The sequence below is a fragment of the Schistocerca piceifrons genome, chromosome X (assembly GCF_021461385.2).
Source record: "Schistocerca piceifrons isolate TAMUIC-IGC-003096 chromosome X, iqSchPice1.1, whole genome shotgun sequence".
NCBI lineage: Eukaryota > Metazoa > Arthropoda > Insecta > Orthoptera > Acrididae > Schistocerca > Schistocerca piceifrons.
Window position 1 is genome coordinate 272,310,370 of NC_060149.1, and position 72,089 is coordinate 272,382,458.

Consider the following 72,089-nt stretch of genomic DNA (forward strand, 5'->3'; position numbering starts at 1 on the left):
ACGCCAAGTGAAGAAAGTATAATGACATTGTGGTATGGAATTCACATTAAACATGATATTCCTTCTCTACCAAGTAGACGTTATGCTGAACCACAATAAAGTCAGGAGTGGCGAAATGTGGGAACTCTATCACCAGTAACCTTTCTTATACTAGTTATTTATTTCTAGTGACGAAACAAACGCTATGTAGGGTCACAGGATACTTATTCCATCTTTTACTTGAGCTTCTGTAGGTCGATAAAATTGGTTCTGAGCTTGGAATGCAACTCAGACAGCCCTTAACGCGGAATCTGATCCCTTCGCGACAATACAGCTCGACTACAATTTGTTGTTTGTTCAAAACTGCAGATTCCTCACCATGTCAACATATTGCGCATGAATGGGTTCGAATCCTGGCCTGGCACTAATGTTTTCATTATGTATTATCAGGCTCTAGCATGAGAGCATCTGTCTGCTGGTGGATAATAATTTTGATCTTTAATGCATTTTCATTCGTTGTCAACACTAACGATATCTGTCGTTTTTGACTCCCAGTGAGACACAGAACTATTTGAGAGATCACTGTAAATTCAAGGATGTTACTCCGAGCTGCTGGTGCAGAAAAATTCGGTAGCTGACGTTTCTTTGTGTGCAGTCAACAACGATATGTGTGGGGTTCGATTTCCAGTCAGCACTGAACTCTTCGTCATATTATTTCTAGTTCAAACATGCTCACATGTTGCTGCCGGTGTAACAAACCCATATTTAATGTTTGTTTTCTTTAGAATATAATAGCGATAGGCGCCGGGTTGGTGGCGGGGGAAGGAAAAAATTAATGTTTCGTCTCGTCATTTCAGTTAAAACATCTAGGTACAGCCGAGAAAATGCGATATGTCACAGTTGATTATGCTTCGATAACAATCCGATTAGGTTCTGGGTTCGAATCTCTGTCCAACACAATGCTTTACCTCACGGCATTTCAAGTAAGTTACTTGTGAAGAAGCAATACTTCACATCTCTCGTAGTTCGTTAACAGGGACAATATTTGCTGGGTAGGAATTCGCATCCGTTAAAAATGTTTACGTTATGTAATTTAACGTTGATATTCGCTAACTGATACTGTCTAAAATCGATGTATATCACTCTCTGTATGCCTAGTGAGGAATGACAGTTTCCGTCAGTCACGAAATCTTAGTCTGCATGACCTGGGTTTGAATCCATATGCAGAACGAGACGGTTCGTCGTGACATTTGAAGTTCATACATATTCTCAACTAGCTCCTCGTGAATAACTTACATTTTTGATGTCATTTTATCTTAAATAACAAGTACGGTATGTTACTTTGAAGAGGAAATCATGAATACGGTGAACTTACTACGTGCATTGTCCGCCCCAGTAGCTGAGTGGTCAGCGTGACGGATTGCCGTCCTCTGGGCCCGGGTTCGATTCCCGGCTGGGTCGGAGATTTTCTCCGCTCAGGGACTGGGTGTTGTGTTGTGTTCATCATCATTTCATCCCCATCCGGCGTGCAGGTCGCCCAATGTGGCGCCGAATGTAATAAGACCTGCGATATGGCGGCCGGACCTGCCCCGCGAGGGGCCTCCCGGCCAATGACGCCAAACGCTCATTTCCATTTCCACTACGTGCATTGCCTATCTGACGTAATAATGAGAGTGGTAACATTACAGGTATGTCATTTATTGCAATAAATGTGAGCTTATAAACCTTAAGGATAGTCTTATGTGTGATAAGGTGTTCCCTGATATTTGTAGTGTCGTGGTATTACTTTACATCTTGAGTTATTGCAATACAGAACAGAGTTTTCTAGCGGTGACTTGTTGGAACCATTTTCAATAGTCAAACGACTGTACCAAGGAGCAATTACAGGACCTGCTAGACAGCTGCTTTATGCGGGTTGCATCCGAATCAGGCGAAATGCAATTCAGGTCGTTCGGATACTTTTGATCATGACTGTACATCCTTCCCGCTTGTTTTCAAACTTAATTCAACCTGTTCCCGTGAGTGACGCCGTCACAGCATGTCTTCAAGATGGCTGCTACACTTGACATTCGTCAGAAGCAACGCGATGCCATAGAATTCATGTTCTGGAAACGAGATAGTGGGAAACATCCACGAGAGGTGGAAAAGATGTATAGAGATGCTGCTGTCGATCGCAGTACAGTTAGTCGGTGGGCAAGCAGGTTACGTGATGAAAGCGGGCACGGCAATATTGAGGATTGTCCTCGCAGTGGCAGGCCTCGTACTGCACACACTCCAGACAATGTTAACGAATTGGTGACTGCTGACAGACACATCACAGTGAACGAATTGTCACGCTACGTTGGGATAGGGGAAGGAAGTGTTTGCAGAATACTGAAAATGTTGGCGTTAAAAAAGGTTTGTGCCAGGAACTGTACGAGAATGGCGGAGATGAATTTCTTGGAAGAATTGTGACAAGTGAAAAAACATGGCTCCATCATTTTTCACAAGAGACGAAAAGGCAATCAATGGAGTGGCATTATGCAAATTCACCCAAGAAAAAAAAATTCAAAACCACACCTTCTGCTGGAAAAGTTGTGGCTACAGTGTTTTTCGATTCCGAAGGACTCTTGCTTATGGACATCATGCCAAGTGGAACCACCATAAATTCTGATGCATATGTGACGACACTGAAGAAACTTCAAGCTAGACTGAGTCGTGTTCGACCACATCGGCAAAAGCAGGATGTTTTGCTGTTGCACGACAATGCACGGCCACATGTCAGACAAAAAACCATGGAAGCGATCACGAAACTCGAATGGACAACACTGAAACACCCGCCTTACAGTCCTGACCTGGCTCCATGTGACTATCATCTCTTTGGGAAACTGAAAGACTCTCTTCGTGGAACAAGGTTTGAAGATGACGACTCCCTTCTGCACGCTGCCAAACAGTGGCTCCAGCAGGTTGGTCCAGAATTTTACCGTGCGGGTATACACGCGCTGGTTCCAAGATGGCATAAGGCAGTTGAGAGGGATGGAAATTATGTGATGAAATGAAAATATTGTTCCTAAAGGATGTATCTACTCGCTGTAGAACTTTCAAACATCTAGAATAAAAGATGGATTTAAAAAAAAAATAGTGTGCATTTCTTTTGGAGTGACAATCGTATTTAGAATAATTATGGAAAGTCCGGCTTATTATCTCCATACTTGACGTAGCATCTTTCCCTGAATACCAGAAGCCGTCTCTGGCATACATACTACCTCAGTAATGATATGATACTATGTATGTATGTATGCATGCATGTATGTATTGAACTCGGGACCTAGAAACGACGGAGAGGCTTCGTCCCCGCAGTGGACCTCAGTGGTACACAACCCCACAACAGGTTACAGCAGCCCACCCACCCCACCGCCGCCCCACACTGAACCCAGGGTTATTGTGCGGTTCGGCCCCCAGTGGACCCCCCCCCCCCCTCCCCGCCCCTCCGAGAACGTCACTCTCCAGACGAGTGTAACCCCAGTGTTTGCGTGGTAGGGTAGCTATGGTGTATGCGTATGTGGAGGCAGTATTTGCCCAGCAATCGTCGACATAGTGTAGCTGGGGCGGAATAAGGGGAACCAGCCCGCATTCGTCGAGGCATATGGAAAACTACCTTAAAAACCATCCACAAGCTGGCTGGCACACCGGGCCTCGACACTAATCCGCCGGGAAGCAGTGCGTTAGACCGCACGGCTAGCCGGGCGGGCATATGGTACACTACTACTACTACTACTGCTGCTGCTGCTGCTACTATAACTACTGTTATTATTACCAGTCACCCAGGGCTTAAAGAAGGAGGGTCAAGTGCTCTGACCCGAAGCGTTGCGGCAATTCACGTGTTTAATTAGCTGAACCCCAGAACGGCACTCAGTATTCTCCGCCTCTCTCGAGCGTTAAAAACCACTTTTATGATAGCTAATACACAACCAACACGGACCTTCAGCACACCCACTTGAAGTAGCCGGCTTTAGATGGAGACTTCTTCTATACAGGTATCAGTGCGTCGGAGTACCGTTGGAACAAATGTTTGGACGAAGATGGTACCTTTGTTGAAAAGTCCCTTAGTACAGTATACGAGTCTGTGGAATAAAATGCAAAGTTCTTGTTACCTTTGTTATGGCTTACCTTCGTACAGAGCATTCTCTTTCTGATAGAGCTATGAAAAGTGAATATGTTTTTTAACGTAAATTTTACAATACCCAAAACAAAATTAGTTAAAAAAGAGGCAAAGTATAATAACTTAAGTTCTAGATGCTGTCCTCCTGTCAGATGTGGATGCCATTGACTGTTGACTAGAGACCGCTTTTTTGACTATCAGTGAATTTTTGGGGAAGCGTGAGCCATTACTTCCAGTATGCAACATTGCGACAGTAGGAGTACTGCTGGTTGCGTTCTGACCTATCACCCAGTGTTTCCCATCTGTCAGTACCATCGAAGAGGTACGTTAGGTGTAGAGGATCACGTAGACCATCAGCCCTCCCTCGTAACGCGTTACGTGGTTGCTGGTGTCGGTTGAGTTTTTGCAGGCAGTGTTATATTATCGCAGCTACCATACTGCTACGCGTCAATTAACTGAAGAATTGGCTAAAATACGAGGGGTGGAACATAAATAGTGGCAACTATTTATCCACAACCCATACAGAAGAGTTACATGTTTGCATCTGTTACTGTCCTTCAAAGTAGGCACCAGCGTTGTGTAGAACCCGTTGCCAGTGATGTGGAAGACGTAGTATACCGTTAGCAGATTGTGTTGATGGTGCGAATGGAACGGTCTACTGCCTGTCGAATCTGTGGAACAGTTTTGAGCGAATGCCACGAAGTGGTTCCTTCATCTTCGGAATCAAATCAAAGCCACAAGGGCTTAATTCTGGGGAGTATGGTGGATGGTACAATACTTCCCAGTCCCATCGACCGAACAGAGCAAGCAGCCATAGCTTGCGCTGTATGCGTACGCGCATTGTCGTGCAAAGTGATGGGTGCAAAGTAACAGGTGCAAACATGTAACTCTTCTGTATCGGTTGTGAATAAATAGTGGCCACTATTTAATTTCCAACCCTCGTATTTACACTCTTGTTTGGAGGTACACACTTGATAGCGGCGTGTTGTCAACAATATAACTGAGAGTCACTGACATTTCGCATTCACCCAACTGCAGTGAGTCGTAGACGTACGGCAGGCGTGCTAACATTTGCAATGGACAGAAAAAAAATGAAGTTAAGTGATATAGAAATAATGCACAAAGAAGGCATATGAATGATAACATTAATTCCCATAATAGCACACAAGCATGTTTCTGTGCGTTTCAATTTGTTCGCAACATCGTAACTGTGAATAAACCTGGATTGTTGCCATACGTCTTTGTTATGTCCGCACTATAACACAACAAATATTCCGTGATAACCAAATTTATTCGACCTTCTGTCACTCAAAACAAAACTTAAGTCCGACTACACAACACTTCGCTGGCTGTAACGCCAAGGAGAAATCAGAGTCACTAGTAGAGAATACAAGCCCAAACCACTGCCAACCAGTCGATACCGACGCGTCGCAAGTTTCCAGCCAGGGAGGCCACAGTACGGTTCGATCGTCGTGAATCCAGCAGCCAGGTAGTACCACTGTAGTGTCACCGCCAGACACCACACTTGCTAGGTGGTACCTTTTAAATCGGCCGCGGTCCGCTAGTATACGTCGGACCCGCGTGTCGCCACTATGAGTGATAGCAGACCGAGCGCCGCCACACGGCAGGTCTAGAGAGACTTACTAGCACTCGCCCCAGTTGTACAGCCGACGTTGCTATGAAAGATTCCCTGAGAATTACGCTCTCATTTGCCGAGACGATAGTTAGCGCAGCCTTCAGCTAAGTCAACTGCTACGACCTAGCAAGGCGCCATTTCTCCTTTGCTATGTATCTAATGAAGCATGTACAGTAACAAGACCAATGTTCACCAATTGTGGATTAAAGTTAAGTATTCCAGCAGCTACGTACTTTTCTTTATAGCATTCATTGCGTATCCTGTTTCAGACCTCACGCCAGCCTGCGTGAGTTTAAGCGCGTGCCTTTCGGCTTCCTCTCATTGTGTCTAGGCTGTCTTGCCTAGACACAACAAACACAGTCATCGGCGAAGATTGAACTGGTTAAACGGGCTCAGGGAGCTCGCTTAAATCCGAAGGTCCGGCCAATCAGAGTGTTGGTAGATGGCGCCCTTATACGGTTGCTCACTCTCGTGGCAAGGACAGCGCCGCCAGGGTAATCCGTATCGATAGTGGTGTGTACGCTGCCGCTAACCCCGCGACGACGCGTTCACTGGCGGCAGTTGTTGACATCGTGTGCGGCGCCAGCGGTACTCGCTGTGTTGTAGCACGCCGCGCCGAGTTGACGGCTGCTGTGCGTCGGCCGATACGACAGTCTTGATCTTATGACTGAGTTGGTAGTAAAAGTTTCCTCCCAGTATCATAATCAATCCCTCACCTGAGCCACGCGCTGGCTGGAATAACCAGTCACGCTACAGCAGGCATCGGTGGTTTTTCGTATCGACGTGTCAAATTTCTGGACTAGCAGGTTGCTATTTTGATAAGCGATAAGAACAAACACTATAGTAAAGATGCCTGTAACGCATAGGGAGGAAGTTTAGAGTTTAAGATCGTGTCGATGGTAGAGTCATTAGCGACGAAGCGCAAATGCGGTTGTATGGGATACCATCTGACTCTTTATTTAAGAACTCACCACTGCATTCCTCTCAAGTGATTTAAAGTTCTATCAAATTTTATATCATGTTCTCTACACATTATAAATCAAAGTCCTCCGCCGCAGTTTTTGTGTACATGCTCGGGCTAATCTTAGGAACTACTACTGGAATTTTGATACAGTTTTCATTAATAGAGACCGATTAGCAGAGAAGATTTGTGTGTATAATTTATTGCTGCTAAGTAATAACGAGTGTGTAATATATGTATTTTTTCTGTTCCGTAGTCAATTGGAGTTTGGAGTGACATCTCGTGATCTCATGGAATGACAACTACGAACTGGTCGGCAAGGGACGAGGTGCTGTCCGGCGGCAAAGGCAATAAAGTAACAGCCACTGAAAATCCAAAGAGCTGTGAAGCTTGAACACAGATTATACATATTACATATTAACGTCCCTCTCTGCGTTTGTCTGCACTGTGTGGATTCTGATATGATTTTCTGTAACAGATAGTCTGATTCAAGGTTTCTTTATACCACAACATATTACAAACAAGTGGTTTGCCTGTAGACATTAGTCGACCACAATATTATTACACCTGGGACGGAGCGTAATCGGGGTCGATAGTATACGCATAACTGACCTCGAAAGCATTGATACCACTGTACTTGTTTACTGTAACGTCACCGCGTGTTTCCAATAACGGACAAGTGCAATAATATCGCGGTTAAGTAGTACTTAACCCATACTCTCAACAATAAATCCATCCCGCCCATTGCACCTCATCAGGACTCGCTTTTCCATCCGTCCCCTTATTTCCCTACCCCTTTTCCATTTCCCCTGCTTTCCCAACCCCTTTTTCCCTTAGAGATTATTGCTTTACCAGCACCCCATCTACTCCACCCTTCTTGTTCCTCAAAATCCACGCCTACTCTATCGATGCTACGGCTCACTCATCCATGCTTACACCCCCACCCTCCTACCCTCCTCAACGCTAAGCCTTGTCCCCCTAAATGACAGACGACCTTTTCCAGGGCAGGTTCTTCCAGCTTTAGTGACAATGAAGTACTTCTTTTAAGCTCAGTGTTCTACATTGTCTTTTAAATGTTTTAAATGCACTCTTACTATTTTTCGCTTTACATTTTTATTACTCCTCTTTGAAATTAAAGCGGCTAAAGTCAAATTTCTTATAAATAAAATCTTCCATAAATTTCATCTTTAAAATGTTTTAATTCGCTCGTAAATATCTCACATGTAAGTTAGCGTTTTCTTGTCTTAGTTTTACTTGTCTCTTGGCTGAAGAGAGGTGTTGAATTTACCGCTGACAGGCCATCCAACACCCATGCGGGGCAAATTGGATGAAATAACAATAAAGAACAGTAACTACTTAGTACTACCCATGCAAAGCTGGGGCGGGTCGCTAACTATAGATAAAGCATAAGTTTAAAAACATGTACTCTGGAGGAACAGTGTTTCAATCACCGTATGGGCATTATATTTACATTTTCTACAGTTTCCATAAATAATTTCAGGTAATTGCTGGAACTGTAGCTGATGTCCTTCGTCATGCTTGTCCAAGTGAGGTGGTGCTTCGTCTCTAAGGACCACTATGTCTATATGATGCTAAATTCTAACATTTATGTCTGTGTTGTTTCCTTGCTGTTAGACAACCACGTTGGGAAATTAGGCGTGGCCTTGCTGAAAGCCGGCCGGAGTGGCAGAGCGGTTTTAGGCGCTACAGTCTGGAACCGCACGACCGCTACGGTCGCAGGTTCGAATCCTGCCTTGGGCATGGATGTGTGTGATGTCCTTAGGTTAGTTAGGTTTAATTAGTTCTAAGTTCTAGGGGACTGATGACCTCAGAAGTTAAGTCCCATAGTGCTCAGAGCCATTTTTGAACCTTGCTGAAAGAAACAGTGACGTTTTTCTGAAATAGTTCAGGGAAACAGCGGGGAATTTAAATCAGGATAGCTGCACCATGTGGTAAAATTCTAATGAATCCTCCTCTCAGTTGTATATCAAAGACCGATTGGCAACTCTCAGACTATATATGAGACTGCTTCAGAAGGAACGCCCGTTGTTCAACGTAACCTAAATTTTCGGATATTAGAAGTTGGTTCAGATGTAACACAACAGAAACTTTTGGTTACTCCGCATTTTGATCTTTTTAGTTACATTTATTTATCAGATTTCTTCAGTTGATTCAGGTTTTTGTGTTTTGTTTCTCTTTTAGAAAAGATCCTCAGTATTACTGACACGGGAAGTCAGAACAATCCCGTATTCTAAAGGCGTAAATGTTTCATGAGAGATAGGTTCAGTAGATTCAATGAATTAATTCCCGCAAAACATGATGTGAAAGCACTGCTTAGTTTACTGTTTGACACTGTTTTCGAAGCAGTCTGAAGCAATCGAAGTATCAAAAAGATGTAAAAATTCGGATATCTCGATGTAGGTAATTTTTGTAATCCAACAGGTAACGTTTTAATTAATTTTAATTAAAATTAATTAATTAAAATTGATTAATTAATTAAAACATCGATAAAAATCCAAGTCTAGATTTATAATGGTTGACTGAAGGCAGTCTTTGTAGTTTTTGTAGGATTTTAGCCCTTCCATCCTCATGTCAACACAGTTCAAACAGTAAACAGAGAGGGCAAAATATAAGCGACAGTCAAATGAAAACGAGGCAGACTATATAGCGAGCATGGTGTGGAAGTTGGTAACGCAGACAGGTGTGCGTATAAAAGTGCCCTTTATTGGGAACAAGGAAGAAACAGCTAGAACGTTCTCCGCTGCGCCATTTGTCTGTGAGACGTGCTCGACGTGAGGTCAGAGAGTCGTGCGTGCGTCCGACTTCACCAGGAGCCTGGGAAATAGGAACAGCAAGATGCAATGTGCTTTTTGAGCCGAAGAGCAAGCGTCAGAGCCAACAATGGAAGCACATGGATTCAATACCACCAAAAAAATCCAAAGCCGTACATTCCAGCTCCGGAAAAGTCGTGATGACCTTTTTCTTTGACTGCAGGCTTCCGCTGTTCATTGACTTTCTGGAACACGGAGCAACAATTAACGCAAAGCGGAAAGCAGACACCTTGCAAAATTTGAAGTGCGCCATCAAGTCCAAGCGTCCAGGAAAGTTGACGAACGGCATCATTCTGCTGCAGGATAATACCCGTCCACATGTTGCCAAGGTTGTTTCGACACCGCTACAGAAGTTTCGCTGGAGAGATCTTATACATCTTCCATACAGTCCCGATCCCTCCCCATGCGAAATCCATATTTTTGGAGCCCTAGCCGTCGATTTGCCTCGGAAGAAGAGGTGCACCCCTGGATACAATCACGGTTATGTAGGCAACCGCAAGAATTTTTCCATGAAGACATTGATCGTCTTGTCTCACAGTACGGAAAGTGAGTTCACAATCTTGCTTTTGTAGTGTAACTCTCTGAGAAGATGAAAATAACAGGCTCACTGGATCACATGGCACGTAACGAATCCGTGTTTCGTGAGGCTGTGGACGCAGCAAGACGAAAATTAAGTGATACAGTGCGTACAACTGAAAATTGGCTCCATAACAGGAAAAGAGATATTTGGAAAACGTTATATTCACAGTATTCCCTTCTAACCGATCGCTCAGTGTATTGGTAAATACAAGGGTTGTCCAAAAAGTAAGTTCCGATCGCGAAATGGAAACCACTGGGAAAATCCGGTAAAGCTTTTGCACATATGTGTTGGGCAGTGTCTCTAGTATGCACGTCGCTCGTGTCGTGTCGCTCTTTTCAGTTTTGAGTGAACAGAGAGCACGTAAAGATGCGTAGGGAATAGCGTCTCCCGCCAAGTACGAGGGACCTGTTAGAGATTTCGCCTGTCATGCAGCCCACATAACACAACCGTCGGGCAGTTCCTTCTTCATGCCAATATTATTCTCGGTCGCACACTGCAGGGGCAATGAAGACGCTCCTGCAGCATTTCCGATGAGAAATGTTTGATCACCCACAATACAGTCCGTAATTGGCACCCCCTGAGTCTCATCTCTACTCACAAGAACCGCTGGCTATGAAGACAAAATTTTTCCACAGACAACGAGCTGCAGACCAGTGCAGATAACTGACAGAAAGCACAGGCTGCTGCTTACTGGTTCAAATGGCTCTGAGCAATATGGGACTCAAATTCTGAGGTCATAAGTCCTTTAGAACTTAGAACTAGTGAAACCTAACTAACCTAAAGACATCATACACATCCATGCCCGAGGCAGGATTCGAACCTGCGACCGTAGTGGCCTCGCGGTTCCAGAGCTGCTGCTTACTATGACAAGGATATTGCAAAGTTGATACAACACTATGACAGCACTCGAAGTTGGAGCGGCGACTATGTAGAGAAGTAGGTGGAAGGTTTACCTAACTGTCGTAAATAAAACGTTTCTGGTTTTCACTGTGGTTTCCATTTCGCGACCGATCGGAACTTACTTTCTGGACAACCCTCGTAGTAATAATCATGCCCAAAAGTTCCTTATTTAGTGGGAATACTGCGAGTGAGACCTCGGTTATAAGTGCAGACTCGTGTACTAGTACTCCTTTCTACCCTGGTATAATCCACATGTACGAAACAACAGACTCAAGTGACAAGTTTTACGTTAAATGGTCGGTCGCGCAAGGAGACGCTGAGTTCGAAGATGACATCATAGGACCCTGTTGGCAAGTTTAGCTAGTATACAGACCTCATTTCTGATCTCTGATCGGTGATTGTCAAGTATACTATGACAATAAACATCGGTAGATCTCAGCTACCTTAGTAAATTCAGTCACATCTGGATACGGCACCACGGCACTAACGTCAGCTATTGTGGAAGGTCATTATACTTTCCGTACCATAGAATTTCAGACAAGCTGTTAAGTAACGAGAAGTAAACTAAACGCTGCTTTATTTACCATTAGAACAGTATCTGAAATAAGTGACACTTCAACACGAAGAGTAGTCTACTTCGCATATTTTCATACGCTTATGTCATATGGTATTATTTTTTGGGGTAATTCTTCTGATTCAAAAAGGGTATTTTTGGCTCAAAAACGGGCTGTTCGAGCTATATGTGGTCTAAGTTCGAGAACCTCTTGTCGACGCCTATTCAATAGTCTGGGAATTCTGACATTTCCCTCACAGTATATATTTTCTTTAATGTCGTTTGTCGTTAGCAATATTACCTTATTCCCAAGGGTTAGCAGCTTTCCCTCAGTTAATACTAGGCAGAAATCAAATCTGCATGTGGAATGTACTTCCTTGACTCTTGTGCAGAAAGGAGTGCACTATTCTGCTGCATCCATTATCAATAAGCTACCACAAGAACTCAAATATCTTAGCAGTAGCCCAAACGCTTTTAAGTCTAAACTTAAGAGTTTCCTCATGGCTCACTCCTTCTGTTCTGTCCAGCAGCTCCTGGAAGAGCTGAAAAATTAAGCAAATTCCAGTGTTACATTGTTGATTTTCTTTATTTAAACTTACGAATTGTCGCCTGAATACGTTTCTTGTATTTCATTTTATCTGTGTCTACTATCGTGTTTTAATTTCATGTATAGACTCGTTCCATGACCATGGAGACTTCTCCTTAATTTGGTCCCACTGAACAATAAATAAATAAATAAAAATAAATAAAAAACACTATTTGATTTATGCTTCAGTCCTACGTGGGATACACTTAAAGTTGCGTGCTCTACTGGACACACGCAACACATTTCATCAAATACACTCGGTGCTAATGACGTTGGAAATGTCGATATACAAATTCCCATTGTCGAATTACAGATGCCAGAAACAAAGCATACGTTTTTGTCCACTGTGAAAGTTTATGAGCTCAATTAACACCAAGATTCCCACCTATCACAGTGCTACCTGTTGATTATTCTTGAGATTTGTTAGCCCATTGCAGAAGACGCGGGTACAGCACCCACCCACCCACCCACCCACCCACACACACACACACACACACACACACACACACACACCTGTATCGTGATTGACATAGCAGGCGTGCTGCAGAGCTGGTGAAGCAAGGCGACGTGATCGGCGTGTGGGCCTGGCTCGCGCCGGCCTTGGCGGCAAGGTAACGCTGAGGTCGCGTGCGCTGGCTCGCTGCCAGCGCTTCTGTGGCCCGCAGATTACTCATTCCGCTAGCGCGTGCTTCATCCCACTCCGTAGACACATAAAGACACCTCACTCTCTCTTATCCCTACCCAAAATACCTCCTTACCTCAGTCAACTCGAAATACAAGCTATTTTGACAAATACACAATCTGATCAAAAGTGTCCTGACACCTGCACTAAATGAAGCAGGCAAAAAGGAATACAAAGTCTCAAAAATGATATCGACAGGAAGTGCAAAATGGCTAAGCAGGGATGGCTAGAGGATAAATGTATGGATGTAGAGGCTTATCTCGTGAGGGGTAAGACAGATACTGCCTACAGGAAAATTAAAGAGACCTTTTGAGAAAGGAGAACCACTTGCATGAATATCAAGAGCTTTGATGGAAACCCACTTCTAAGCAAAGAAGGGAAAGCAGAAAGGTGGAAGGAGTATATAGAGGGTCTATACAAGGGCGATGTACTTGAGGACAATATTATGGAAATGGAAGAGGATGTAGATGAAGATGAAATAGGAGATATGATACTGCGTGAAGAGTTTGACAGAGCACTGAAAGACCTGAGTCAAACAAGGCCCCCGGAGTAGACAACATTCCATTAGAACTACTGACAGCCTTGGGAGAGCCAGTCCTGACAAAACTCTACCACCTGGTGAGCAAGCAGCCGAAATACGCTCAGACTTCAAGAAGAATATAATAATTCCAATCCCAAAGAAAGCAGGTGTTGACAGATGTGAAAATTACCGAACTATCAGTTTAGTAAGTCACAGCTGCAAAATACTAACGCGAATTCTTTACAGACGAATGGAAAAACTGATGGAAGCCGACCTCGGGGAGGATCAGTTTGGATTCCGTAGAAATGTTGGAACACGTGGGGCAATACTGACCCTACGACTTATCTTAGAAGAAAGATTAAGGAAAGGCAAACCTACGTTTCTAGCATTTGTAGACTTAGAGAAAGCTTTTGACAATGTTGATTGGAATACTCTCTTTCAAATTCTGAAAGTGGCAGGGGTAAAATACAGGGAGCGAAAGGCTATTTACAATTTGTACAGAAAGCAGATGGCAGTTATAAGAGTCGAGGGGTATGAAAAGGAAGCAGTGGTTGGGAAGGGAGTGAGACAGGGTTTTAGCCTATCCCCGATGTTATTCAATCTGTATATTGAGCAAGCAATAAAGGAAACAAAGGGAAAATTCGGAGTAGGTATTAAAATCCACCGATAAGAAATAAAAACTTTGAGGTTCGCCGATGACATTCTAAATCTGTCAGAGACAGCAAAGGACTTGGAAGAGCAGTTGAACGGAATGGACAGTGTCTTGAAAGGAGGGTATAAGATGAACATGAACAAAAGCAAAACGAGGATAATGGAATGTAGTCGAATTAAGTCGGGTGATGCTGAGGGAATTAGATTAGGAAGTGAGACACTTAAAGTAGTAAAGGAGTTTTGCTGTTTGGGGAGCAAAATAGCTGATGATGGTTGAAGTAGAGAGGATATAAAATGTAGACTGGCAATGGCAAGGAAAGCGTTTCTGAAGAAGAGAAATGTGTTAACATCGAGCATAGATTTAAATGTCAGGAAGTCGTTTCTGAAAGTATTTGTATGGAGTGTAGCCATGTATGGAAGTGAAACGTGGACGATAACTAGTTTAGACAAGAAGAGAATAGAAGCTTTCGAAATGTGGTGCTACAGAAAAATGCTGAAGATTAGATGGGTAGATCACATAACTAATGAGGAGGTATTGAATAGAATTGGGGAGAAGAGGAGCTTGTGGCCCAACTTGACTAGAAGAAGGGATCGGTTGGTAGGACATGTTCTGAGACATCGAGGGATCACCAATTTAGTATTGGAGGGCAGCGTGGAGGGTAAAAATCGTAGAGGGAGACCAAGAGATGAATACACAAAGCAGATTCAGAAGGATGTAGGCTGCAGTAGGTACTGGGAGATGAAGAAGATTGCACAGGATAGAGTAGCATGGAGAGCTGCATCAAACTAGTCTCAGGACTGAAGACCACAACAACAACAACAACAACAACACCTGTTAGTGGACATTAATATGAGGTGTGTCCACATGTCGCCTTCATGATGGCTTCAACTCTACTGGGGACACTTTCAATTAGGTTTATGTGGACAAATGGCAACCTATTTTTCGTCAACAGCCGAAGCCGGAGAAGGTAGGCATGTTGGCGTCTGGAGTAAATCTGACGTTGTAACTCATCCCAGAGGTGTTCCGCTGGGCACAGATCAGGACCCTGGACAGGCTCTTCCATTTCAGGAATGTTACTGTCCTCAAACCACTGCCTCACGGTTGCTGCTTTATGACAGGGTGCACTGTCATGTTGATCCACACAGTCGTCTTCTCCGGACTGTTCCTCAACTGTACACGGTACTCAGTTCTTTAAATTGTGTTCATATCCTGCCGCCTTGAGAATCTTCTTAAGCGCAATACGGATACCACATCCTAACTGTGGTGTCACCGCCAGACACCACACTTGCTAGGTGGTAGCCTATAAATCGGCCGCGGTCCGTTAGTATACGTCGGACCCGCGTGTCACCACTATCAGTGATTGCAGACCGAGCGCCGCCACACGGCAGGTCTAGTCTAGAGAGACTCCCTATCACTCGCCCCAGTTGTACAGCCGACTCTGCTAGCGATGGTTCACTGTCCACATACGCTCTCATTTGCCGAGACGACAGTTTAGCATAGCCTTCAGCTACGTCATTTGCTACGACCTAGCAAGGCGCCATATTCAGTTACTATAATCTGAACAGATAATATTGTGAATCATGTACCGTCAAGAGCGACGTTCATCATTAATGGATTAAAGTTAAGTATCAAACTAATTACGTCCGCTTTCTGAATTCTAGTTTCTTGTCATATTCCAGACCTCACGTCAGTATAGTTCTTCGCTCCTCACGCCAGCCTGCGTGAGCTAAAACGCGTGTATTTCGGCCTCCTCTAGTAACACGGTGTTGGCTCTTCTGCAACACAACACTAACCGCGAGAAACATCCTCATACCGTAACACCGCCTCCTCCGTGCTTCACCGTGGGCACTACACTACACATAATGGCAGGTAATGTCCTCCAGGCATTCGTCAAACCCAAACCATCCGGTCGAACTGACACAGGGTATAGCGTGACTCATCATTCCAAATTAATCATTTCCAACCATCCATTGTCAAGTAGAGTCGCTCTTTACACCGCCTCAAGCGCAGCTTAGAAATGATTACAGGAATGTGTGGCTTATGAGGAACTTTTCGACCACTGTACTCCATTCGTTTCAACTCCCTACGCACAGTAATTGTTCCGGCTGGACTGTTGGTAGCGGTTTAGAAATTTGCTGATTTCACGCTAATTTTTACAACCACCCTCCGCGACGCTCGACGGTCCGTGTCTACCTGGTCTCGGTGTAGCTGTGGTTGCTCCTTCGCGTTTCCACCTCACAGTTACAACACCAGCAGTAGACATGGGAAGTTTTAGGAGGGTTGTAATTTCTCGATGGATTTATTATGGAGCTTACATCCGATGAGTAGTCCATGTTTGAAGTTACTGAGCTCTTCTGACTGACCTATTCTGGTGTTACTGCTTCTCTGCTGACAACACGATACTTCCCGCCTCCTTTTATATTGGTGGATCCACCTCTCGTGGCATCTAGTGGTCAGTTCCATATTACTTATGGGTGTGCGGATACTCTTGATTGGATAGTGTAAATGGAAGCAGGTTAGTCTAATGTGGAAGTAGGGAGGAAGATAACGGTTTAACATACTGTCGACGGTGAGATCATTAGTTCTGGATCACAAATTCGGATTGAAGCAGAATGGGGAGGTTAATCGAATGCGTCCTTTTCAAGGATACTATCCCGGCATTTGCCTTCAGAAAAACGACGGCAAACATAAATCTGCATGACTTACCGATTTACATCTACATCTATATCTATATCTACACTACTGCCGATTAAAATTGCTACACCACGACGATGACGGGCAACAGACGCGAAATTTAACCGACAGGAAGAAAATGATGTGATATGCAAATGATTAACTTTTCAGAGCATTCACACAAGGTTGGCGCCGGTGGCGACACCTACAACGAGCTGACATGAGGAAAGTTTCCAACCGATTTCTCATACACAAACAGCAGTTGACCGGCGTTGCCTGGTGAAACGTTGTTGTGATGCCTCGTGTAAGGAGGAGAAATGGTACCATTCACGTTTCCGACTTTGATAAAGGTCGGATTGTAACCTATCGCGATGGCGGTTCATCGTATCGCGACATTGCTGCTTGCGTTGGTCGAGATCCAATGACTTTTAGCAGAATATGGAATCTGTGGGTTCAGGAGGGTGATAAGGAACGGCGTGCTGGATCCCAACGGCCTCGTATCACTAGCAGTCGAGATGACAGGCATCTTATCAGCATGGCTGTAATGGATCGTTCAGCCACGTCTCGATCCCTGAGTCAACAGATGGGGACGTTTGCAAGACAACAACCATCTCCACGAACTGTTCGACGACGTTTGCAGCGGCATGGACTATCAGTTCGGAGACCATGGCTACGGTTACATTGACGCTGCATCACAGACAGGAGCGCCTGCGGTGGTGTAATCAACGACGAACCTGGGTGCACGAATGGCAAAGCGTCCTTTTTTCGGATGAATCCAGGTTCTGTTCACTGCATCATGATGGTCGCATCCGTGTTTGGCGACATCGCGGTGAACGCACACATTGGAAGCGTGTATTCGTCATCTCCATACTGGCGTGTCACCCGGCGTGATGATATGGGGTGCCATTGCTTACACGTCTCTGTCACCTCTTGTTCGCATTGACGGCACTTTGAACAGTGGACGTTACATTTCAGATGCGTTACGGCTCGTGGCTCTACCCTTCATTCGATCCTTGAAAAACCCTACATTTCAGCAGGATAATGCACGACCGCATGTTGCAGGTCCTGTACGGGCCTTTATGGATACAGAAAATGTTCGACTGCTGCCCTGGCCAGCACATTTTCCGGATCTCTCACCAATTGAAAACATCTGGTCACTGGTGGCCGAGCAACTAGCTCGTTACAATACTCCAGTCACTACTCTTGATGAACTGTGGTATCGTGTTGAATCTGCGTGGGCAGCCGTACCTCTACACGCCATCCAAGCTCTGTTTGACTCAATGCCCAGGCGTATCAAGGCCGTTATTACGGCCAGGGGTAGTTGTTCTGGGTACTGATTTCTCAGGATCTATGCATCCAAATTGTGTGAAAATGTAATCACATGTCAGTTCTAGTATAATATATTTGTCCAATGAATACCCGTTTATCATCTGCATTTCTTCTTGGTGTAGCAATTTTAATGGCCAAAGCGATTTAGAAAAGATTGCTGTATGGTGTGGCAGGTGGCAGTTGACGCTAAATAACGATAAGTGTGAGGTGATCCACATGAGTTCCAAAAGAAATCCGTTGGAATTCGATTACTCGATAAATAGTACAATTCTCAAGGCTGTCAATTCAACTAAGTACCTGGGTGTTAAAATTACGAACAACTTCAGTTGGAAAGACCACATAGATAATATTGCGGGGAAGGCGAGCCAAAGGTTGCGTTTCATTGGCAGGACACTTAGAAGATGCAACAAGTCCACTAAAGAGACAGCTTACACTACACTCGTTCGTCCTCTGTTAGAATATTGCTGCGCGGTGCGGGATCCTTACCAGGTGGGATTGACGGAGGACATCGAAAGAGTGCAAAAAAGGGCAGCTCTTTCTGTATTATCACTTAATAGGGGAGAGAGTGTGGCAGATATGATACGCGAATTGGGATGGAAGTCATTACAGCAAAGACGTTTTTCGTCGCGGCGAGATCTATTTACGAAATTTCAGTCACCAACTTTCTCTTCCGAAAATATTTTGTTGAGCCCAACCTACATAGGTAGGAATGATCATCAAAATAAAATAAGAGAAATCAGAGCTCGAACAGAAAGGTTTAGGTGTTCGTTTTTCCCGCGCGCTGTTCGGAAGTGGAATGGTAGAGAGATAGTATGATTGTGGTTCGATGAACCCTCTGCCAAGCACTTAAATGTGAATTGCAGAGTAGTCATGTAAATGTAGATGTAGATGTAGTGTACATCTACATGGATACACTGCAAATCACATTTAAGTGCCTGGCACAGGGTTGATCGAACCACCTTCATAATTCTCTATTATTCCGGTCTCGTATAGCGCGCGGAAAGAACGAACATATATATGTTTCCGTACGAGCTCTAATTTCCCTTATTTTATCGTGGTGATCGTTCCTCCCTATACACGTCGGTGTCAACAAAATATTTTCGCACTCTGAGGAGAAAGTTGGTGATTGGAATTTCGCGAGAAGATTCCGTCGCACCGAAAAACGCCTTTCTTGTAATGATTTCCACCCCAAATCCTGTAACATTTCTGTGACACTCTCTTCCAAATTTCGCGATAATACAAAACGTGCTGCCTTCCTTTTAACTTTTTCAAAGTACTCCGTCAGTCCTATCTGGTAAGGACCCCACACCGCGCAGCAGTATTCTAAAAGAGGACGGACGAGCGTAGTGTAGGCAGTCTCATTAGTAGGTCTATTACATTTTCTAAGTGTCCTTCCAATAAAACGCAGTCTTTGGTTAGCCTTCCCCACAACACTTTCTATGTGTTCCTTCCAATTTAAGTTGTTCGTAATTGTAATACCTGGGTATTTAGTTGAATTTATGGCTTTTAGATTAGACTGATTTATAGTGTAACCGAAGTTTAACGAGTTCCTTTTAGCACTCATGAGGATGACCTCACACTTTTCGTTATTTAGAGTCAACTGCCACTTTTCGCACCATTCCGATATTTCTTCTAGATCGTTTTGCAGTTTGTTTTGATCTTCTGATGAGTTTATTAGTCGATAAACGACAGTGTCATTTGCAAACAACCGAAGACGGCTGCTCAGTTTGCCTCCCAAATCGTTTATATAGATAAGGAACAGCAAGGGCCTGTAACACTACACTGGGGAAGGTCAGAAATCACTTCTGTTTTGCTCGATGACTTTCCGTCAATTACTACGAACTGTGACCTCTCTGACAGGAAATCACAGATCCAGTCACATAACTGAGACGATATTCCATAAGCACGCAATTTCACTACGAGCTGCTTGTGTGATACAGTGTCGAAAGCCTTCTGGAAATCCAGAAATACGGCATCGATCTGAAATCCCTTATCAATAGCACTCAACACTTCATGTGAATAAAGAGGCAGTTGTGTTTCACAGGAACGATGTTTTCTAAACCCATGTCGACTGTGTGTCAACAGACCGTTTTCTTCGAGGTAATTCATAATGTTCGAACACAATATATGTTCTAAAATCCTGCTGCATATCGACGTTAACGATATGGGCCTGTAATTTAGTGGATCACTCCTACTACCTTTCTTTAATATTGGTGTGACCTGTGCAACTTTCCAGTCTTTGGGTACGGATCTTTTGCCGAGCGAACGGTTGTGTATGAATGTTAAGTATGGAGCTAGTGCATCAGCATGCTCCGAAAGGAACCTAATTGGTATACGGTCTGGACCAGAAGACTTGCTTTTATTAAGTGATTTAAGTTGCCTCACTACTCCGAGGATATTTACTTCTACGTTACTCATATTGGCAGCTGTTCTCGATTCGAATTCTGGAATATTTACTTCGTCTTCCTTTGTGAAGGCATTTCGGAAGGTTGTGTTTAGTAACTCTGCTTTGGCAGCACTGTCTTCGATAGTATCTCCATTGCTATCGCGCAGAGAAGGCATTGATTGTTTCTTGCCACTAATATACTTCACATACGACCAGAATCTCTTTGGATTTTCTGCTAGGTTTTGAGACAAAGTTTCGTTGTGGAAACTGTTATAGGCATCTCGCATTGAAGTCCGCGCTAAATTTCGGGCTTCTGTAAAAGATCGCCAATCTTGGGGATTTTGCGTCTGTTTAAATTTGGCATGTTTGTTTCGTTGTTTCTGCAACAGTGTTCTAACCCGCTTTGTATACAAAGGAGGATCAGCTCCGTCGTTTGTTAATTTATTTGATATAAATCTCTCAATTGCTGCCGATACTATTTCTTTGAATTTAAGCCATATCTGGTCTACACTTATATTATTAATTTGAAATGAGTGGAGATTGTCTCTCAGGAAGGCGTCAAGTGAATTTTTATATGCTTTTTTGAATAGGTATATTTTTCGCTTATTTTTCGAGGATTTGGGGGTTACAATATTCAATCTCGCTACGACAACCCTGTGTTCACTAATCCCTGAATCAGTTTTGATGCTCGTTATTAACTCAGGATGGTTTTTTTTTTTTTTTTTTTTTGGAACAGTATTTCGATTTATACGTTCCAAATAGTCTGAGACATTTTCTATGGCATTAAGATCTGGTGGTTTAGCTGGAAAGTCATGTTCCGATAGGATACCTGAGTCTTCGTCAAAAGGGATACTGGCGTTTTGGAAGATGATATTGGTCACAGCATACCCATCATGTATATGTTAAAGAAAGGGCATCACTTAGTCACAGAGAGTGGTAAATAAACGTCGTGGTTCATAATCAAGGTAACCTGGCCCCCAGTGTTTCCAAGTCATGGTACAAAAAAAAGCCCCAAAAGACCACAAAAACACCTCCGGATACCGGATATCCGGCTGAACTGCTCCGTCAACACACTGTGGTTCAACCTTCACTTTTCTGTCCATTTACCTTAGGGACGCTACGTGCGGAAAGCTGAGATTTCGGGTCAGCGGTAAGCGTGGTCGAATAGCCGAAACGGTTAAGGCAACTGCCCGCATAAAGCGGGAAATCCGGGTTCGACGCTGGGTCCGGCACACATTTTCATCAGCCGCCGCTGAGTTCGCTGTATGCCAAACTGCAGCTAAATGTCAGATATTTCTTTTGTCATGTCTTGAATACAACTACTGATCAATGGTGTCTGTTCTGTCACACATGCATGTCGGAAAGAAAGAGAAGACATTCGCCGGGAAGAAGACCCATAAGAGTTTAAAAACCAGTCGAAGTCGTCGTGGCTAGGCTCGGTGGAATGTTGAATTCTAAAATTCTTCCTTCCTTTGTTCTGTTGACGTCATGGACTTCCCGCATTATCAAATAATTAGGAGCCAACGATATAATATTCCAGTGCCGAAATTTTTAGTGTCCTGGAAGTGTTCAGACTGAAAATTTCTGATGTCACGCTGACGCGAAGAAATTGTGAGCACGGTTTGAGATTTCGACATCCAGAGGTTGTTGAGCACAAAGAAACTGATTCTGATAAATCAACAATATTCTATAGCTTCTCTCGCTAAAGAACTCCGTACACTATCAATAAGTATTCCTAGCACTTTTAGTATCGGGTATGCGAGGGTACTGTCCGCTGCTGAGAAGAGTGCGCGTGACACAAATGCAGCACCAAGCAACATGTGCACTGTTCCATGCTCTAGGGAGGAATGGTACGAACTGTTCGAATAAGGTACTGAGAATGCGGTCATGTTAACATTGTGTCTGCGAATGACTTGACTTGAAAAGGTTTGAGGGCCTTAAATACACTAGTGAAGCACCAGAAGATCTGGTTGGATGTCGACACAATTTCGTACAAGTATACACCATCGCTGGGTGTGCTGAATGATTATAGTGTTTCAATTCTATGTGGCAGGCAGCACAATCAACAGAGTGCATAAGGGTTGTTAGTTTTTAGCATTCTTACAAGGCCTGATAGGGTATATAAGGGGCGCGAACAGCAAAGATGTTGGATGATCACTATGAAGGACCCAGAGATGAAGCGTACTCGTATGAGTCACAGCTATCAGTTACTGACAGAGTTTGAAAGAGGCTTCATTGTGGGTTTTCGTATGGTCGGCTGGTCGAATTGTGCAGTATCCAGAATTTTTGGGCATTGGAATGTGACAGTGGCCAGATTTTGGACGGCATGGGAATATGGGGGCGCGCATGCCCGTCGTCAAGGTTCCGGTCGAACACATCTGTCCAACCAACACAAGCGAAGATCACTATACCGTGCGCCAAGCACATTGCAATGCCTCCACTTCTGCACCTGCATCCGAGAACAAGTAATGATCTCCCTGTAAATTTCTGTATCATCTCGTACTACTTAAAAGAGACTAACAGCAGCCCTACTGGGGAATTACTGTCCCCTGCATATGCTGCCGTTAATACCGCAAAACAGGCGGCTACGTTTGGAATGGTGCCGTGACAGGAAAGCGTGTACTGCTGATGAACGGCGTTGCGTTGTGTTCAGCGATGACACACGGTCCTGCACTATCCCAGATTACCATCGTTGGCGACTGTTGTGGGACCCTAGGGAGAGGTTACGTTGTTTCAAAGTTTAGGAGAGACGCAAACGTATTACTCCAGGTGTCATGATGTGGGGAGCCTTTGAGTATGACTTCAGGTCACGGCTGGTAGCGATGGAGGGAACTCTTGACGACATAATGGTACGTCACGGACATCCTGCCTCCTCATGCGACAGTATCATGCTGCCATTTTTCAACTGAACAATGCTCGTCCACACATGGGATTTGCCTGTATGAACTGTCTACGTCACGTTGATGTATTCCTGTAGTCAGCACGATCCTCAGCATTGCCTCCAACAGAACATATTTGGAATCAACTCGGACACCATCTCCGTCCCACTGCCAGTATCGAGGATATCAAAGGTCAGTTACAACAGTTGTGAGCCAGCTAGCGCCAGAAGACGATACAACGCCATTATGAGATCTTTTCCAATCAAATCAGCCCATGCGTTCAGGTCAGGTGATGTGCAAGGTCATAGTGATAAGTGGCATCATACTGCCAAGTTCTTTGTAAATTTGGCTCGACTTTGTAATCGTTGAAATATCATCACATACCCTCTGAAACCATGAAGCTTTATTCGTTTCCTCCTCCAATTCTGGGTGCTTCTCTTCTTTTGTCAGGCGGTGTACTTGTCAGCCATCTTCTCAAAAAGTAGCATTCATTTTTTCCATAAAAAAGCTTCAGTGTCTAAAAACAACAGAAAATCGTTGAAACTGAGTAGACTGAATTAACAGTGAGGGTTTGCCGGCCGGAATGGCCGTGCGGTTCTAGGCGCTACAGTCTGGAACCGAGCGACCGCTACGGTCGCAGGTTCGAATCCTGCCTCGGGCATGGATGTGTGTGATGTCCTTAGGTTAATTAGGTTTAATTATTTCTAAGTTCTAGGCGACTGATGACCTCAGAAGTAAAGTCGCATAGTGCTCAGAGCCATTTGAACCATTTGAACAGTGAGGGTTTGGCAGTCAGCAATGTCATATTTGCTATAATCAATCTTAATTTACCTCTATACCACGAAATAGTTATGTTTGGATAATTTGTTTTTAATGTTGAGTAATTTTGGTCTCCTTGACTGTAATCTATAAGAGGCAGTCAAATTAAAATGAGGCAGATGGAAACAGGTAAATAAACTGTTTATTATTTCAAAAGTAATCAGCATTAGTGTTAATACATTTTCCTCGTCCAAAGCAAATCTACGGTCACAAATGTCTTTCTTCGGGACTCCTAAAATATGGAAAACGAGTAAGAAAAGGTCGAGACTGTATAGATGATTTGCAAGGACTTCCCAGCGAAACTTCTGCAGCGTATTCGAAACAACCGTGGCAACATATGGGCCTACACACGTGTTACCAAAGTTATTTCTACTACGCTGTAGAAGTTTCGCTGGAAAGCCCTATCACATCCTCCATGTAGTCCCGATCTCTCCTCATGCGAGTTCCACATTTTTGGAGCCCAATAGAAAGACGTTCCTGGTCGTCGCATTGCTTCGGAAGACGAGGTGCATGTCTGGGTACAATCATGGTTCCCTAGGAAACATCAAATATTTTTTCCATGGAGGCGCTGACCACCTTGTTACATATAAGCTATGGCGATTACTTTTGGAATAATAAACACTTTCCTTACTTTTTCCGTTCGTCTCGCTTTCATTTGACTGCCCCTTTCATAGAGTGAGAAATAACTCAAAAATTATGTATCGGCTAAAGAACGGAAAAAATACGTCTTCAGTATTTTTAAAAATGCTATCCGGCGATACCAATTTTGATCACCTGCCCCACCCCCATGGCGTGGGACGGGGTCGGGGCAGCTCTGATAGAAACATCCCATTTTAAGTCTTGATTCGGATTCTACGGGGTAAATACGCAACTTTTGTATGCAACATTTCTGTAGTTGCGTGATAGACGGCGCTGTAATCGTCGAACAACACAGTTGAGTTCTAAAAAGGTATTACCTCGAGAAAAATATATTAGACCAAAAACAGGGAACCAAATCTGACCAGTAATCGTGAAAGAAGGTTGCTTGAGGAGTGTCCTCTCACCTTTCACCAACGGGATGCTTGTTCGTAAGAATTATTTCACGTTAAGTGCTGAAGATTTCGCCGCCCATTTTGATGCCATAATTTATTTGCATATGGAATGATTCGACACAACCGAGAAGTGTTTGCCGCTGACATGCATTGGCGATACGCTCAGTCATGTTCTCGTGCGTTGTTGGCATTTCATTGGTTAGGCTAGACCACGTAGGAAAATTTCTTTTACTCTTTTAAAGGGAACGGTTTCCTTCGAAGTTTTCCCTCGTAAAGAAAAGTTCTAAACGATTTCACAGAATAAATATCGCGACATGTATCGTCGCAGTGGAGACAAGGGTTTCGAGAATCGAGAGTTACAAAAAAAACCTCGCTATTAAAACACATGCAGCTTCAGCAGATAAACCAATATCGATTGCAGATGTGGTGGGATAACAGTTCCCATACCGTCCGTAGCCTTTGATGTTAAAGAATACTAAAAAGCAAAACGAACTGTAATTCCGGATTTTGACAGCTCTGGCACGTCACGTGTCTTGATTGGAATACTACATACATCAGTCCATCCCTACGACAGAGATTTACACTAGTTTTTACAGATGTTAACCTTGTGTGTAAACCCACGTAACAAGCAAACATCGAAACTTGACCTAATATTTTAAGGAGAAAAAAGTACACTGAAAGATTTCAGCCCCAGCAATCAATCCCGCATGAAAATTTGTGCCATAATTCTGACTGTGCGCAGTTATGACCTGAAAGTACTGCTCTTAAACATATGCGCGCACCGGTTTTCCACTCGCTCCACCCCATTGCAGCCGCTTAATACCCGAAAGAGAAGTACTGCACATTGGAGTTAGTAAGACGTCTGTGAAATACTGTTTTGACATTGATAACATGCTTTGTTCGTTGTGTCAAAGTTCGTAGCTGGTGACAGAGATTTCTTTATTTTGAACATTTTTATATTGCAATTCAAAAATGCAGTGTAAATGAATGAAAGGAATGAATGAGTGTGTCATTAAAAAAGTAGCTTGCGCTATGCAGTTATTAACATCACTGTTGTGCTTTATTTTTCTACTTTAAATCTGGCACTGTTAAATTGAAATATATTTGCAGGACCACGCTCTTCAACGTGATTGGCGTGATTAAATTGTAAATCAAAAATAATTAGTTTAATTTCATAGTAATTATTCAGTTCTTTATGTTGATTCATTTTGATTTTGAGGGGTATATATGTTGCAGACTATCAGTTCTAGAATATTGTTAAGATAATGTTGAACGTATAAGTGCGTTTGACGTATTACGTACTCATATTACTTAACGTTTTTCGCGTAGAATAACATGTATTCTCGAACAAGATTTCAAATCACGTTGAACAGATTGGTCCATCCCCCATCTCCTCCCACTCCTCTTCCCGCGCCTTCAACATCCAGCGACTAGAAATGCTCTGATTGTAACTCAGATGTTCAGTACTTCGCGCTGGGACGTTAGGCGGGTAGCTCTGTGGTGAGGCGAGTGACAAACAACCTATGTGCCTGGGAGTTTAAACGTTGTACTTTCAGAAAGTCATAACTGCGTACTATCAGAATTATGGCACTAATTTCCTTGCGGGATTGACTGCTGGGACTAATATCTTGCAAGCATGTTTTTTTCTTCTCCTTAAAATATGGGGCCAAGTTGGTGATGTTCCCTTGTGAGGCATCCTTTCCCTTGTGAGTCATTAGCCAGAGCCCAGTAAAGACTCCACATTGAAGGCAGAATTACGGAACTAGCAAGCTCTAGATATTCGGTGTATCGAATTACAAAGGCGAACCAGGGAGGGGCGGTTTAATGTCGAGTGGGCCCATAGCAGAGATAAACTATTCAGCAACATGTTCTCATATATCTTTCGACTGTATTATTTTACCTTCACATAATACTTGAAGAAAACATCTAAAAAATTAATTCACTAATTTAAGCACTAATAGATGCTATGCATCATAATATTTGAACCTTCACCTGAACAACATAATCATCATTAGCCGAGACACTGAACTACATGTCACGGCCGATTCTTATTAACTCCATTCACATAACAACGAAAAATCACTCTTTGCGAACAGTAAGTCAGTCTATCATAAAACTGAAATACAAATTTTTGGCCTCTACCTACTTCGGCTGTGTGCACTCTCAAACTGATTAAGTGACCAATGAGCTCTTACTCTCGTTTTGTTAACAAGGTTACCGCGCCTACTCGTCGTCACCGATTTCGTCCAAATTTATATTATATACAGGGCTTGGTCAGAAATGAAAGTTACAGAAATGGGAGCTCCAGATGGCCAAACGTTTAGAAAAATTTTCGTTTTTGGAGCGTACCGAGCGAGGCATGAGCCACCTGTATTAACTTCGTATCCAGGCAACCGCTGGCGCAGCGAAAAGAGTACAGAATGGTAATCCAAGGGTCGTGAGTTCGAGTCCCTGGGTGGAAACTCTCTTACGTTCAGAGAATGAGATTTTTACTCTGCAGCGGAGTGTGCGCTGATACGAAACTTCCTGGCAGATTAAAACTGTGTGCCGGACCGAGACGCGAACTCGGGACCTTTGCCATTCACGGGCAAGTGCTCTACCAACTGAGCTACCCAAGCACGACTCGCGACCTGTCCTCATAGCTTTACTTCTGCCAGTACCTCGTCTCCTACCTTCCAAACTTTACAGAAGCTCTCCTGCGAAACTTGCAGAACTAGCACTCCTGAAAAAAAAGGATATTGCGGAGACATGGCTTAGCCACAGACTGGGGGATGTTTCCAGAATGAGATTTTCACTCTGCAGCGGAGTGTGCGCTGATATGAAACTTCCTGGCAGATTAAAACTGTGTGGTGGACCGAGAAACGAACTCGGGACCTTTGCCTTTCGCGGGCAAGTGCTCTACCAACTGAGCTACCCAAGCACGACTCACGACCCGTCCTCACAGCTTTACTTCTGCCAGTACCTCGTCTCCTACCTCGGTCCGGCACACCGTTTTAATCTTCCAGGAAGTTTCTTACGTTCAGTTTTTTTTACGTTTCTTACACTGCAATCAACCAGGAATAATGCTCAATACATGTCGTGTTTGGTGTGATGAAATCCTATGTGGATGGGAAAAAATTTCTACCATTAATTGACTCGTGGCAGAACAAACAAATCCACAATTATAGCACGAGATTTTTTAAGATGAAGAAGGACTGCCGTCGTCCAGTAGCAAAATGATTCCTCCTAAATGAACACCACTAGGGCAGTGCTGCGATGTCTATTTTTATCGCCAGTTAAACAATTTGTCCAAACAACTTCAACGCTGATCTTATCTCGTCGAAAGAGAGGAAGAAATCATATTCCGAGAAGACTGCATCAAAATACATTCTGTTGTACATCGCAGGCTATTCTCTCAAATATTAGGCGAAATGATGCGTTACCTGTGATTTACTGCTAAACTGTGCGATGACAGAGAACCTTTTCCGAATGTAAACAAAATCTGTTTTTGTATAGAAACTTTAAAAGAGAAATATAATTGTAAAACAAACTGTGTTTATAACGTCAGCAAGATGCCAAGAAAATTACTGCTTCCCCATCTTTTACGACAAATATTAGCCCAGTACGCGTGAATCAGTAACTGAGAAATAACAAAGTTCTCTAATTTTATTTTTATTTTCCTCGAAATTTACTTGCAATCCTAAATTTTCTATTGTGTTTCCTTTTCATGCCTTTTATAAATAAATAAATGTCGTGGGGCACAGGGGCCTGATGCAATTCTTTCAAGTGGAGACCACTTCAGCGACTTGCATGTCCTGAAAACCAACGGCACCTTGCTTTCCCCGAACGGTTTCCCATCCAAGTACCAGCCTGGCGCAACGTTGCTTAACTTGTGTGATCGGGCGAGAACAGGTGTTACCAACGTGACAAGACCGTTGACATGCCTTTTCTGAAAATACGAAATACTGAGTATCATCTCGGTTTGTTTGCAGAGTAATTAACGTAAAAACTGAAAGTTTTAAAAGTTTTCACTTAGCAATTCGAGCCCACGACCCTCGGATTAGTGTTCTGTTTTCTTTGCGCTGTGCAACCGCTGCCTGGAAATTACACTGATATAAATGGCTAACGTCTTACCGGACGCGCGCAAAAAATGCTATCTTTTCTAAGCGTTTGTCCATACGGAGCTCCCACTTTCGTCACTTTCATTTCTAACCAAGCCCTGCATTAACTCATAATTTGGACGAAATCGGTGATGACGAGTAGGAGCAAAAAATTGGAAATTTGTGGTAAGGACTATGGGACCAAACTGCTGAGATCATAGGTCCCTAGGCTTATGCACTACTCAATCTAACTTAAACTAACTTACGCCATGGACAGCACACACACTCATGCCCGAGGGAGGACTCGAACCAGTGACGGGGGTAGCTGCGCGAACCATGCAAGACGACCAAGACCGCACGGCTACCCCACGCGGCGAGAAGGAACAGTCCCCTTGTAAGTGGGAGAGGTAAGGTAAGCGCCGTTCAAGGTTTATCTCACCGCTCGAATCACCAGCAAACAGAATCGACCGTTACCCGCCGTTGTAGGCGCTGACTTGTGCAGACTGTTTCGAAAATGACTATGACATTTACAGCTCACATGAAACGTCGAGTTGTACATTTACAAAATTCTGGCTGGAACAAAATTTTCCGCCGCACTTAATAGTTCTGTGCCACACAGCGAAACGTCGCGACACATCGGGTGGGTAAGGTTAATATACACTGGAGTGCAAAACGTAAGAGCGAAAGTAAGTTTCGCATGATGTGTCACTGCCAAGTAACATAGCTCGATGAAACGTGGACATAGAAAGAACTGCTACAGTACAGTACAGAAGGTAGGCGAAAGAAATACTCAATGAGACAAACAGAAGAGACTCTTTTATTTAAAGACAATAATTAAACTGAAGAAACCACAATTCGTGATTTTCCCCTTGCCATTACAAACAGGAACACGGTTCTTAATAGGATATCTGATCAACACTGATGGTAATGAATTATCTGCAACGTGCACACACGCTGGCCACAAGGTTGATAAGGAGTCATTGTGGTAGGACGTTCCAGTCCTGCCGGCCGGGGTGGCCAAGCGGTTCTAGGCGTTACAATCTCGAACCGAGTGACCGCTACGGTCGCAGGTTCGAATCCTGCCTCAGTCATCGATGTGTATGATGTCCTTAGGTTAGTTAGGTTTAAGTAGTTCTAAGTTCTAGGGGACTGATGACATCAGAAGTTAAGTCCCATAGTGCTCAGAGCCATTTGAACCTTTTGTTCCAGTCCTCCACCAGCGTAGTTGACAAATGCTAGATGGTCGTTGGTGCCTGTGGCCGTGCCTCAATATGTCTTTTAGTTCAAAAATGGTTCAAATGGCTCTGAGCACTATGGGACTTAACTACTGAGGTCATCAGTCCCCTAGAACTTTGAACTACTTAAACCTAACTAACCTAAGGACATCACACACATCCATGCCCGAGGCAGGATTCGAACCTGCGACCGTAGCGGTCACGCGGTTCCAAACTGACGCGCTTAGAACCGCACGGCCACACCGGCCGGCGTCTTTTAGTTACCTTCCGTACTATGTTGTATCAATTTTTTCTATGTATGGTTCAAGTGTCATCGAGCTTTGTTACTTGGCAGTGGCGCATCATGCCAAAATTACTTTCGTCCTAAGTTTGTACACCAGTGTGTGAACAAATAGTGACAAAAGTCGTTACACGACAGTAACATTCCTGTAATGGACTGGCCCGCACAGAGACCTGACCTGAATCCTACAGAACACCTTTGGGATGTTACGGGACGCTGTCTTCGTGCCAGGCCTCACCGACCTACGTCGATACCTCTCCTCAGTGTAGCACTCCTTGGCCGGCCGCGGTGGTCTAGCGGTTCTAGGCGCGCAGTCCGGAACCGCGCAACTGCTACGGTCGCAGTTTCGAATCCGGCCTCGGGCATGGATGTGTGTGATGTCCTTAGGTTAGTTAGGTTTAAGTATTTCTAAGTTCTAGGGGACTAATGACCTCAGATGTTAAGTCCCATAGTGCGCAGAGGCATTTGAACCATTTTTTGTAGCACTCCGTAAAGAATGGGCTGCGATTCCCCAAGAAACCTTCCAGCACCAGATTGAACGTATGCCTGCGAGAGTGAAAGCGTCATCAAGGCTATGGGTGGGCCATCATATTCCATTCCAGCATTACCGATGGAGGGCGCCAGGTGTCCGGATACTTTTGATCACATAGTGTACTACAGAGTGACCTGGTGTATTAGTGAGCTATATTGTGCAATACATGGTAGCAAGCGGCTTTCCAATTACATTAGGTAGGAATTACATTCTGAATTTGTGTTCTGATCTTAAATGTTCAGAAAAGTTTTTTTTTAATTAGCCTTTCCAATTCTGACTAATGATTATATATCTGAGGAAACATCCTCATCTACACAACCCCAGTTATAAACCGAAAGAAAACACACTGTTCAATTTTTAGACCGCTTCTTGATTAATGACTGCTTTTCATTTAATGTTTGAACAGTGTCTATGCAAAATTCATTTTAGCTGCTCTTAGATTATGTAAGTTAAATATTTGGGGTCAGACAAGGTTTCAAATTCGTTTTATGGGGCAAAAAGGTTCACATTTTACTGCATAGCTTAATAGTTCAGGGCTTTAACTAACTGCTCGTATCAGCAGTTCAGATAAAACATTCTCTCTTTCTCTCTCTCTCTCTCTCTCTCTCTCTCTCTCTCACACACACACACACACACACACACACACACACACACACACACACACACACAGCCCTTACTTAGTCCCGCCTGGACGGCCTCTGCGATGCCTACATGAAAGGGGACCTCAGGCTTCCTCTCGTGACGTCAGAGCTTGCGTGTTGTGCTCAGGTACAAAAGCAACGGCTAGCAGTTCACGATGCGACCTCCAGTGTGAAATAGTGGTGATAACGTATAAACCCTCATACGCCGTGCATTTCTCGCATATTACGTTACGCTGTAATGGAAGTGAGAAGGGAGCGTAAAAACTATAAACACTCTTCAGTAATTTACTTTTATCGCATTTACTTCCAAGACGATTAGGTATCTGCTTCATTTACGGGTTTTGTGAATTTTACAGCGACAGTACAGAAAAACAAATATTCAGGAAAGAAACACAACAAGAAAAAGACACATTTACTTTGAAAATTTAAGTAATTTCCGTCTGCTGTTGTCTACCAGGCAATTGTTCCTTATTTTACAATAATTGCTTGTGAAAATATATGCGACACGTTCTGAAGTAATTTCTTTCACATCTTTCCCACAAAATAAAAGCGAGAGTAGTCAACCGCCATTTTCAGAAGCTATTCAAATATTCACCATGAGCTGCTCTCTCTCTTTGGCTGCTTGGGAACGAACGGGCAAAAATCGTCATGTACAAGTATTCGAAGCAATTGATATTCTTCAACGAAAATTTGAATTATGGTTTGCTTTAACCCTTCAGTCCAATTTTTTTTACAAATGGCCGTTAATAATTATTTTCGTGTGCAGGGTTGATCAAGGAATACAGGAAAAATGTCAAAAATATTTCACTTACTTCTTTTTAAAAGTACTTTTTTCTAATATTGCTTATCTATAAAACTACATGTACGTAGTCACATTTACCAATATCAATTTAAAGCTTCATCGTTCAAATAAGCAAAGCAAATGGCAAGGTTAAATCTGACTGACAGCAGAGCAAATCCTGTTCAAATTCTGATTTTCAGATGTGCAAAGCGAAGCAATGAAGGGTCAATGCGCATCTGCAAAAGACTGAGTAAATAAGACTTTCGCTGTTTATCCCGCTTGAAGTCAACTCACCACCACTGGCAACAAATACTTTACGTTTTATTTGTTCATGAGACCCAGAAAATATTAGATACAGGCTCCCAGGTAGTTGCCATATTCCTTGACTTCCGGAAGGCGTTCGATACAGTTCCGCACTGTCGCCTGATAAATAAAGTAACAGCCTACGGAATATCAGACCAGCTGTGTGGCTAGATTGAAAAGTTTTTAGCAAACAGAACACAGCGTGTTGTTCTCAATGGAGAGACGTCTACAGACGTTAATGTAAACTCTGCCGCCGGCCGGAGTGGCCGAGCGGTTAAAGGCGCTACAGTCTGGAACCGCACGACCGCTACGGTCGCAGGTTCGAATCCTGCCTCGGGCATGGCTGTGTGTGATGTCCTTAGGTTAGTTAGGTTTAAGTAGTTCTAAGTTCTAGGGGACTTATGACCACAGCAGTTGAGTCCCATAGTGCTCAGAGCCATTTGAACCATTTTTGTAAACTCTGCCGTGCCACAGGGGAGTGTTATGGGACCATTGCTTTTCACAATATATATAAATGCCCTAGTAGATAGTGTCGGAAGTTCCATGCGGCTTTTCGCGGATGAGGCTGTAATATACAGGGAAGTTGCAGCATTAGAAAATTGCAGCGAAATGCAGGAAGATCTGCAGCGGATAGGCACTTGGTGCAGGGAGTGGCAACTGACCCTTAATATAGACAAATGTAATGTATTCCGAATACATAGAAAGAATGATCCTTTATTGTATGATTATATGATAGCGGAACAAACACTGGTAGCAGTTACTTCTGTAAGATATCTGTGAGTATGCGTGCGGAACGATTTGAAGTGGAATGATCATATAAAATTAATTGTTGGTAAGGCGGGTACCAGATTGAGATTCATTGGGAGAGTCCTTAGAAAATGTAGTCCATCAACAAAGGAGGTGGCTTACAAAACACTCGTTCGACCTATACTTGAGCATTGCTCATCAGTGTGGGATCCGTACCAGGTCGGGTTGACGGAGGAGATAGAGAAGATCCAAAGAAGAGCGGAGCGTTTCGTCACAGGGCTATTTGGTAAGCGTGATAGCGTTACGGAGATGTTTAGCAAACTCAAGTGGCAGACTCTGCAAGAGAGGCGCTCTGCATCGCGGTGTAGCTTGCTGTCCAGGTTTCGAGAGGGTGCGTTTCTGGATGAGGTATCGAATATATTCCTTCCCCATACTTATACCTCCCGAGGAGATCACGAACGTAAAATTAGAGAGATTCGAGCGCGCACGGAGGCTTTCCGGCAGTCGTTCTTCCCGCGAACCATACGCGACTGGAACAGGAAAGGGAGGTAATGACAGTGGCACGTAAAGTGCCCTCCGCCACACACCGTTGGGTGGCTTGCGGAGTATGGGTGTAGATCTAGATGTAGATGTATAGCACTTATTTGTCAATTTTAATAAACAATGCGACGCGTAATCTCCTATGTAGAAAAGTAAACTTAAGTCATTCGGAGATGTTTCTTTTTGACTTGTATGTTCATGAACGAAATCTAAATGCCTAATAGATATTTAATTTACAGAGATCAATGTCAGGTGTTTCACAAAAGTCCGTAATCAACACAAATACGCTTTAAATACACTAATTATTTTCAGTTGTTTTCAAACTCCAAGACATGCTGAAGCGACACAGTAAAATGCACCACGCATTTGCCTGTAGTGACCATATCCCCTCTCCAGAGGATCTTTCTCAGACGTACCCAGTAACAAATAGCCGCAGCCTGAAAGCTGCTCAAAACATATTCAGTTAAATTAGTAACTGTGATTGTCGTATGTAGCAAAGAAAAAATTATTGGGTGGAAGTTTTCGGTATCTTTGGCAGTGGTAAACTTCCCAACGCTTTAGGAGCTTCACAAACTTTCTCACGAAATGAATGCTGTCATCTTCGTCAACATGGAGCCCACAACCGTAGCCTATGGGATAAAGACTCGCCCGTAGAATACAGGGTTTCCAAGATGACAGCACGATTTTAAGCAAGAATCGCACTGGCCCGGCGCCGGCTTCATATTTGCTGCAGAATTTTTGCGTTTTGAGTTCGAATGTAATAAATTTCTTGCGACAGAAATCCTTCTGTCCACAAATCAGCACGGATTTAGAGAGCATCGCACGAAACTCAGCTTAATCTTTTGTCACATAATATCTTACGAACCGTGGATGAAGGACAACAGGCAGGTTTCATATTCCTAGATTTTCGGAAAGCATGCGACACGGTGCCCCACCGCAAACTGTTGACGAATGTCCGAGCACACGTATTAGATTCTCAGATATGAGTGGTTCGAGGACCTCTTAAGTAATAGAACCCAGTACGTTGTCCTCATCGTCGAGTGTTCATCAGAAACTAGCATATCGTCAGGAATGACGTGTGTTAGAACCGCGCTCATTCCCTATATAAATAACTGATATGAAGGACAGCGTGATCAGCAGTTTACGGCTGTTTCTAAAGACGCTATGGTGTACGGGAAGGTTTCGTCGTTGTCTAACTGTGGGAGCATAGAGAAGTTAGTTAGTTAGATAGTTAGTTATTTACATGTCCCGTAGATCATTTGAACGGTTCTTTTATCGAAATGATATGAAGTGAATTACTTTACGGGACACATATATATGATTAGTGTTAAAATTGATGAACACATTATTGTTTTTAGTCCTACTCATTCAACTGCACTTTTTTAACTGGCTCAGGATACATATATATGATTAATGTTAACATAAATGAACACGTTATTGTTTTTAGTCCTACTCATGCAACCACACTTTTTTTAATTGGCTACCGGTTTTTAAGCAGAAATTCGTCAGTGGAATAGAAGGAGTTGCCCAGGAGAAATTATTTTAAATTAGATTTTAAACTTACTTCGCTACCTGTCAGACATTTTATATTATTGGGCAAATAACCAAAAAATTTTATTGCTGCATATTGAACTCCTTTCTGAGCCACTGAAAGCTTTATTTATTTATTTAGCTTATGGCATGACACACTACATTGGAAATAGCATAAAAGAGAATATACACTGTTAAAATATAGGATACAAACGTAATAAAATGATGTAAATTGAACATTGGCACTTAACAATAAATGTATAACTACGTTACAAAACAATAAGATTGCATAAAGTTCAGATTCTAGTATTTTCAGCAATCACAATTCCACACTTAGATTCTGCATCCACTCCACAGATTGTGGTGTCGGTCTCAGGAAGTCGTCATCAGTGTCGGTGAATGCCCTCAGTGGACACTCGCTGACGTTGTGGTGGATGGTTTGTTCTTTGACACCACAGTCGCACCACAGAAAGCTTTAACAATGCGTAATAAAGGTCATTTTGAGTGAGCGATGAGGTACACCAAAAATTATTCCGTTGGACATCACTGAGTGGAATGCAAAATACGTTAGTAGGATGATGGTTTGTTTCCGAGATTAGCAATTATACGAAGAGAAAAAGGAGCTGAACTTTGAAGCTCAGTAATATGCTTTTTCTAGCTCACGTTTTTATCAATATTTACACTCAAACATTTGAAGTTATTTAGTTGGTTATTTGATATGAGGGAGGGTATCAAACATTGAGGTCATCGGTCTCATCGCATTAGGGACGGATGGGGAAGGAAGTCCGTCGTATTCTCTCGAAGAAACCATCCCAGCATTTGCCTCAAGCGATTTAGAGAAATCACGGTAAACCTAAATCAGGATGGCCGTCGTCCTGCCAAATGCAATCCCAGTGTGCTAACCACTGCACCACTTCGCTGAGTCAAAAATTTGAAGCATTCGACCCTACTTATTGATTTCTGTTCATGTGCTACATCAGTTTTTGGTATGACTCTACTTGTTGAACAGAACTGAATGTACAGTGTTTTCTTTTTTCAAAATTTAGGGAGGTTCCATTTTCAGAGAACCATCAAACCATTCTTTGGAAAATATTATTTCCCAACTCTTCTGTTGCTTTCTCTCTAATGGAATTAGTTATAACACTAGTATCGTCTGAAAGAAGAACCAGTTTTGCTTGTTGAATGTTAAATAGAAGTCATTCACATATCTTAGAAATAGGAATGGGTCCAAAATTGAACCCTGTGGGACTCCATTTGTGATTTCTTTCTTCCCAGTCACTAAAATTTTCTACCCTTCCGACACAACCTGAATTATTCAGCACAGCCTTTTGCAGTCTGTTTGTTAGCTATGATTCAAACCAGCTGTGTGTAAAGCCACCAGTTCCACAAAACTTGAGTTTTTCTAAGAGAGTAACATGATCTACACAATCAAATGTCTTGGAAATATCACAAAAAAACCAACTGGCGATATATTATTATGTAGGGCTTGTACTGTTTGACGAGTGAATGTATAAATAGCATTCTCAGTCGAGCAACCCTTCAGAATCCAAACTGTGATATGCAAAGTAAATTGTTTCTACTTAAGTGTTCGACTGCTCTTGTGTACATTACTTTTGCGGATATTTTGGAGAAAGATTCCAATAAGGAAACTGGACGAGAATTGTTTAAATCCGTTTTGCCACCTTCCTTATGAAGTGGTTTAATAATTGCATATTGTAACCCATCTGGAAAAATTTCCTTTGTTAGCAGTACATATCATTAAGGGCATTACGTATTAAGTTGGAACAACTTTCTATAATTGACAGAGTAATTTCTAGTTGGTGTGAGGAATGACAGCTTCCCTTAAATGTAGAAAAATGTTAGTTAAAGCGGATGATTAGGAAAAACAATCCTGTGTCGTTCGAATACCTCGCTCTTGGATACTGTTCCAGTTTTTGGAATTCCTACCAGGTCGGCATAAAAGAAGACATAGAAGTAATTCATAAGCGTGCTGCTAGATTTGTTACTGATAGATTCGATGAGCTCCCAAGCATTACGCTGAGGAGACAGAAGTCATGGGAGACCTCCTAATATCATGTTGGACCTCCTTTTGCCGAAAAATTATGGCCCAGTATGATGGCGAGTTGTCATCCACAAAATGAATGGCTACAAATTGTCTCCAAGTAGCTGAGCATAACCATTTCCAGTCAACGATCGGTTCAGTTGGGCCAGAGGACCCGTTCCATTCCATGTAAACACAGCCCACACCGTTATGGAGCGATCATCAGCTTGCACAGTGCCTTGTCGACAACCTGGGTCCGTGGCTTCGTGGGATCAGCGCAACATTCGAACCCTACCAACAGCTCTTACCAATTGAAATTGGGACTCATCTAGCCAGGTCATGGTTTTCCAGTCATCTGGGATCCAACCGATATGGTCACCAGCCCAGGCGAGGCGCTGCAGGCGATGTCGTGCTGTTAGTATAGGCTGCTGCCATAGCCCAAATTCAAATGTTCAAATGTGTGTGAAATCTTACGGGACTTCACTGCTAAGGTCATCAGTCCCCAAGCTTACACACTACATAACCTAAATTATCCTAATGACAAACACAGACACCCATGAACCTCCGCCAGGACCAGCCGCACAGTCCATGACTGCAGCACCTTAGACCGCCATAGCCCATTAACGCCAGATTTCGCTGCACTGTCCCAACAGATACATTCGTCGTACGTACAACATTGATTTCTTCGGTTATTTCAAGCAGTGTTGCTTGTCTGTTAGCACTGACAGCACTACTCAATCTCCACTGCTCTCGGTCGTTAAGTGACGGCTGTTGGCCACAGCATCGCCCGTGGTGAGAGGTAATGCGTGAAATGTGATATTCTCGGCTCACTCTTGACACTGTGGATCTTAGAATATTGATTTCCCTAACGATTTCCGAAATGAAATGTCCCTTCCGTCCAACTGTCATTCCACATTCAAAGTTTGTTAATTTCTGTCGTGCGGATAAAACCACGTCGGAAACCTTTTCACATGTATCACGTGAGTACAAATGACAGCTCCGCCAGTGCACTGTCCTTTTATACTCTGTGTACGCAATACTACCATCATCTGTATACGTGCATATCGCTATCCCATGTTTCCTGTCACCTCAATGTATGAAGCTGCTTCGTGAACTCAAAAGGGAATCCATAGAGCGAAGACTGTAACCTTATGAGTATGTGAGCGAGTCATTCATCCACCTAGGGCAGGTAATGAGGAGAGCTGAATTTGCTTACCTGGTCTGGGGCGAGCCTCCGGGACGAGGACTTCACGCTGCCGCCCCGGGCGAGCTCAGCTGCAGATACAAGGAGTGGGTTGCCAGAAATGGGTAAATTTCAAAGCTGGTAATTCCGACGGCTCATGCTCGCATATCCTTTGTGCAGAAGATGCGCCAAGAATGGTGAGTGTCAGACGAAATGATAGACGGCTTCTTACAGCTGTTTGAGAGCCTATAATATTTTATTATCAAGTATTACAGTAAATCTGAATACCTCTACGATGCCAGGAAAATGAGGTGCACCCAATGTCACAACAATATTTCAGTATCTTTCTAACTAAAGAAGTTAATCCTTCACAGTGAATAAAGATTTTCACAATGGTCCTTTGAATTATCAGCTTCTAACGTTTCATGCGATTTCAACAAACGATACCGCAGGTGATAGCGTTGCACAATAGCTATCATCCGACAAAACCCTTCAACTACATCAACTTTATTTATAGATTTATGATGTATTTATATTTTTTTTCCTACGCAAATGTTTTCAGAACATCGTATCCTCCAGAGTTACACATCCAATGAACATAGCATGAATACCTCTTATTTGGTCATACTTCTGTATTTATTTAATGAATAGTTTACTATTTTGCTAGTAACTATATTTAAATATTAATTGCAATCGATAATACGTAATCGTGGTAAATAAAGACGTGGTATGTCACATGTTTTTGCTGACACCTTTATATAAGAGAGCCAAAAGATACTTCTCACAAGCAGGCTTAAATAATTGTTTAAAAAATATTTAATGAGAATCCGTTGTCATTCCTTGTGAGAGTGCTATCTCAAGAATACTAGCTTATTTATTTGTGAAAAAACCTTTATTTATGTTTATTGCGAATGGTTTGAGTGCAACCAAATATTTATATAATTTCTTTGTTTAAATATTGTGGTAGTATACTATTTTAGTCCGGGAAGTGATCACGTTGAGTTAAATTATGTCTGTAGAACATAAAAAACGATGTACTTTTGGTGTGGAGGGCCTTCACCCATTGGAAAAGCAGACAATAATGAAACACTACGGGAGTGAAGTGGAGACTGGGACTTTTCCAATAAGAACTCAACACACGCCAATGTTCGTTCTAGAATAAGGCAGACCTGCAAGTCGTATCGCATGGTTTTTGATGGAGTGGGTGACAGATTCTGGGCGGTGAACGGGCGCTTCCATCCATCAATTTCTTAATGTCTGAATTTGCTCCAGAGTAGGACCCTTAACTTTTTCCGCTTGTATGACGAAACTGAGAACAGACAGAGCATAAGTTTCTCTTCTTTGTATCACGTGTGTTAATTTGTGGCTCATCATATTGAACTCTCAGTTATTTTGAGCTGGTGAATACACTATGTGATCAAAAGTATCCGGACACCTGGCTGAAAATGACTTACAAGTTCTTGGTGCCCTCCATCGCTAATGCTGGAATTCAATATGGTGTTGTCCGACCCTTAGCCTTTATGACGCTTCCACTCTCGCAGGCACGCGTTCAATCGGGTGCTGGGAGATTTTTGGGGAATGGCAGCCCATTCCTCGCGAAGTGCTGCACTGAGGAGACGTATCAATGTCGGCCGGTGAGGCCTGGCACGAAGTCGGCGTTACAAAATATCCCAAAGTTGTTCTTTAGGATTCAGGTCAGGACTCTGTACAGGCCACTCCATTACAGAGATGTTATTGTCCTGTAAACACTACGCCATAGACTGTTCATTATGTACTGGCGTTCGATCGTGTTGAAAGGTGCAGTCGCCGTCCCCGAATTGCTCTTCAACAATGGGAAGCAAGAAGGTGCTTAAAACATCAATGACATCAATGTAGTCCTGTGCTATGATAGTGCCACGCAAAATAACAAGGGGTGCAAGATCCCTCCATTGAAAACTCGACCACACCATAACACCACCGCCTCCGAATTTCACTGTTGGCACTACACACGCTGGCAGATGACGTTCACCGGGCATTCGCCATGCCCACACCCTGCCATCAGATCGCCACATTGTGTACCGTGATTCGTCACTCCACACAACGGTTTTCCACTGTTCAATTGTTGAATGTTTACGCTCCTTACACCAAGCGAGTTGTCCTTTGGCATTTACCAGAGTGATGTGTGGCTTATGAGCAGCCGCTCGACCATGAAATCCAAGTTTTCTCACCTCCCGCCTAACTGTCATAGTACTTGCAGTGGATCCTGATGCAGTTTGGAATTTCTGTGTGATGGTCTGGATATATGTCTGCCTATTACACATTACGCTCTCTTCAACTGTCGGCTGTCTCTGTCAGTCAACAGACGAGGTCGGCCTGTACGCTTTTGTGCTGTACGTGTCCCTTCATGTTTCCACTTCACTATCACATTGGAAACAGTGGACCTAAGGATGTTTAGGAGTGTGGAAATCCCGCGTACAGACGTATGACACAAGTTACACCCAATCTCTTCAGCACGTTCGAAGTACGTGAGTTCAGCGGAGCGCCCCATTCTGCTCTCTCACGATGTCTGATGATTACTGAGGTCGCTGATATGGAGCACGTGGCAATAGGTGGCAGCACAATTCACCTAATATGAAAAACGTGTGTTTTTGGGGGTGTCCGGATACTTTGGGTCACATAGTGTATTTCACGTATTGTGATCACGAAATGGTCTTAGTTTTCGCGTATCTTTGACGACTTTTCGTTTAGGGATTTTGGTACCATTCTTGTAAAGCTGTCAACGTAACTTTACTCCATTTCGTAAGGGTATTTTCTGTCTGTATTTTAAATGAATGTTGTACGTCAATCTCCCGTTTATTGGAGGTGGTCTTCCTTGGATAAAGATTATTCAACATAATTCTGTGTTGTCTACATCAATTACAGACGTTAGAATAGAACCCTTGTTATTAAATTATTCATTTGACTTTTATTTTGCATTTCTGGTATTTTATTAACTCGCAACTTAAGCAATGCATTTGACTGCCGGATAACAGCTACAGGTTATTATTTTCAGTGAAATAGCTCCGGGGCATGAAAGCAGATGTGCGCTACTCGACGCTATGACTACATCCAGCTATTCTTTTTAAACAGAGCATGCAAAACCCAGGTACCTAAAGTACTGCTAACACAGATAAAGACGCAACTGGGATGCTGTTTGGAAGAGCAACTACACTAGCAGTAACCGTTAGGTACCGTCGCAAGACGTTCGTTTCGCGAGGCACTAGGGAGGAAATTTAGAGAACCGGCATTTGAGATCGACTGCAGAACGATTCTACCGCCGCCAACGTACATTTCGCATAAGGACCACGAAGGTAAGGTGACAGAACTTACTGCTGGCACGGAGTCTTACAGTCAGTCGTTTTTCCTTCCATCTATTTGCAAATAGAACAGGAAAGGAAGTGCCTAGTAATGGTGCACAGTACAGTCCATCATGTATCGTACCGTGGCTTGCAGAGGGTGTACGTACATGTAGGTGTATTTGTAGATGTGATGTCGCACGATCAAAATGGACGCGCATTCGGAAGGACGGCGATTCAAATTCCCGTCCGGACTTAGAATTTCCGTGATTTCCATAAATGGCACTAGATAAATACCGGGATGGTTCCTTTGAAGGGGCACGGCCGATATCCTTCCCCATCCTTGAAACATTCCGAGCTTGCACTTTGTCTGCAACGATCTCGACGTCGACGGCATCTTCCCTCGTCCTCCGTGGCGTCACACGGGATACCTGTCAGTTGTCACAGTCTGTATATGCCGTAGGCTACTCCGCAGGTCAACTCAACCTGCTGCCAAAATGAGTACTGGGGATCTTTCCCGGCGGTAAAGAACAGCCGGGTCGAGGAACCCGGCACCGCTGCTTCTCCAAGAGTCACTCCGAATACAATGACTGCACTTTACCTGCTGTCATCCGATGCTCTGGTTACGGGCTTGCGCCACAGACATTACCTTTACCTTTTATACACACAGGCGCTATAAATGAAAGAAAAGAAAGAAAAAAAAAACAAAAGAAAATCCATCAAATTACGCTAATCACATATGTTTCAAGATTATTAAAAACGTAATCAATCACTGAAATAATGTGACATTGCTAGGACGAATACAGTCGGGCAATGCCCCCACTGCACTATAGGTAGCAGTCCTCTGCACCCTACACAGCTGCTAAGGAAAGACTTCATGGTTCACTCTAATATGACTTTCTGCATGATTTTTTCGAAAACTGTCAGTTTTATGCACTCTGACAATCTGTTTGGACACTTGAAAAGCACCTAGTAAAGAAAAAAACGTATGGCAAAGACTTGCTAGTCATGGCAGTTACAGACTGGATATATCATTTTGAAGATAAAATCGCTTCAGCTGTAAGTACTGTATTAATTAGCACGACCGGTTTCGCAGCATTTTAGCTGCACCGTCAGGTGCACTGTGTACAAAGTAATAGACAAAAACTCATGTAAGGCAAGAAAACGTAACTAAAATTAAAAGATATACATGATGAACACTGCAGTGGTAGGTGCAGCCGCTTGCAATATGGCTTTGCAATGCGCTGCTTTCTGCCGATTGAGCGGATTAGGTGCAACATTATATTTAACATTGTTTCACGTCATCTCAGAAGCTTAAAATAGTTTTATAATGAATTTTTTGGGGAATGGAACACAAATTAAGATTTTGCACTACTGGCCGTTAAAATTGCTACACAACGAAGATGACGTGCTAGAGGTGCGAAATTTAACCGACAGGAAGAAGATGCTGTCATATGCAAATGATTAGCTTTTCAGAACATTCACACAAGGTTGGCGCCGGTGGCGACACCTACAACGTGTTGACATGAAGAAAGTTCCCAACCGATTTCTCATACACAAACAGCAGTTGACCGGCGTTGCCTGGTGAAACGTTGTTGTGATGCCTCGTGTAAGGAGGAGAAATGCGTACCATCACGTTTCCGGCTTTGATAAAGGTCGGATTGTAGCTTATCGCGGTTACGTATTATCGTATCGCGACATTGCTGCTCTCGTTGGTTGAGGCCCAATGACTGTCAGCGTAATATGGCATCGGTGGGTTCAGGAGGGTAATACGGAACGGCGTGCTGGATCCCAACGGCCTCGTATCACTAGCAGTCGAGATGACAGGCATCTTATCAGCATGGCTGTAATGGATCGTTCAGCCACGTCTCTATCCCTGAGTCAACAGACGGGGACGTTTGCAAGACAACAACCATCTCCACGAACTGTTCGACGACGTTTGCAGTGGCATGGACTATCAGTTCGGAGACCATGGCTGCGGTTACATTGACGCTGCATCACAGACAGGAGCGCCTGCGGTGGTGTAATCAACGACGAACCTGGGTGCACGAATGGCAAAGCGTCCTTTTTTCGGATGAATCCAGGTTCTGTTCACTGCATCATGATGGTCGCATCCGTGTTTGGCGACATCGCGGTGAACGCACACATTGGAAGCGTGTATTCGTCATCTCCATACTGGCGCATCAGCCGGCGTGATGATATGGGGTGCCATTGGTTACACGTCTCGGTCACCTCTTGTTCGCATTGACGGCACTGTGAACAGTGGACGTTACATTTCAGATGCGTTACGGCTCGTGGCTCTACACTTCAATCGATCCTTGAAAAACCCTACATTTCAGCAGGATAATGCACGACCGCATGTTGCAGGTCCTGTACGGGCCTTTCTGGATACAGAAAATGCTCGACGGCTGTCCTGGCCAACACATTCTCCAGATCTCTCACCAACTGAAAACGTCTGGTCAATGGTGACCAGCAACTTGCTCATCACAATACTCCAGTCACTACTCTTGATGAACTGTGGTATGGTGTTGAAGATGCATGGGCAGCTGTACCTGTACACGCCATCCAAGCTCTGTTTGACTCAATGCCCAGGCGTATCAAGGCCGTTATTAAGGCCAGAAGTGGTTGTTCTGGGTACTGATTTCTCAGGATCCATGCACCCAAATTGCGTGAAAATGTAATCACATGTCAGTTCTAGTATAATATATTTGTCCAATGAATACGCGTTTATCACCTGCATTTCTTCTTGGTGTAGCAATTTTAATGGCCAGTAGTGTAATAACTGGGGTTTTTACCAATATGTTTTCCTTTTTAGGTAAATGAGGGACCGGTGCTGCTTAATTTTACATCATCCCATAGATGATCATATAGGTCGGTTTTTGATCACTTTTATTTTAGCTTTTCACCTTTCTATGTATCACGGGAGCGTTCTGTGTTGTTTTATGCTAGTTTGTAATTGACGTTCGCTATTTAGTTAAAAATTCCTAATTATGATCGCTGGATCATCATCTTTTCTGATCAGAACATGATTATTTCGTGAGTATATTCGTCCTGTATATCTATTCATTTTAGTTACATTTTCTTGCCTTACATAAGTTCTTTGTATACACAGAAGCGCCAAAGAAACTGGTATAGGCATGCGTATTGAAATAAAGTGATATGTAAACAGGCAGAATGCGGCGCTGCGATCGGCAACGCATATATAAGACGACAAGTGCCTGTCGCAGTTGTTGGATCGGTTATTGCTGCATTTCTTCCTGGTTATTAAGGTTTAAGTGAGTTTGAACGTCATGCTATAGTCGGCACACGAGCGACAGGACACAGCATCTCCGAGGTAGCGATGAAGTGGGGATTTTTCCGTACGACCATTTCCGGAGTGTACCATGAATATCAGGAATGCGGTAAAAAATCAAGTCGTCGACATTGCTGCAGCTGGAAAAAGATCCTGCAAGATCAGGACCAACGACGACTGGAGAGAATCGTCCAACGTGACAAAGTGCAACACTTCTGCAAATCGCTGCAGATTTCAGTGCTGGGGTATCAACAAGTGTCAGCGTGCGAACCATTCAACGGATCATCATCAGTATGGGCTTTCTGAGCTAAAGGCACACTCGCATCCCTTGATGACTGCACGGCACTAAGCTTTACGCCTCGCCTGAGCCCCGTTAACACCGACATTTGACTGTTGATGACTGGAAACATGTTGCCTGGTCGTACGACTATCGTTTCAACTTGTATCGAGTGGATGGACGTGTTCGGGTATGGAGACAACCTCATGAATCCAAGGATCCTGCATGTCAGCAGGGGACTGTTCAAGCTGGTGGAGGCTCTGTGATGGTGAGGGGCGTGTGCAGTTGGAGTGATATAGCACTCCTGATAAGTCTAGATACGACTCTGACAGATGACACTTACGTAAGCATCCTGTCTGATCACCTGCATCCATTCATGTCCAAAGTGCATTCCGACAGACTTGGCGAATTCCAGCAGGATAATGTAACACCCCCCCAAGTCCAGAATTGCTACAGAGTGGCTCCAGGAACACTCTTCTGAGCTAAAATTCTTCCACTGGCCACCAAATTCCCCAGAAGTGAACATTATTGAGTATATCTGGGATGCCTTGCAACGTGCTATTCAGAGGGCATCTCCACCCCCTCATACTCTCAGAGATTTGTGGCCCTCCCTGCAGGATTCATGGTGTCAGTTTCCTCCAGCACTACTTCAGACATTAGTCGAGTCCATGCCAAGTCTTGTTGCGGCACTTCCAAGTGCTCGCGGGTGCCCTACACGATATTAGGCAGGTGTACCAGTTTCTTTGGCTCTTCAGTATAGATTGCACCTGACAATGCAGCTAAAATGTTTACTTACAGCTGAAGCGGTTTTATAATTGATTACCAACATGCTGGAATACGTTCCTTGCACTTTCCCTTGTATTAGCGCCACAGCACGGTGTTTGAAATGATTCATATTAAATTAAACCGAAGTTATTTTCTTGACCAGAAACCAAATACAGACAACAAGCGTACTAATACGTATTAGACAGCAGAACGAAGTACTGAAAGAGTTGCCAGTCGCAACAGCACAGTGCGGAATTCTGGATCCATTTTCGGGGGGAAACAGAATCGTGGATCGACCACCTATGCCGATTAGGCATTCCCGTGATGTCACAGTACCATGTGGACGAACGCTAAAGTGATTTCATGAGGAAGGCGACACCAATGTGGATTCAAACAAAACATAAAATAAGTTACTTCCTGAAATAGTGATTGAAGACAGATTAGATTGTCACTGAGTTTAAGTTCATTAAAAACACACTTTAGAAAAATGAAAGTCCCATGGGACGCTCAGTCTTAAATTACAAACTAAACAAACAAAATTTAAGTCCCGGAGCGAGCAAAATTATTTGTCTGGCGTGTAGCCGTTTTAAAGTTAAACAGGTATAAATTTACAAGTCCACAAGTCTGCCACGGTGACAGAGTCCCCATCATCCTTGATGAGGAGGCCATGGACAGTCTTAAGTCCACAGCTGACAGCTCCCAGGGTTACAAAGTCAGACGTGAACGGCAGCACCGTCGTGGGCGGTGGAAATCCTGGTTGTTGGAATCCTTGTGGAATCAATCGGTGCCTCTCCTATGTAAACTCACTTTGAGCGAACTGATCTGGTCTGCCCGTAGCACTGCCCTAAATACCACTCTGCACTAGGATACAAAAGGCCCTATTTTTGATCACGTTTTTTGTGGAGGAGAATAGGTCCATGGGGCCCGCTCTACTGGCCCTTATAGCTCACTCCTGGCGGACGGTCCGGACATGGCCGTCTCTCTTCTGAAAAATTTTCCCCTATGTTTAGGCATCTTTGAAGCACTGATGTGATGTTGGTTGCTGACACTGCAGGCGTTAAGCCTCAGTACAGCAATGGGAGTAAAATCTTTTGACTGGGAAGTTCCCTACTGTCCCAGCTGCCTAATCCAAAAGGGTTCTTCCGACTGTGTGAGGTTCGTGTCGTAAGAGTAACCGTTTAGTGTAGGTGACCATAGGGAAAGTGAGCATAGTGCAAAGTTGTGTGTATACTATTGATAGTGGTAACAAACAGTGTTTTATGGAACATGTCGATAAAATTGTTCAATCTAGTATTGTAACAACTTAAAAAAAAGTACCGATAAAAATGCGTAAAATACATATGAGAACATATGAACAATACATCGTGCTTTAATTCATGCTGTCTTGAAAAGCAGTTGTAGGTATTACGCATGTGCTTGTGTCAATTAACACGTGTATGAGCTTTTTCGTATTTATAAAACTTTATTACACCAGGGATTACATCAACAATAGACAGGAATGTTCAGAATACATATGAATAGTTATTCCTCCAACATAGTTATGAGTTTTGGTAATGCAGAGATGTACATGGTAACTTTCAGGAGAATATACTGTATGAATGGACTTTTAATAGTAGAGTATGTCTGCTGGTCTCAAATAGCGCTATGGCTCTAACGACTACCTTCCCATGTTTTACCATGTAATGTATTGTAAATTCCAACATTTGATGCCCTTGAAAGCTGTTTCCTGCAAAATAAATATTTCAAGAGACTAAATCGCTACTGGTTGCTGTTTCAGAGTGAATTATCTCTTCATATCACACTGTTGCAGCCTTCAACAACTTATGCCATAGACAAGAAAGTTTTGAGTTTAACATATCGTCGACGTCCAATTGACCTCTTTAGAGATGTACTGCTAGTTGAACTGAATAAAGAAAGGGAAGGAAATCGGTCATGGCGTTAAAGGAGTCATCTAAGAAATATCTTTCGATACGATTACGCAGACCATTCATGTGTAGTGATGAAAGGGTGCTGCTTCGCTCTTTGTGAGTTTCTAGGTATAACAGTTGCTGTTAGGAACAGTGGTAAATAGAAGTAAATTAGATTCACGATCGCACATGAAATCAGCTTATTATTAACATTCATCTGGTATGGCTTTTCAGGGGTATACAGGAACACAGGAAACAATGGATATGGGCCCAGCGTTATAACCAACTGTAAAGTGAAGCTTGTCTGACATCGCTACCTGTGGTCGGGTCACTAGCGATTTTTTTTTTTTTTTTTTTTTTTTTTAGTGTTCAGTCTTAGAATCCATCATATAATTTTGCGTCAAGCACATAAACTCCGCCAGGCGACAACATGAACTACAGTGAAGACGCAGACGGAGGCGAGTGCTCCTAGTGTTAACGGCTGCCTTTAGAACTACATCTCTGGAAGCCCTTTGTGGGGTCTTGGGCGTCATTCCAATCGAAGTTACCATCAGGTACAGTACTGCAACATAATAGATGAAGATGGGCTTCAGGGAAAAATGAAAACAATTAAAAAATGGTTCAAATGGCTCTGAGCACTATGGGACTTAACATCTGAGGTCATCAGTCCCCTAGACGCAGAACTACTTAAACCTAACTAACCTAAGGACAGCACACACATCCATTACCGAGGCAGGATTCGAACCTGCGACCGTAGCAGCAGCGCGGTTTCCGACTGAAGCGCCTAGAACCGCTCGGCCACAACGGCCGGCGAAAGCAATTAAAGAAGAAGGCATCGCTGATAAACATCCCTCGAAAAGAGGGGAGATATGTGTAAGTGCCGGAATGTCTACGATTTCTTCGCGAACATACGGGAAAGATTAGGAATAAAACACGCTACCCCAAGCCGTGGAATGATATATTTCCTAACTGGACATAGTACTTATCCAGCATATTTACAACTGATGAACATCCACCTGGGCCAAGAATGAACATGCGCGGAAATTGGTTCCCTCGAACATGTAACGCTACACTGCACCTCCCATACACAGGTCAGACAGCAAAAGGTGGCACACGACAACGTAAACAACTCCCTTAAGAATCCAAACCAGTGGACATACCTACACAGAACAGACATATCAAGAATATTAGAAGAATAATACGCAAGATAGGGGCCACATAGACCCACAACCAGACTAAATTGAATCATAACATAACACTAAATTACAGCAGCAATGATACAGAAAGCGAAACAGAAACACAAGATGTAACACACATAAATACAAACGTTGCTACTAAACTACTTACACTCGTAGAATAATATTAGAGTAAGAAATACATGCAATCGTACGAATAAAGCAATGCTCATCATAAATGCGTAACTCGATGACCCCATTCCGAGATCTGCCGTCCTGATTAGTAACATAAAGAACTGGCAGCAGTAACTACTTTAATAACTGTTTTTAAGAAGTATTTAATAATACTCTGTAAAGACTGGCCGCTTAAAAGTCGCTTTAAAACTGTGGCTAAGAGCATTAACCACATCTTGTGAATAGCTTGTAGAAACTGCATGGCTATTGTTGCCTATGAGTCACTTAAAAATGTTACTAATGTAGGAAACTAAAAATACAATCGATCAACGCAACTCCCTACCTAGAACAGTAAATAATTACTCTCAATACACAGTTCAACTACAAATGAAACTTGTAATGTCAAATCGAAAGGCAAAAACACGATGTAATTCCGAGGCTGTCCTCTCCGGTCATGGACAGGTAACAGGCAACCATCTTATCTATCCTTTCTTGTCTTTCTTTAATTCTCTTTTAAATTACTAACATTTTTATTTAACAAAATTACCTTTAACTTATTGGTATCTTACATATTTCTTAAATTTCTTTGTAACTCATTATTACTTTGATTTTCTTTGCTGAAAACCACATTTGCTTGTAATATAGAACAGTTTGTTACCAAATGATTAAAATTGTAAAATGTACGATCTGTTTTAAAATAACAGGTAACAAGTCTTCAGTTAAGCAATAGAAGAATAATAAGGCTGCTGAGATGCCGACGATTGCCAACCGCTTTAGTGCTCTTTGTGGGCAACCGGAAGATGCGTGCCATTTTAAAGTTCGAATGCCTCCGGCTCGTAAGCGAGTACGTTAAGTGTAGATAGATGGACCGAGCTGGCTGGCTTCCTTCTTCGTCAAAAGTTTTTACACATTCGGATGTGAAAAGTTTTAGAAAGTGTCGTATTTGTGTGTGCTTAAGAGGAATTAGAAAGACAGAGAAGAAGAAAATTGTTTAAAATCTATTGCTATCTTTTACGCGCATGGTAATAAAACGGCCAAATGAATAACAGCGAAATGTGTAAAAAATTGTCTTTGTTATTAGTAGGATATAAACAAATTTTGTTTTCTGAGAAGATCAAACTGCTAGAGAGGTATCTAAATGTTTGGATTTCAGTTAATGATAGTGTTGTTAGTATTGACGTGGTAACTGGGAAAAATTAATTGAAGGCAATTATACGCATATTTTTTCTGTGTAACAAGAAAAAAATTGGCTCTGTCAAATTACATTAGAAGAAACATTTTACCGGCTTTAATCTTACCTTCGCTCACTAATAACTGGAATTTACACATGGGAAAAACAAAAAAAGTGTTTGGTTCAAAGACTTTTCAAACAACTGCTATAAATCCGATCTTCTTTTTGAAATAAAAATGTAAAGACGCCCTCATCTTTAAGGTTGAATTGAAGTCCAGATAGCTTCACTGGACGTCATCCTGTTGCCTCTGGTACGTCCTTGCCGTCTTTCGACCTTACAATTGACTTACCCTGCACAACGTTGACTCTGTGCCATGGTTCTGCTTGGCATTTTTCACATCAACAAATCACTGCCAGAGGTAAAAGAAGCGAGAAATAATTGACAAAATAAATTCCTGCAGTGCCTGGACATTCCAAGCCAGACACCCACTGAGTCATTTTCTAGTTTATTTTTTAATTCCGCCATTTAATATTCTTAGTGTGAAATCTTTTTTCACAAAACCTAAAACTTTTTACTTAAGATGTTGCTTCTTTGTAGCTGCATGACTTTCTCCTAACTAAATGGATATTCTTCTTCCTAACTTAAAGTCCGGCTTCTTAATAACATTAATGTTGTTGTACGTTTATAAAAAACTAATTATCATTTCTTCAGAGATTCTGAGTTTTTTCTTGCTTCTACATGAAAGGACACCACAAACGGAGAAAAATCTCAAGTTCCCTCCATCGGCGAATTCTGCTAAATAATTTCCTTGATAATGTTAAAAATAAAAGTTTAAAGGATTTAATGAAATCTTTACTTCCCTCATTATCCACATGCTTCAGTTATACGGCGAATGCGAAGCGGAGAAAGTTTTATGTTGTTTTGTCGTACTTACGTTGCAGGTTAATCCGTACCTTTCAATGTTGTAGTCCCAAAAGCCTTGATCTACGCGAATGAACATGTTTCAAATGTAATGAGTCATGTCACCTATGAGCCAGGTGTAGCAATTTTGTTTAAATTTTGGAAATAGTTTACAATCTGGTTACAAACGATTTGTTACCGTTATCATCTGGGATCACATTTAACGTTACCAACTTTTTCAGGATCTAGATCCAGATGCAAAACGGCTCGTTACATAAAAATAAATGAACATTGGAAGCTATAATTATACATTGGTTGCAGCTTGGGCACTGTGATAGTTGTAACCTGTGGTAGAATTTTAGAAGATGTTTTTTGCTCGAGTATCATGTCATTTCTGGAAACCCAGAATCTACTCTGTAGGAATCAACATGGATTCCGGAAACAGCGATCGTGTGAGATCCAACTCGCTTTACTTGTTCATGAGACCCAGAAAATATTAGATACAGGTTGCTAGGTAGATGCCATTTCCCTTGACTTCCGGAAGGCGTTCGATACAGTTCCGCACTGTCGCCTGATAAACAAAGTAAGAGCCTACGGAATATCAGACCAGCTGTGTGGCTGGATTAAAGAGTTTTTAGCAAACAGAGCACAGCATGTTGTTCTCAATGGAGAGACGTCTACAGACGTTAAAGTAACCTCTGCCGTGCCACAGGGGAGTGTTATGGGACCATTGCTTTTCACAGTATATATAAATGACCTAGTAGATAGTGTCGGTAGTTCCATGCGGCTTTTCGCGGATGATGCTGTAGTATACAGAGAAGTTGCAGCATTAGAAAATTGTAGTGAAATGCAGGAAGATCTGCAGCGGATAGGCACTTGGTGCAGCGAGTGGCAACTGACCCTTAACATAGACAAACGTAATCTATTGCGAATACATAGAAAGAATGATCCTTTATTGTATGATTATATGATAGCGGAGTAAACACTCGTAGCAGTTACTTCTGTAAAATATCTGGGAATACGCGTACGGAACGATTTGAAGTGGAATGATCATATAAAATGAATTGTTGGTAAGGCGGATGCCAGGTTGAGATTCATTGGGAGAGTCTTTAGAAAATGTACTCCATCAACAAAGGAGGTGGCTTACAAAACACTCGTTCGACCTATACTTGAGTATTGCTCATCAGTGTGGGATCCGTACCAGGTCGGGTTGACAGAGGAGATATAGAAGATCCAAAGAAGAGCGGCGCGTTTCGTCACAGGGTTATTTGGTAAGCGTGATAGCGTGACGGAGATGTTTAGCAAACTCAAGTGGCAGACTCTGCAAGTGAGGCACTCTGCATCGCGGTGTAGCTTGCTGTCCAGGTTTCGAGAGGGTGCGTTTCTGGATGAGGTATCGAATATATTGCTTCCCCTTGCTTATACCTCCCGAGGAGGTCACGAATGTAAAATTAGAGAGATTCGAGGGCGCACGGAGGATTTCCAGCAGTCGTTCTTCCCGCGAACCATACGCGACTGGAACAGGAAAGGGAGGTAATGACAGTGGCACGTAAAGTTCCCTCCGCCACACACCGTTGGGTGGCTTGCAGAGTATAAATGTAGATGTAGATGTAGTTTTTATTATTATTTTTTTAGCAATGTCACTACCGTTTCTTTTACAAGACGTATCATTTCATCAGGTGTACCACATAAACAAGCCAAACAAATAAAATGGTTCAAATGGCTCTGAGCACTATGGGACTTAACAGCTGAGGTGATCAGTCCCCTAGAACTTAGAACTGCTTAAACCTAATTAACCTAAGGACATCACACACATCCATGCCCGAGGCAGGATTCGAACCTGTGACCGTAACGGTCGAGCGGGTCCAGACTGAAGCGCCTAGAACCGCTCGGCCACTCCGATCGGCAAACAAGCCATACAACTCGCCTTGCTATTATCATATGATACTTATGTGGCACATACAGTGTACCACAACACGCAATGTCCAAGTCCGTTCGCTCTTTTTCATCAAATGTGCGCGACTATTTTTAGTTTTGTTTGGCAAGAACCATTCGTGTGTACTCTGCATCGTTGATCCACTCTGCTTAAGTGGTATTACCACCTGCTCCGTTTGCTGCGGCAACTTTGCAATGTGCTCCTCACCTCTCGCGGCAGAATGGAAGTGCACTACCAGAAACCTCCGACTTAATCCCCTATTGACCGTTGACAAACAGTAGCACTTAGTAGTAACCAATACTTCAGGCAGTTGCAGGTGCCTCTATCCTTAGTAAGGTAGGTCATCGCTGCAATTCACTGATGACCTTGTAACATTAAAAAATATAGAATGGCGACGGTGGATTATTATTGTAACGTTCGCTTAACTGTACATTACAGTGTGAGTTTCTTAAAATGCCCTATCCACCTTGCAGATATACCAGATTCTACCAGTACTGAAGTTTATGATGGTGTGTCTTTTCACTTTCCTAGCATCACTGACTTTAATTTGGTTTCCTCGCGTCATCTAAAGTTGTCTCGTAGATCTCGTCACGACTGGTTTCTTCTTCATACAGGCGCAGGACTCCACCTGCGTCCCCATTCCACAGCCCTCGTACACCGCTAAACTGTAGTGGCAGTGTGGTAGAAAAACCAGTACTAAGAAATAAAATTATCAAAATGTAGGATGCTGTCTAATTCTTATTCCTTAACGTGTAGCGGTAATCAACAAACGCAAGTAAGAGCCCGATTACAGTCATTTATTAAATAAAATTCCGCGGAAGCCATGATCGGAGCACTACAACAATGATTCACAGTATTACAGGACGTTCAAATTTTCACACGACCGTTCACCACGACAAATGATTTTCGGTAACTCGTTACACCATACCGTCGAAAGTGCGTGATCTATTTGTTCCTAACTGATACAAAACTTCTAGTGAGTTGTTAGACACAAATACACTACAGGCCATTAAAATTGCTAAACCACGAAGATGACGTGCTACAGACGCGAAATTTAACCGACAGCAAGAAGATGCTGTGATATGCAAATGATTAGCTTTTCAGAGAATTCACACAAGGCTAGCGCCGGTGACGACACCTACAACGTGCTGACATGAGGAAAGTTTCCAACCGATTTCTCATACACAAACAGCAGTTGACCGGCGCTGCCTGGTGAAACGTTGTTGTGATACCTCGTGTAAGGAGGAGAAATGCGTACTATCACGTTTCCGACTTTGGTAAAGGTCGGATTGTAGCCTATCGCGATTGCGGTTTATCGTATCACGACATTGCTGCTCGCGTTGGTCGAGATCCAGTGACTGTTAGCAGAATATGGAATCAGTGGGTTCAGGAGGGTAATACGGAATGCCGTACTGGATCCCAACGGCCTCGTATCACTAGCAATCGAGATGACAGGCATCTTATCCGCATGGCTGTAACGGATCGTGCAGCCACGTCTCGATCCATGAGTCAACAAATGGGGACATTTGCAAGACAACAACCGTCTGCACGAACAGTTCGACGACGTTTGCAGCAACATGGACTATAAGCTCGGAGACCACGGCTGCGGTTACCCTTGACGCTGCACCACAGACAGGAGCGCCAGCTATGGTGTACTCAACGACGAATGGCTAAACGTCATTTTTTCGGATGAATCCAGGTTCTGTTTACAGCATCATGATGGTCGCATCCGTGTTTGGCGACATCGCAGTGAACGGACATTGGAAGCGTGTATTCGTCATCGCCATACTGGGGTATCACCCGGCGTGATGGTATGGGGTGCCATTGGTTACGCGTCTCGGTCACCTCTTGTTCGCATCGACGGCACTTCGAACAATGGACGTTACATTTCAGATGTGTTACGAACCGTGGCTCTACCCTTCATTCGATCCCTGCGAAACCCTACATTTCAGCAGGATAATGCACGACCGCATGTTGCAAGTCCTGTACGGGCCTTTCTGGATACGGAAAATGTTGGACTGCTGCCCTGGCCAGCACATTCCCCAGATCTCTCAGTAATTGAAGAGGTCTGGTCAATGGTGGCCGAGCAACTGGCTCGTCACAATACGACAGTCACTACTCTTGATGAACTGTGGTATCGTATTGAAGATTCATGGGCAGCTGTACCTGTACATGCCATCCAGGATCTATGCACCAAAATTGCGTGAATATGTAATCTCATGTCAGTTCTAGTATAATATATTTGTCCAATGAATACCCGTTTATCATCTGCATTTCTTGTTGGTGTAGCAATTTTAATGGCCAGCAGTGTATTTTCCGAGGCATTGCTTACTGAGTGAGCGCTGGCGTCTTACGCCATTAACGATGTTCTTTTCATTTACGTTTTTACTTTAGTTCATGATTTTATGAAATTACTATTAGCCTTCTATCAGTGCAACTAAAGTTAATGGTATGGTTGGAGGAGCACAGCAGTGTCCAAATAATAAATATTAGCTAACATTGTTGTACTGCTTCGTGCCACGTTCAGTATGTGATTCCCGGCTTTCAATATTATACTCCACCATGATACAGGCACCGCTAGCGCACGCTCTCTGGAACCATCTGCCACACAATTCAATACATGATACTCCTTCTCTACCTTACTGCTACTGAATGCTCTTGTCCGACTGTTGGTAAGCAAAAGTAAAATAAAATGTAATTTTGGCGAAAAAAGTGTCAAAAGCGCCACACATCCCCCAACAAAATTATGTTTTTAAGATTTCCTGCATTTCAGAAAATTTTAGAAAATTTTAAAAAATAAGAAAAATGTAGGTCCCTCCAAACCTACTATATAGCATTATTTGCACTGTCACATTTTTTAGATCCCTATTATTTTATTCTCAGTGTTTCAAGTTCTCCTCCCTACTGTCGAAATTACAGTTAATTATAAGAGTTTTGGCACCTTGCATTTCAGTACAAATTCAATTAACAGTTAGTAATGTTTCATTTTGATACACATTTGAAATAATAAAATATTTTTGATTTACAGCTCACCACACATCTGCGCTATATCTACTAGTTACATCTTTTGTGGCTGTTTGCCGAGTCTTGTATTGATTTACACGCAGTTTGTGTCTCGGTAGTTGACATCCATATTCCATTAGCTCTCGTAGAGATTGGTTGCATGTAACACGCATCCGACAACACAGATATTAAATACATATAATAGACATATTTTACATTATAGTGTTCCTGAAAGAATTACACAATTACATATTTTATTAAATACGAAGGCTATTCGGAAAGTGAGGAACGATCGGTCGCGAAATGGAAACCACTGTGAAAATCCGACGAGGCTTTTGACAGACGTTTTGGGCAGTGTCTCTAGTATGCCTGTCGATCACATCAAGACGCTCTTTTCAGTTGTGAGCGCACAGTGAGCGAGTAAAGGTGCCTAGAACAACAATGTCTCCCGCCAAGTAGAAGGGCATGCTGAGAGGCTTCGCCTTAATGAATGCAGCCCACCTAACACAACTGCCATGCACTTCCTTCTTCATGGCAATTCTCAGCCACACTCTGCAGGGGCAGTGAAGACGCTCCTGCAGCCTTTTCGATGGGAAGTGTTCGATTACCCACAACACAGCCCTAATTGGATAGCCTGAGTATCATCTCTGTTCACATGAAACGCTGAATACAAAGACAACACTTGGGCGCAGGCTACGCGCTGTAGACCAGCGTAGAGAATTATCGGAATGCACAGGCGGCTGCCTTCTATGACGATGGTGTTGGAAATTTGGTATAACTCTCCGACAAATGTCTAAGTCGGAAAGGCGACTATGTAGAGAAGTACCTGGAAGGTGTACCTAATGTGCAAAAAAAAAAAATAGTTTTGATTTTCACTGTGGTTTCCATTCCGCGACCGATCGTTCCTTACTTTCCGAACAACCCTCGTAGAAAGGTAAAATCATTATCTCATGTTTAATGATATTAATTAAATTCATGATATTGTCAGTAAACTTGTTGTATTGGTTATCAACATTGGATGACATCTTATGACTCGACACAGGTCATATAGCGATGTATCATCCACGTTCCGCTATGCAGTGCTACAGGCGACCTTGCCATACCAGCTGATGTGCTGTCAGTTCCATGGCCCAAGCCACATTAAGCACTTCTAGGAACCGTGGTTAGCAACCAGTCTGAGTTTGACAGTCTTGGTTCCATCCTTACACTACCTCATTCATTCATTCTTACACATAAGATAAACACAAACCATGAACCATAATACAAACATAGTATTTTAAATGATTTTAGCATTATTGCTTTCCACTATTTACATTGCTAACTGTCTGCTAAACGCTGATACAAAGATATTTACCCCAAAGGGTACCACATTATAAATGGTTCAAATGGCTCTGAGCATTATGGGACTTAACATCTGAGGTCATCAGTCCCCTAGAACTTAGAACTACTTAATATTAACTATCCTAAGGACATCACACACATCCATGCCCGAGGCAGGATTCGAACCTGCGACCGTAGCAGTCGCGCGGTTCCGGACTGAAGCGCCTAGAACCACTCGGCCACCGCGGCCGATGGTACCACATTAAAACGATGACACTGTCCTATGTAAACAAGAGCAGTATCTGCAAGAAACTGGCTGTCAGATCAATACTAGTCCTAATCCGAATATTATTAAACTTTTGAACCAGCTCTTCTAACATTTCTGGTCTGCCATTTGTGGAATTATAATTTTGTTTATCGCTATCGCATCCAAGGTTATTCTTACACATCCATCTTTCTTTAAAACCAATACAGTGATCTCTAATATTGACTTTGTGATTTTTCAGTGACGTTCCAAACCTGCATACGTTTAATTTTTTTGTCTTCCGCTTCCATTTTTGCTATAAGGGTACTATCGAGTCTCTATTTAAATGGACTACGGTTTTTTACTTCCAATCGAAGACATAGTCCCTCCTTAGACCATGTCTATCTGAAAATACTTTTACATTTTTCCTCAACAACCTCCTTAATGACTGTCATCAAATATTATATTTTCCACTTGCCCTACTTTTGTCAGTAGTTATGTTCACAGTACTTTCTCGAGATGCCATTAAGTTTAACATCAATCTACAAATACCATGTCCACTATTCTCATCAACATTATTCTGTAATACCTCTTCCTCACTAAACATAGTACAAGTCATTGCCTCCCCATCTTCTCCATTGGTACCATCTACATCTTCAATTATTCCATTTCAAATTTCTTCAGGGTAACCATTAACTTCATCCTTTAGTAGCTTAACAGGAACGTCACTCTGTTTATCCGTCGGAATCACACATTCAGTAAATAACATCTCATCTTCCTCTCCACCTATACTTATCTTAACATCTCCTCTTGCAAAGTCTACCACAGCACAAATCTCTATTAATTAGTGCATCCCCAAAATTAATTCTACTCACAATCCAGGAATGTTCACTACATTCGCATTAAACCTCCCATACTCAATCTCAATTAGCAACGTCACTTGGTTCTTTAATAACTTACTCTTAGCACCTATGGTCCCAATAATCCTCATCCCTTTTATTGGAAATTTTGGAGTATTATTTCCCTCCCTTAACTTCAAATACAGCTGTTCATTTATCGCTCGAACGTCGCCCCCTGAATTTAGAATAGCTAACACTTCTGTACCATATAATTGAACCCCTAATGTGAGCTGATAATTTTCATTGACCTCCTTCTCCTCTTCAAATATTAAATCTTCCTAAATAGCATCCCTCTCCTCATGTCCCAAATAACTAACATTGATTAGCCCTTGTTCAGAATCAGTTCTCGACCAGACCTTATCAGAACTCATAATTAGTTTTCCTGCCTCGGTCTGTTCATTTCCCTTTTATCACCTGAAATTTCTTGCCTCATCTTCCTTATGTTATTTCTCGCTTCTCTTTGATATCATCCATTATTATTGTGGGAACTTCCATGGTTCCATCCACCTCTACCTCTAGCAGATAGTTGCTGTAATTTTCCTTACGATTGTTTCTTTGTCTGTTATCCTGATTATTCCGTCTCCACCCATTACCTCTTCATCTTTCTCACTTGACTTATGCTAGACCACGAATCCAGCTGTTCAAGAGCATCCAGTATACTGTCAACACTATCTTTCAGAATGTGTAATAGTTTTTCTTCCACATCTACAGGCAATTTGACAAGTACAATAGAAATTAAATCCCTTTCCTTCTGAGAATCATCTAAATATAAGTTCCTCTCCCAATAATTAAGAAGAATTCTTCATAACTTTGGCACTCGTTGCCAACAAAATTTCTTCCCTTGGAAATATCATTGCACACAATTTTGCGAGTGTTTGACCAATATTGTTTAAGGAAAGCACTTATAAATTCACCATATGTTCTATATTCCCTATGACAATGCTTCACCTTCCAACCTACTAATGACACTTCTAATATTCTTTCTTCTGTCATCCCACTGTTTAGGTAATGCATTCTGCAATTGTTTTACAAATGCAACAGAATGAATGAACCCCTTGACGAAAACTGATGGAACTTGCATACCCGCAAAACGTTGTCGTCAACTGCATTACAACTTCCTATTCCAAATCGATTCCTTTCCTGCGAATACCAAGTCTCTAACCATTCCCTTATGCTATTTTCAACTATAGCAACAAAAAATATGTTCAAATGCACGTCAAATCTTATGGGACTTAACTGATAAGGTCATCAGTCCCTAAGCTTACACACTACTTAAGCTAAATTATTCTAAGGACAAACACACACACCCATGCCCGAGGGAGGACTCGAACCTCCGCCGGGACCAGCCGCGCAGTCCATGACTGCAGCGCCCTACGACCGCTCGGCTAATCCCGCGCGGCAACTATAGCTACACACTGATTTAATTCCTGTTTATTATCATCAATAGTTTTAGTTACAGATTTTTCATCTTCTTTTATCTTTGCAATAACTTCACCTACTCTATTGTGATACTGAGATTCTTTTTATGTATTTGGGTAGTTCCAGCACTGAAATGTGTTATGCTGTTGTGGCAAAACTGAGCAGTCTTATCTCTCTTTTTTCCTTACTTCATCGACACTAGATGTCAGTTCATTAGTTTGATCAGCAAGTTCCTTGATTTCATTTTCATTGGATCTTATCCTTTCGGACGATTACCTTCCTGTTCTGTCCAAAGAACTGTTCATCTGGGCAGTTCTGGTGTTTGTTTTCTGTTTCTCTGTGATAGACATTTCATTCATGCCTTCCTTTTCGGGCTTATATTTAGACAATTCAACTATAACTTTTTTTAAATTCTTTTCAATATTTGGTTAATTGATCAACTCGCTTATCAGTTTTCTTTGATAGATTCTTTCTCGTTTGCCTTGACTCATTATTGGTTTGTCTAATTTCTTTGCTCAAATTATGATTGAAAAAGAAGTCCCATGCTTCTTGACAGAGCGCAGGGGGCGATGCGGGAGACCCGCACCGCCGTACTAGGCAAGGTTCTAATGGAGGTGGTTTGCCGTTGAATTCCTCCGACCGTAACGGTGATGAATGACGATAATAAAGACTACACAGCAACACCCAGTCATCTCGGGACAGGTGAAAATCCCTGACCCCGCCGGGAATCGAACCCGGGACCCCGTGCTCGGGAAGCGAGAACGCTACCGCGAGACAACGAGCGGCGGACAAGACCATGAAGAATCTGCTTAATTTTTCTTCCCAAAATTTTATTACACCCATCAGTTTTAGTAATTCTCTTAGTTAACCTCATATTATTCCTACTATTTGGTTCCGATATCTGTCTTAGTGTACGCATTACATTCTGAAGACTACACTCTTCTGGAGTTCCAAGGCTAAACTCATTATCACTGCCTGACAATAGTGTTGCTTCAACCTGACTGACATTATCATCAATTCCTTGTTCCCTATTTACTCAAACGTGTCATGATATGCTAAATCATGAGATTTACTCATTGGTAGTAAATTACAATCATCATTATTGATTAACTCATCACTATTGTTTTCAGCACATCTGCATGGATAGTAATCTCATTACCCACATTAATAATAACTAATTCATTATTATTGCCTCCGTTACTGTCAACATTCACTTGAGTGATGACTACATTATTCCCATTTACATTAGCAAAAGCCATGCTCCTCTATGACTATATAGTTGTGTAAAATCTGAATATTTGTAATAGGTACGATGTAACACCCAATATTGTGCCTTATTAGGTACAATGGTACATTTCTATCATGTATATGTAATCACATATGTATATATGACTGTACTATACTTGTAAAAAATGCTATGACGTTTGCAAAAGACACCAGTTGGTGTCTCCATGCAAAAAAAATACGATAAATAAATAAATAAATAAAATAAATAGACTCACAAAGCAAAAAAATTTAGATTACAAAATTCCTAAGTTCCTTTCTCTAATAATAATAGAAGCAAAACTTACGTCAACACCTGCAAAGTCAAGCGTCACCTCCGCGCCGCTACGTAATTAGATCCGCTCACGTTGAAAACTGCGTCATCGGCGAGATCCCTGCCAAACGCCGGTAACCGCTGTTGCCGACGTTCGGACGTGCTGTCTCGGCCACCGCTGTTCCCGCCTTAGAAGTTGAAATGACAGCGATGCAACCGTCGGTCTTCGTTGTCAGCCGCCTGTATCACGCCTCAGTTTTCGCCGAATTTCCGCTGTCGTCGCCGAATTTCCTCGTTGTCAGCCGCTGCAATCACGCCTCCGTCATCGTCGTAGTTGAAAATACGCACGCCATCCGATATCCATGTTTTCACTCTTCCAGTTCTGTTCCTAGTGGAAATTGTTCTGTCATATCAATTCTAACGCGGCCTATTATTAAACATCAATTAACGCTACTTCTTTACATCAGATACTTTCTGAGTTATATGTCCGTTCATTTTTCGTTAAAACTCAACGTTCAGAATAACTACCAATCATCACTGTTCATATAACGAAACTTCAAAAAATGTTCGTTGCTATTATTCAAAGTTTTACCAACACTAAAAAACTCACTGTTCTTCAAAATTTTACCAACATCAAAAGTCACTGTTCTTTTTATGTACTGACTTAAAATTTCTCCCACTGTAATCATGTCTAATCACTGTTTTGCACAGCTCACACTTGATTTTATGTTTCGTAGTGTCCACTGTCCACTAATACGTTCTGTCACACCTATTAAGGTAACTTGCCTGTGAACTCCTGGAAAAATAATTACAACTTTCATAAAGTTTACATGGCTCTAACTACAAAACGTCAACTCTTCGTAGGATGAAAATTGTAGGACCATGTAGAGTTTCTTGTTGAACGTTTTGAAATACAGCTATTCACATTAGTTCTCACGTTGCCTTCATTACAAATTTTTGGTGAAGATAAATAAAAAACGTTTTTATATGTCTATTTACACTTGGAAACTATGCACTGGCTATCTTACTTAGGTTTTTGAAACATTTAGTACACATTTACAGCTAAAAAGGAGACTACAATCACGGCATTTCAGCAACACATTCTTATTCTAAGAATGTTTATATCCGATAATCAAAATTAAGTTTACTTTTCTATAATTAATCAGTACGTATTTTCCTTTCTGCTGATAGTACATTAGCGTCTCTATTCTGATTTCCTCCTCATAGTACTCTGAAACAACCTAAAAAATTTCACACCTCTTGCTCAAATTTTTGACATAAAATAAACATCTCAGAAAATTTAACTCTCGGGAAATACAATTCAAAGTTATATTTGATCTATTACTCATATCTGTTGTTCCTAATACGCTCTAGCTGCATATTCTTTTGTTCTTTACATGTTTCTCATCTTCTCTCCCACATTTTTTGCTTCTCCTTCTTATTCTGGCATCTTTAGTTACTCAAGATCCAGTTTTCGGCTTCGGCCACTCTTACGGAATCAATTGCCAACTGTTACTGCATCACTCTGAGCCCAGAATACATTCCTAGCAACTCTAGAGCTTCACACCTGCTAATTGTTCCACATTAAAACAAGTAAAAGTCATAAAATCTTTAGAGTATGACAGAACAGCAGCATTTCAAACTACACAAAAATTTATAAGGGAAACAAAGCTTGAGAACCAAAAATATACCAGGGAAACATAACCGTATCGCAAATTTATCTTCTAAAGGAGTTGTCAACTTGAAAAACGGTTGTATAGCACATGTTTCTTGAACAGGAGTATAATGACAACATTGACGTGTAAGAACAGCGGGAACATGGGTGCGGACTCACACCGAGAGATCTTTAAATTGATTTTTAAACAACTTCCTGATCCCCAGTTCAGTTCTTGTAACTACCGTCTTGTTAAAAAAACTCTAAATATTGATTTAAGATGAAAAACAAAAAATCGATTTTTAAGCAGATTTACAGGCAAGGTACCTTAAGCACACCCCAATGGTCGTTTCCCCAGTTAGAGAAGCCAAATGTAACATTTAAAAAATATAGAAGAAATGGCGATGGTGGATTATTGTTATAATGTTCGCTTACCTATTCGTTACACTGTGAGTTTCATAAAATGCCATACCACCTTGCAGATAAGCCAGGTCTGGAAAGCATCCACTCGACTCCCCCACACCTGTCGACTTAACCCTTTCAAGATCAGCAGAAACCGCCTGTCACTGGACCACCCGGGTGACGAGAGACGCTGCGTGGGAAGTCCGCGTGTGAAGGAATAGCAACTTTTCACTGCATGCAATTAGAGAGGAAAATCGAATTACTCAGAGTAAGATAGAAATATGAGAGGGGGCTCATGCCACTTCTCAACCTTGTTGCCTATTCGTGGTTGCACCGTTCTTCAACCACTTTCCGCAGATGCTCACGACAGTAGCAGACGAATAGCTGACCAGTTTCGCCGTTTCCGAGCTGCTCATTACCAGGTGCCTGGCCATAACCATTTCTCTTTTGTCAAAGTCACTTATGTCACTGGATTTCCCACTTTATGGCTGATATCGACACTAGAATAATTCTTCATCCACTTCTGCTCCGCCTATAAACACTGAGCAAAAGAATTAAATGGCCACTGTTTCGAATTCGTCGTTTACCCACATTGAGACGCAGAAGTGTGAAATTTTGCTCAAAGGTTCCTACAACCTTGCTCTGTAATGGTGCCAAAGCATGGCTCCTGCATCGTCACCTTCGGGTTCGGCGATGCTTCAGACAGCAAGGTGTCGTCACACGCGAAAAAAAGACCAGAGCTCAGAAGCTCATGTGAGATGTGAGGTGTGTTAATGAAGTGGCGCAAAATTTCACCATAATTCCGCTCAATGCCATTGTGGACGTATCGGACGATGAGAAGGTCGTCATTCCTCTCTTGTCAACATCTCACCCCTTCTTTCACGACTCTGCGATGCAGGTCAAGCGTTTCGATCAATGTGCCACTCAGAATCGATACGGAAAGGCCTCAGGAGGTGGCATTTGGCGCCAGTGTGACATTAACTCATCTTACACCTCACATGAACTACTGAGCTCTGGTCTTTTTTGGACTGTGTCGACACCGTGTTGTTTGAAGTGTCGCCGATCCCGAAGGCGACGTCGCAGGACACTATGCTGTTATACCATTATAGAGGAAGGTTGTAGGCACCTTTGAGTCAAATTTCAATCTTCTGCGTGACAGTGGGGGAAATGTCGGAGTTTCAAAACAATGATCAATCAATTCTTGTGCCCAGTGACAATCATAGTAAAATGCAGTATTATTCAAAGCCGTTCATATCCTGAGTTAATTTAGGTGTCAGCCATTGCATATACAGGGAGTGACGTATGACTGTTGGCACCTCACTTCAGGAAAGTTAAGCAGCCGCCATGATTCTCTGTCTACTCAACAGTTGTAAATATGTGGCTTTCTAGAGGGTAAGTACTGATCACTTTGTTTTCAGGGATCCTCTAACTTTAGCTTTCCCGTTTCAGTTACCGTTTCAAATCACTTTGCAATTCGTGCTTCCTGTAGTGAATTCCATGGACTCGTTTGTTTAGTTTAAAAATATATATTTTACTTTTTCATATTTTTCGGAGAGCAAAGCTGACTGTGTGAGAGCTGGGGAGTAGTAAAGTGTCTCACGCCGGAATACAGAAGAGACCAAGTTAAGAGATGGTAAACGATGAACAAATCCGTGACTGCCACAACAATTGAAAGTGACTCTGGTTTAACAGATTTAGGACGAAACAATACATTTATTTCCATCGTAAGACTGGCTGTGATGGCACAAGCTTCTGTTAGTGGTAAAACACAAACGAAATCAGTGCAGAGGGATAAGACATACCAAGATTCGCCTCCTTCATTCCTTTCTCCGTCCCCATAATATATTAAACAGACCCGTTACATTATTTTTTCTGTCATACAAAGTTGTAACAGAAATCGTTCATTCGACGTGGACTGCTGTTTTAGCTTGTATCCTTTACGAAGATCAATTGTTTGTCTCGATGTGATGGAAAAGTATGAGATTGTAATTGTTTAGCCTCTAATTGTCAGCAATTCAGTTACTTTAGTTGAGATTGAAATTTCTTGTGACAACATCCATGTTGAAAGGTTTCCTTGTGGTTCTGTCCTGGATCGACTGCTTGTAACACCAAGATCGATTATAAATAATTTATACTGTGTAATTTTATGTATGTAACTATGAAATGTTTGGTCTTTACTAATTAATGTCTTTGAATTGCCAGAGGGTAGTCGAGGTTTGTAATGGATATTTAAAAAAAAAAACTTAACAGTGTGTTTAAATAATGAAACTTTATAAAATATGCCTGTTTATAAAAGAGAAATTGTATGTAGAAAACTGGTCCATACTTAGGGAGATTGTATTGGAAAAGGTGTAGGGTTGGTTGGTTGGTTGTTTGGGGAAGGAGACCAGACAGCGTGGTCATCGGTCTCATCGAATTAGGGAAGGATGGGGAAGGAAGTCGGCCGTGCCCTTTCAGAGGAACCATCCCGGCATTTGCCTGGAGCGATTTAGGGAAATCACGGAAAACCTAAATCAGGATGGCCGGACGCGGGATTGAACCGTCGTCCTCCCGAATGCGAGTCCAGTGTCTAACCACTGCGCCACCTCGCTCGGTGAGGTGTAGGGAACCCCCTCCGCTGCGGAAGTGGTGTGGAGCGAGGAAAAAGGTGGAATTGGCGGTCAATCTGGGCGGCAAGAGAGAGAGAGAGAGCACATTACGCAGTCAGTGGCCAGCAGTTGTACAATCAACACTGCGGGTGCCAAGTGAGGCATTCAGGAACCAATTTATGATGGAGTGGCCTCGGACGTGGTTTCGGCTGTAAAATGGTGCTCTCGCATTTTGGAATGACTCTAAAATGATTAATACGTCGACAAGAAGATTTGAATAGAGCATTAAACCGCCAGAGGTGAGACCAGATAGCCGCCACGTGCTTGCCACCACTATTGCGCCACTGCTTCACCAACTTTGGAAATTAGATATCTGTACCAGTATCAAACAGTATGCTTGCGTGTGGGTGGCTTTCAATAATAATTTCAATAAAAAAATCGTGTTTGAACTTTGAAACTGTCCTGCTCATGAAACCAAGCAGGGTCCTATCCTAAACATACTAAAGACCGAGTATCCTGTTTATGAAGAACCACTAACTTGTTTCTATTTGAATGTGCTTAAGTTTCAGTATTAAAGCATATAAATGTTGCTAGTTAAGTTACTTATTTCACATGTAAAGAGAGAGGCACATAATTTGGAACTTATAAAAAACTTTATTTTGCTTTGAATTGTTTCTACTTTGAATGTGCCAAAGTTTTAGTGCAAAAGGGCATAAATGTTGTTAGTTAAAAATCACTTGCTTCCCAAGTAATGAAAGAGGCACACAATTTTGAACCTACTTGAAACTTAGCTTTCCCTTGAACTTATTTCTGAAGTTAATTAAGAATATTGTTAGTGTAAATTGCTATAAAGCATTGAAAGATAAATAATCTCAAGTTGTGTTGGAAATCAGTATTAGTGTGATGCTAATTGTTTATGAAATTCGTGCATAGTTTGCTTATAAAGGAAGTGACTGTTTATGGGTCCCCACTTTAATCTTTTCTAGTACGAGAAAGTTAATCTAAATAGTAGTTTTGCTAATGAAATATGAAACATTTCCACAGTAGAGTGCATATAAAAATTGTATGTACAGTGTCATTTAATTGCATTTGTGATGTTTGGGTGTTAGTTAAATCAGGAGTCTGTTCATACTCAAATTTGGTCTTGTGATGCCTTTGATAACATTTGGTACTGAATCGGTTAAGGATTGAGATAATTATTATTAATAGATGTATAGGGCCATTTGTCTTTCTGCGATTGCCAATTAGGCGAATGATAATTACTGCTATCTACTGTTCAGTTCGTCTGGTAGTTGTGTGTGTTCATTGCACTTTACAAAGAAAGAAGCAACGAAAGTTTCCTTTCGTAAAATTATAGTTAAATTCTTTGAACTTAATATTCTAAATTATTATGCCTAATTATGCTGGCGACCGTATATTCATTCTTTTACGTGAATTTAATTACTTTCTTTACTTCCAAATATAAAGTCTTTCAGTTTTTCTACTAATTGCAATTTGTACGAAATCATAGTTAGATACCCTCTGTCCACTAGGTCAACACGGTCAAACTATGCAAAATTCCTCCCAGAGGATAACGCTAGTTGCAATGAAGTGTAATACTTAACGCGGAATTGCAGCGCATGCGTTATACTTGGTTTCCCTGTGACAGGACTAGAAGCTTAAAGGTTAAAAGGGAGCTTAAAGGTTATACACGAAATTCATTTGCGTTATATGCTCTCCTTGATGTGTATCAATGATCTGCTGCTAAACGTGACAGATGATTCAAAAATTTTTCTGTTTGCTGATGACACGGGTGTTATTGTGAAACTTGTAATACAAATCATGTGGCTAAAAAGGTAGTCACTAACATCTGCAATTGGCTCTCAGAGAGCATATGTAAGACGCCAATGCTACCAGGCATTCTGGCTGCTCTAATAATCTTCACGGGTTGGGCTGACAGAGACAGATCCCTCAACATGAACCTAGATACAGAAATTAATCCGTTACACAATGGATTGAATGACATAAATATAGCGACCCTCATAGATGGGTTCCGGCTGTTGTTTCTTACAAAAGGCATTAAGGGTTTAATTAATTAGAAGAGGTTTATCTAGTTACTGGATTAAACAACTTGGTCCAATCTAACCCCAATTTATTATACTGTTCCTTGACAGCATATACAAAAACAGAAAAGCAATAATTCCACATTAGGCGAGCAATAAATTACAAAATGGAAGGAACTGCCTGTTACGAACATTGAAACGAACTGAAATTAGAGCTGGGTCGGTTTGGCAAAGCCCGCAAGAAATTAGTACAGTGGGAATGACCGACGTCTCAAAAGGGCATTCTTGAAAAGACATAATCGTGGATGAGTGTTTAGTGATTGGCGTTATCATGCTAGAAAAACGTTTGAAATCCACATGCAAATGACAGTCTGCTCGGTGACAAATGAGCCCTCGAATCCCTAATTTGGCGTTAAATCACGAGACCTAATCAAGTTTAGAAGCAACAGACCAAAAAACCTCCTAATTGCTTTCCTTGCTGGCTAGCCTGCGTTCCAAGACAATCTCACCAAAGTAGAGAGTAGTTGAGTCCTGCATACGGTGAGGCATGCTGCCAGCGGCTAGTCACTCAACAGTCACTGTGTCATGGGCTGACCCTCAGACATAAAAGTCCACGTTCTGCCACATCTGTGAAATCAGAAAGCTCGCTTTTCCATGTCTCCAAGGCCCCAGCGTCTGCTGCCGCATCTCCATCCAGAGTGTCCCAACAATTCTATCTTTCTCGCTGGTCTGCACAAGACCTGCATAAAAGTGCTAAACAATGCCCAATGAGATATAATCACATCAAAAAACTTTTTGCATCACCCCGGTTCCCATAACTCCTGAAGATAGATGTTGACTGTGGATCTTGTATCATAGACACAGTCCCTTTGACTGTTCAGAGATGTCACTAAACCGACACAAAGATGTAAACAACCATGCATGAGCAGGGCCTATTAGACGGAGGGGGTCCGACAGCCGATCAGTTCCATTTATTCCACCAAGAAGAAAGTACACTGCTCGTGTTGCCTGTAGATCAAACATGGCTAGACGGTCAATACCGCGGTTCGATTGCATCCGCATTGTTACTTTGTACCAGAGAGAGCTCTCAACGAGGGAAGTGTCCAGGCGTCTCGGAGTGAACCAAAGCGATGTTGTTCGGACGTGGAAGAGCTACAGAGAGACAGGAACTGTTGATGACATGCCTCGCTCAGGCCGCCCAAGGGCTACTACTGCAGTGGATGACCGCTACCTACGGATTATGGCTCAGAGGAACCCTGACACCAACGCCACCATGTTGAATAATGCTTTTCGTGCAGCCACAGGACGTCGCGTTACGACTCAAACTGTGCGCAATAGGCTGCATGATGTGCAACTTCATTCCCGACGTCCATGGCGAGGACCATCTTTGCAACCAAGACACCATGCAGCGCGGTACAGATGGGCCCAACAGCATGCCGAATGGACCACTCAGGATTGGCATCACGTTTATTCACCGATGAGTGTCGTATATGCCTTCAACTAGACAATCGTCGGAGACGTGTTTGGAGGCAACCGGGTCCGGCTGAACGCCTTAGATACACTGTTCAGCGTGTGCAGCAAGGTAGAGGTTCCCTGCTGTTTTGGGGTGGCAATATGTGGGGCCGACGTACGCCGCTGGTGATCATGGAAGGCGCCGTAACGGCTGTACGATACGTCAATGCCATCCTCCGATCGATAGTGCAACCATATCGGCAGCATATTGGCGAGGCATTCGTCTTCATGGACGACAATCCGCGCGCCCATCGTGCACATCTTGTGAATGACGTCCTTCAGGAAAATGACATCGCTCGATTAGAGTGGCCAGCATGTTCTCCAGACATGAACCTTATCGAATATGCCTGCGATAGATTGAAAAGTGCTGTTTATGGACGACGTGACCCACCAACCACTTTGAGGGATCTACGCCAAATCGCCGTTCAGGAGTGGGAAAATTTGGACCGACAGTGCCTTGATGAACTTGTGGATAGTATGCCACGACGAATACAGGCATACATCAATGCAAGAGGACGTGCTACTGGGTATTAGAGGTACCGGTGTGTACAGCTGTCTGGACCACCCCCTCTGAAGGTTTCGCTGTATGGTGATACAACATGCAACGTGTGGTTTTCATGAGCAATAAAAAGACGGAAATGATGTTTATGTTGATCTCTATTCCAATTTTCTGTATAGGTTCCGAAACTTTCGGAACCGAGGTGTAGCAAAACCTTTTTTGATGTGTGTATATTTAAAAAAAAAAAAACAGCGGTGCAACACCCCAGTGAAATTTCTGGAAATGGCGTTCTGAATTCCTGTTTATAGATGTTTTTTTAGATCACCAAATGAGCTACCTTCCGGTCTTGCGAGAGAGAGAGAGAGAGAGAGAGAGAATTTCTCACTCGTCGTGGAGCGGCGTCTGACTGTGAAGAAAAAACCTTTAAAAACAAACAGCTACTGAGCTTTCCCCAAGAAAGCAGAGATGAATATCTCCCGACCAGCTGAGCATCCTCTGGTTTCCTAGGAAAATCGTTACCGACGAAAAACAACATTCCACGAAGTTATTCTTTCACCAGAGAGACTCTCCTGCAGAATAAATTACGTATTATACACTGATCGAGCGATCGAGATAGTACATTATACAGATCCTTTTTAGTTAGAATCTGGAGCTGCAAATTGCAAGGGTGCAGTCTGTGGAATGTTGACCACTCTTGCCCCGCCAGTGCCGAACAGGACAATAAAGGGCCCCTTAAAGGCCTACCTCACAAGCAGTGTCGGATTCACGCTCCCTGCTCCAAGCGACGTAGTCCGTACAGAACCCTGGGGCCTGGCTAACAGTGGCTCCTCCCCGCTCCTGCCATGAGGTCCATCCAATACTCTATCAGATTCATACAGAACAAAAAATACAGGTCGTGCAATTAACTACAGAGACAAAGGTAAATTAAGACATTTGTTAGCAGCTCGATCTTTGCAATCACCTGTATTACCCATACACTGAAGTGACAAAAGTCAACGGGACAGCGATATACTCATATACTGATGGCA